The sequence below is a fragment of the Vicia villosa genome, linkage group LG5 (assembly GCF_029867415.1).
Source record: "Vicia villosa cultivar HV-30 ecotype Madison, WI linkage group LG5, Vvil1.0, whole genome shotgun sequence".
NCBI lineage: Eukaryota > Viridiplantae > Streptophyta > Magnoliopsida > Fabales > Fabaceae > Vicia > Vicia villosa.
Genome location: NC_081184.1, coordinates 38,161,540 through 38,233,628, shown reverse-complemented (window position 1 = coordinate 38,233,628; position 72,089 = coordinate 38,161,540). Strand labels below are relative to the sequence as shown.

The following is a 72,089-nucleotide window of genomic DNA, read 5'->3' as shown; positions in this document are numbered from 1 at the left end:
TTGTTTAGGTGTTGAAGTTTGTGTCGATTTGTAAAACAACAATGTGGTTTAGTTTATGGTAATCATAGAATTAGATTGTATGGGAATTGTTTGTTTTATGATGAAAGTTTGGAATATGTGATTTGAATTGTAGAGGGTGCAAATTTTCAGCAGAGGAGGAAAGGGTGGTGATTGAATTACAGGAGCAATTTGGAAACAAATGGGCAAAAATTGCTACGTATTTGGAAGGGAGAACAGACAATGATGTGAAGAATTTTTGGAGTAGCAGGAGAAAAAGGATGGAGAGTTCGTCTCCGAGGACACCATCACCATCACCAAAGCAGCAGAAAAACAAAGGAAAAGATGTTGTTAATAATAATCAAGTGAAAGTTGAAAAGGTTAGGTAGAAACTAAAGAGATTTTTTGAGTTGTTTTCGTACTAGTTTGATGGTGAAAATGTCTGTTTCAGGTTCCTGCATGTGGTTCTAATCAGCTAGAGGAAAACTTTACTTACCCTACTTCTTGTATGGGAAACAAAGAGGAGTTCAAGATGGTGAACCTGCCAGATTTAACAAAGCCAAACTACCAAAATATGGAAAGTGACATTAATGGAATTGAGTTTGAGGCTACTCCACTTCACACGGTACCGTCATTTGAGTCTTCGTCGGCGGCATACAACTTTCCTCTACACCCAGAACCACATATGGACTTTCCACTACTCCCAGAGTGTCAGGACCTTGTTCAAGAGCCCTTTGATCCCAATTTTATGGACATGTTTGAGCAGAAAAAGGATTCAGATTGTGTGTGGAGCCAGAAGCTTGGGACCAGGTTGCCAACTCTTGGAACTGAAGGAAATTCTCAGAGTAGTTCAAATTGCTTGTTTCAAGACTTCTCAACCGAGTTTTTTGAATACTTTGCTTAGTACTTATTTAGCTCTTTTCCAAGTATGCCAACGCATGAACTTGTTTCAGGTTTCTTGATTTTAATAGAAAAACCTGAAGATGCATGATATCTAACTAGTTTTGTATTGTATTTCATGCCTTAATATTAGAACTATTTCCATGTTTAGTTACCATTACCAATGAAATTTGTTGGTGAACCTCAGGCTGAATCACTCTGAACATACTAGTCTTGTGCAATTTTTTCTTTTGCTTACAAAAAGTATAACTTGAACAAAATTTCCTTCCAAAACACCCTAAAGAATTAGTGATTGGAAACTAGTGGCTGGCAGCACAGATATTCTGTGAATTTCAAGGTCCTAAGAACGAATCGTACGTACTCTAAGTGTTCATAAAAACTGTTTGTGGGTGCATCAAACTGATCTTCATACATATCTAAACTATAAACAGATCAATTATCATTATTCAAGCTTAGGGCCATAATATAACGGCACATTTGTGATGAGAATTTCAGCAAGCAGTGGATAGTAACTGTACAGTGCTTTTGCAATACCCGTCCACACCAAAAAATCGTAAAAGATCTAGAAAATCAGATACCCTACCGGACCACTATCCAACATATTTCCCAGCGTAAAGACCTAGAAAACCATATGTATCCAACATATTTCCCAGCGTAAAGACCTAGAAAATCATATGCTTCTATACAATGATATCCTCTTGTCCAGATTGGAGAACATTATTCCAAATTCAATGCATCCTAGTCGAAGAATCAACGAGGGATAAGGAGTATGATCGTTTATTTCCAAACTGTCTCGTTGGCATCAGTGAAGACTGCATTATGATGTTCTATGAGTAACTGAACAACCTCGATTGCACCATAGTCAACTGGCATGCCATCATCCAAGGGAATAAAAGAAGATGCGTCTGTGGCTTCGCCATCATCTGCAGCAAAAGAAACACGAAAATAAGATAAATGGTAATCTCGTCTCAGCACTGATCCAAGGCAGACCAAGTTTTAGCTCAATAGAAGAAAAACAAACGACAGTTGAACTAACATTTTCACTCTTCCAGGTAGTGTGATTAGAGTGCAATGTTGATCATATGAGTTAGAAATAAAATTTCAAACAAATTTCAAAATGCTAAGCTACATATGTCCTTTAGAAAGAAGGTCCCAAGAAGCACTGATCTCAATGCACAGTACAACTTCTATCTCACGCATTATGATTAGAGAAGATATATTTAACTTTTCATCACAGCCGACATAATGAATTATATTCTCTGTTCCGTATGGTTACTATCTTTAAAAAATTTATGTGTTTAGGTGACATATTTCATACCAGCAAGCAAGTCCCAGGTAGTTGAACCCGGTTCTGGATCCAAGCTCTGTTTGGAAGGACTTTCTGACATTTGACTCCAGTATTGACGATAAAATTCAGGTCTATGTTCCTTTTGCCACATGATAACAGGTGCCATTTCCAATGCAAGGCTCCGCGGGTCCATCTGAACAAAGTCAAAATATGCTGAGCATGCTGATCAAAACTAATTTGAATGTAGAATTTAACAAGTAACAACAGTGTGATTGTTCTTAAGGTCAACTATTTGATGGGAAAACAAAAACTGTAAAGCACCATGATGATCATAATCAGGGAGTGATGAAGGTTTGTAATTATGACAAACCAAGCTATGCAAATTGGAAAACAGTGCTAAAGCGAGGGGAACAAGAAGACTAGAATAGGAGAGAAAAATGTTAATGAACATAGAAAATCCTTCAAGGAGTTAAAGCAAAATTGAAAAATATTATTAAGGTACATAAACTTGCCAGTGACATGGAGCTGCCCAAATCAAACAACGAATACCCAAAATAAGACCATAGGAAGAAAGCCTAAAGTAAATCAGGAACAAATCCAATTCTGTAGAATATAAAGTAACAATACATTTAGTTGAAAACAATGGCTTCTGTTTCTTACTGTTTAGCCGATAACTTCCTCCGTGACAATATTTTCAAAACCGAGAAACAACAGGAAATAACAAATATTTACATAGAAGAGGAAATGAGAGAGAGAGAGAGAGAGAGAGAGAGAGAGAGAGAGAGAGAGAGAGAGAGAGAGAGAGAGAGAGAGAGAGAGAGAGAGAGAGAGATTATCTCGTCAAATATTCTAGTAATCACACCATAACTCAACAATTCCCATTACTTTTACAAGATTGACCTCAAATCTGGGTTTCTTAAATTAGAGTTAAGGGAGAGTACTTTCATAAAACGGCTTTGAGAATACATTAAGGTCACTATCAAAATTTTGTTATATGTGTTTTGACCCTTGTTGAGGAAGTGTATGTTGGCACTTTTTGACAATATTCTGGCCCACATGCCCATATGGCCCTCTCATCTTATTCGTCTTGTATTTGCAATCTCAGTTCACCATCAGCATGTCACTGACAATAAGGGTTTGTTTTGTTTGACATTGATGAGTACCTTGGGCAACTAATTTCTGCTCATGGAGTTGAAATTGATCTATCTAAGGTTCAGGCTATCGTGGATTGGCCAGTCCCTATACCGACGCTAAAGAGTGCATGGGTTCTTTCTCTTTGGACTCACCGACGCTAAAGATTGCTCAGTCAGTAACTGCTTTGAATAAGAAGGAAGGTTTAAGCTGGGGGGGAGGAAAAGCAGTGGGCCTTTCAGCGCCTCAAACAATGCTTAGCTTCTTTTGGTCTCTACTGGATTTACCTACGAGGAGTTGATGCATTTGGGAATGTGTAAAATCAGAGATAATCTGTAGAGCTTCTAAACTAGAATTATGAGAAAATGAATTTAACTAATGTGAACAGTTACCGGTTACAACACAGTTGCAATACAGTGGTATCACGGCAAAGCAAGAGAAGAAATAATAAAGTGAAGCCAGATGTAAAATAGGAGGCATGTATTCTCTCATACAAAGGAATTGAAGCTGTTCTTACGCAGAAAAATAAGCCCGTTGCCTCTTTCAGCAAAGCCCTCCCACCCTGGTTATGAAAAGGAAATCATAGCTTTGGTAATGGCGATTAAACATTGGAGGAATCATCTTTAGGAATGAAGCTTCAAGGTGTTTACTGACCATAGAAGCCTCAAACATTTGTTACAAACAATTGCAACAGACCAGCAATGTAGGCTCCCTCTGCTGAAAGTTTAATGTTTATCTTTTTAAGGTGAGTTTGGTCAAAGCAAAGGCTGGAAAATATAATTTAAGCATCTTTGTGGATTTCTACGAGTAATGTTTTTAGGTAATTCCTTCCATAGACATTAAAAGCCATTAGATAAAGGGCAAATCAATTATACTAATACTTAATTTTATTTTTAGGAAAGAAAATGTGTATAAAAACTGTAAAAAGAAATGGGCCAATAAGAGCATCTACATCCATGATATCCAAGTTAGTGGTATAAATGGACTCTACTTAATTTATTATATTTTTTTACACTTCCCAATTAATTTACCACTTCACTAAATTTTCCAAACATCCATACCACTCACTTAAAACTCTAAATTGGGTCCCACTAGTCTCACAATTATTCTAAGCCACAGTGGTTTTCTTTGGCATTGGTGGTTTAGAAATTTGGTCCAATTTACTTTAGATAATAATATTTTCTGACACATGTTGGCTTTGAAACACAATACTACCACCGATATGTATGCTCTAAGGGCCATGATTCCACCATACATATTCATTAAAGAGAATAGTAAAACGGAGCTCGTTCATATAGAAAACCCAATCTTCCACCAAACACATATAGAAGAAGCCTACCTTATTGAGAAGTGCCTTCTGGCTAGCACGGAGCAAAAGTGCTGTTATAAACTCCAGCGTCATATAGTTCACGCTGGAAAGCCTCTTAAGTATGTTTCTCATGGAATATATATTGGATCGAGCACCTTTGATCTCATTATAAAGCTCAAATGTTGTCAGAGGCACAGGAAGGCTAGCAAGATAATATTTCACAAGAGCTGCTACATCAACTGGACTTGAGCCTTCTGGCACTGAAGCAGTTGAATCTGCAACATGCAATTATAGAAGCAAATATAGCACTGTCTTAAGTTTAATGATATAACCTACCATTTACAGAAAGAATGATCGAAATACCTTGGTTGTATAGGGAAACCAACTGGTGAATAACCTTTTTGTTCCCTTCAGATTTAAAAAGATATGGCAGATTCAATCCTACATATAATTACAGTCATGCGATTACTAGTGGATTAAAATGCAACAAAAAGAAAAAGGAAATAAAAGAAATGAACAGAACCATAGAATGATACATGGACATAGAACCTTACTCTAGAAAAAAGCTACCTGATATTATAAGATAATCTGCACAGTTGATCAGTATCTGAGGAATAGGCTTGATGCAATCTTGCCTCTGTACAGTAACCTCAATAGGAACTCCAAATACTGGGGTCAAGATTATGAATGATTAACTACCATAATGCAGGCACGCGCCAATTTTTAATTTAAGTATACAGAACATGATATACTGCTATATACAACTTAACAGATAAGCAGTGATAAAAAATGAAAATGGAATTCATCGCAAGATTCCTTGTTAGAGCAAACAAACTACTACATGGTTAGCAAAAAAGACTCTAAATAGTTCTACAAAGTCAGTGAAAGATTTTCAAGCATGAAAAGATCGGCTCACTTGTTCAATTATGTTGCAAACCCAAAATCACGCAATGAAACAGTAATGCAAATATGCAATCAACAATGGATGATTTGTAGATTCTATTGATGGAAAGATAAATGCAGAAGGGAGCAAGGCTCCCAACTACCTACAGAGCTAGGCTCCTCAGAGAAAACGCAATTCTCTATGATACTTTTTGTGATAACTCCTCTCTCACCAAAGGAAACTCATATAACAGAACCCAACTAACATTTCCTAGGCCAACTCTCCCTCACTGCGCCCCCCATCCTTCTTTCCTTGCCTTCTATTATTTCCCGCATATACTGTACGCACTTTTGGACCACCCTGATTCTATGATCCACGATATCAGCTAGGGGCCTATCAAACTATGTGGTTTGAGAAACTTACCATCATTCCTAGCAACTCCCTGTAAAGAAAAGACAAAAAGTTAGAGCAATTGAGAATGATCTATGCTGGCAGTAACAAATATATGTCACAAACGTCATTACCTTCTGCCATCTTTCAATGTCTGTCAAGATAGTTTTACTCTTTTGTGCTGTTACTTTTGCCACCTGAAATAAATGAGAATGATGCAAAAACAAAAAAAGAAGAAAATAAAGTATATGAGCATTCACTTGGTACAGAAAAAATAACAATAGAGTTTAGTGCTATCTTGGTGTATGACTAACCGATAAAGATATAGGAAGTATGAAAAGAGAGAACTAGGGAAAGAAAAAAAAATTAATAGAAATTAATACTGGGGGGTTTTCGAGTATACAGTTTAACTAAGCACTTATTCAAAATATGTCATATGAAAGCTTATGGCATACATGCTTAAATTCAATAAACTATTTGCGTTTGGATATGTACCTTTATAAGATAAGATATTTGTGTTCTCGATTTTACTTCGACGAATAAATTTTGGGGATGGATGAGAGTTGAAGAGGGGATTTGGGGAGCTTATTAAAATTGAAAAGCAGCTCATGAGTGTATCTAGGCAGTGTTTGAATAAACGGCTTAATCAAGCACTTATAGCATAAGTATCATATAACATGTATAAACTATTTCTCTAGCAAAAGATAAAAATTAATTCAAATTTTTTTTATACAAGCTATAAGTTGTTTTCAGAGATCCTAAATATTTTTATTGAAATAAGTTGAAAATAGCTTATGGGCATTTCATAAGCTGTTTCAGTAAGGTGTCCCAAACAATCTCACAAGTGCTTGTGTCGATAAATAAATTCATGAGTCAATCTGAACAGACCCCTGAGCTATTTGTATAAGTTCTTCCATGCACTTAGGGAGCTTATTATGATAATTTGAAAAACAGCTTGCTAAGCTATTTATATAAGTTCTTCCACACATTTAAAGCAAAATAAACTCTTTCAAATGTCTCCCAAGTCCAGGCAACACCATTAAACAAATCTTATCTATAACCAAACCAAAAATTATCCACATTAACAGATAGACTTATGTAATGCAGAGTGATTTTGGATAAGGCACTCCCTTAAACAAAAGAGAAGTATCAAGAGAAGTATCAGAGGTAATAATAAAGACAATATCTGGATTATTTTTTAGCTTCAAATTTATTTGATATATTTTCAATAACATTAACAAAAATGGCCACATTTGTTTTCATTATATTTTACGTATTCAAAATTTTGCTATCAAAATGGTGAAAAAACGAAACCTAATCACTATGCATTTATGTCCTAATAAAGAAGTATACATCTCAATCCCTAATCATTTACACAATCACATTACCTCTTCAACCTTGGATTTTCCCACAACCACCTTTTCTTTTGTCCCTGACAAACCTCTCCTCAGGAATGCACCAGTAGTAGCAGCAGCTGATATCATTCGGTCCTGTACGGCATGTCTTGTGGATGGCTGCTGAAGAAGTGCCCATCGACTTTTGACTATCGTTCCAACTCGTCCCGCCACTTCAGCAACATTACTCTTTGTATCCTTTGTGACCTCGCCAACAAATGTACCTGCTGACTCCCTGGCTTCTTTAAGCTTGACCCCTACATTAAATTTACATTTGAACCAATTGAGACACAAATAAAGACCAAACAATAAACAAGAAAAGGAATAAAGTGCACAAATTAAGTGAAAGGTACCTGAGGAAGAAAAGAAACCAGAAGCCTTATCATGCCACTGAGGTGAGGTTACAGAAGGCATTGAACCAGAAGCTAGTTACAAAATCAAACCAAGAGCAAAATCTGTTGAAACTTGATCCTGTACAAAAGTAAAGTAGTAAACCCATAAGAAACAAGTCAGTCAAGAAAAGTGATTCATAAAACTATAGTCATCATCATGAATTCACTTGCACAAACTTCTGCTTTAAAAACCATAAATAAAGTATTTAAAAGAATATGCACTCTCTCACCGTAAACCAGTGTAAATAAAACCAGTTTTACACTACATCTAATGAAAATCCACTATTTTACAACATCACCCGGCTTTTATAAGGCTGTTTTGAAATCGATGGTAGGACATGAAAAAATTGTGCTCTTTCATTCGATGCAAGTATAAAACCGGTTTACATGGACAGGGTAAGCCTAATAAGGCCCTATTCAAATAAACAGTTTAACTAAGTGCTAAATTGCTAATATCATAAGCACGCACTTATCGAATAATCGGTTATGTATAAGCTACTTACTTAACAAAGGGCATGTTTGGATGGAGCTTATTTGAGCTTATCTACTGCCATAAGTTTTGTGACATTGTTTGAAGACTTAACCAGCTTATGACATTTTTTAAATATTTTTTTGAATTTATTTTTATAAATTCTTCGAGATAGCTAGTAAAAACAACTTATAACATATATAAAAACAATTTAAATGTATTTTATCTTTTGCCATAAAAACAGCTTATGCAAGCTTATCCATAAACACTTATTTTGAAAAGCACTTGTGTTATAAGCTACAAATAAGTTGTTTATCCAAACAAGCTCAAAAACTGATTTCATATCCCAGAGAGCTTTTCAAAATAAGCTAAAAACAGCTTATGTACATATGGCAAAAAAAAAATTCTCACAATTGTCAGTGTAAACAAGTTCAAATCAGTCCATCTAAACTAATCACAATCTCTAAATAAATCAAAATAAAACAAAAGAATCACTCAAATTAGCCATCAGATTATCATCGAAGAAGATCATAATTTCAACAAATTCATCAATCAAATAAACAAGCATACTCAAATCCGATCAAAATATCAACAACAGTTCATACTCTACTCTAACAAACAAATCAATCAAAATCATAATCAAAAACGGAAAAAAAAAAAAAACAAAAAAACTTCTGATTAACTACGAAAGATTCGGAAGCGATTATCGAGAATCCGATGAAAATCACCTTGTTCGCTACTAATGGAAGTAGGGAAAGCTAGAGAGAGAAAAGAGTGTGTGACTTTTGAGAAGAAGAAAAAAGAGTGTGATGAGAGAGATATGGATTTGGAATGGGACTGCTGTGAAGAAGAAGTCGTTGGATCGATGGGATAACACCAAAAGTATAACGGCACTTCTTTTGTCTTTCACTCTCGCCTTCAGCTCTAACCTCAATAGTCCAGATAGAAACTCCAACTTCAATAAAATAATGTTTCATACTTATAGTAAGATAATTTAGGATCATTTTTTTAAACTGACTTTTTATTTAAGTGACTTATTTCGAGAAAGGGGCAGTAATATTATTAAGGCTTAAATGCACTTTTGACCCCTCTATTTTCAGTTTTATGAACTTTTGATCCCCTTTTACCAAATTTGTTATTTTGATCCCCAAACATTCATTATTTTGGCAATTTTGAAGTCCCCCTCCAAAATTACATATGTGGCACATGTAATTTGCTGAGCTGTCTAAAATTACTTATGTCATGTCATTTCATTTATTTAATTTATAATTTTAAATAGAAAACAACTTCTGAATATCCTAAATAACATTAATTCTCTTTTTATAAATCAAAAACAATTCCTAACCTAACCCAGAACTTCATCCCCAAATTGTAACGTAACCCAGAAAAATTTCATCTTCGTTTTCGTGACCTCTCTTCGTCGATGAGCAGTCTTCCATTGTCGCTCTAATCAGTTCTCGTCCATTCGCCCAGGCATCGGAGAAGATGAGCAGCATTCCACCATCATCATCAAAGACGACGCGCAACATTCCACCATCATCAACTTGCAAAGAGGATGTTCGTTTCTGTATGAGGTTTGTTCTCTTAAATCGTTAGGCTTAAATAACATTGTTTACTGTGGTAAAGTATTCTGAATGTTCATCCTTTGTTATTTGTTCAGACCATCTAAAAGCAACTACGTTAAGATAAGGCTTCATCATAGGGGACAGTTAGTAGAGAGTCCATGTAAATGGTATGTTAATGGTTTGGTGTCTGAACTGGATTGGGAATGGGATACGGACTACATGTCGTACATGGATTTAGAAGCTTCGATTAAGGATGAGGGATATATAAATATCAAATGTAGGAGATGGGATTTAACTGGAAGAGTAATTTCAACAACATCTACTCCCATATAATTTACCCTACTAATGGTCCACAGTTGTGGCCTTTGGATGAGGAGTCCACTATGAATCCTCCAGCTATGAGAAGGGCCATAGGTCGTCCCAAGAAAATGAGAAACAAGTCTAACGATGAACCAAAGAATCCACATGTCCTACCTAGAAAATTGGCAACTGTTACTTGTCATAAGTGTGGCGCAATGGGGCACAATAAAAGAAGTTGTAAGGGAAAGAGGGCTGCTGAAAGAGCCATTCCAAAAGGAGGCAATAACAAAGGTGGACAAGGGAAGAAGAGTAAAACAAACCAAGTTGAGATTGCAAACTCATCACAAGCACATCCATCTACACAACCATCTCAGGAGTAGTGTTCTATAATTAGTGTGGTCATTTTTGTAATGAAAAAGTATATTTTGATGTAGTGTGGTTATCTTTTGCAATGAACAAGTAGATGTTGATGTAGTTTGGTTATCTATTGTAATGAACAAGTATATTTTGGGTTTCTAATGTTATGTTATCTTTTAGGGTTTCTAAGTATATTTTGAACAAGGTGTTCTGTTATGGTATTATTGATTGTCTAATGTTATGATATTCTGTTATGCTTATTAGTAAACTATTATGTTATAATCATTGGCATTGGCATTGGTTATTCTGTTATGCTGATTAGTAAACTATTCTGTTATAATCATTGGCATTGGCATTGGTTATTCTGTTATGCTGATTAGTAAACTATTCTGTTATAATCATTGGCATTGGCTATTCTGTTATAATGTGCTTATGATATTCTGTTATGGCATTGGCATTGGTTATTCTGTTATGACTTTATTGATTGTCTAATAAAGTCTTGGCATATGTTATATGGCCTGCAGTATAGGGATAATTTTAGGCCTGCATTATTAAGTCTTGGTCTGCAGTATAGGGATAACATGACACTTTCCAATCTGTCAAAAGTTGCTTATATATGAAACAGAATTAGTTAGACATAAAATTACAGTTATGATTCGACACTTAATGCCTATGTGTCAATTCATGAGCCTTTATGAGTTGGCTCATGACTTCATGAGTCGATACATACTGTGATAAATCACAAACCAGTAGCTTCTCGACTTATATGAGTCGATGCAAACGTCGTATGGTCCGAACCATACACTTATGGTTCGATGCATAAAGGCTATGGTCCGATTCATACTGAGTAAAGATGCAAAACAGAATTGCATAACAATTATGGTTCGATCCATGTATCGTATGTATTGGCTCATGTTATTTTGGTTCGATGCATAAAGGCTATGGTCCGATACATGCTGAGTTTGAATTGAAAAACAGAGAAGCAGAAGCTGTATGAGTCGATACAAAACACGTATGGATCGGCTCATGGCTTTTCAGTTATTTAAAATTATAAATTAAATAAATGTAATTACGTGGCATAAGTAATTTTAGCCAACTCAGCAATTCCCACAGCCACATATGCATTTTTGGAGAGGGGCTCTAAATTTGCTAAAAAACTGAATGTTTGGGGATCAAAATAAGGAATTTTGAAAATGGGGGATCAAAAGTTCATTAAAATGAAAATAGGGGGTCAAAAGTGCATTTAAGTCTATTATTAAATAGATGTAGTATATCCGTGTTATACATTGGATTTTATTTTAATTATTAAATTAATGAAAATTATATAAAAATAATGTATAAGAATAGTAAATTGTTTATATCACTTTTTATTGGCAATCAAATAGGCTACTTCAAGTGCACTAAGACCATCTCCAAGGTACAACTCATTTTTGAGTTTTTTATGGGTCCCACCAGCCATATCATCTTAAAATAATTTATTTAATATTTATTTTATTGGTGTAATTCAAATGGGTCCCACAATTTTACCTCATAAATTAATTTGATTGGGTACCACAATTTTTTACTAATTTCATTGCAATGCAACTCTACTATGACATGGCAAATTGATTCAATATTTAATTATTATATTGATGTATAGTTGGAGAACTCATTGAAAAATACTACCCTTTGGAGATGCTCTAATGGTGTTAGACAGGGATATCCCCTTTCTCCTCTTTTATTCTGCATAGCTGAGGATGTTTTGATTCGGGGCATAACCAACCTTGTGGATACTCATAAAATAAATCCTATAAGAGCTAACAAAAACTGTCTTCTTCCTTCTCACACTCTCTTTGTTGATGACATAATGGTTTTTTGCAGGGGTGATTCCAAATCCATTAAGGCTATCTCTGATCTTTTAAAAGATTATGGCAACTACTCTGGTCAACATTGCAACTGCACCAAATCATTGATCTATGCTGGAGGGATGAGTCAGGAAAGGCATATCCACTTGGCAGAGATCATTGGTTTCACCAGAGTTGTCCCTCCCTTCATTTACCTTGGAGTTCCCATCTTTGTTGGAAGACCTAAAGCTTGCTATTTCCAACACATTGCTGACAACATAAGGATCAAACTAGCTAACTGGAAGGCCAAAATTCTATCTATGGCAGGCAGAGTTCAATTAGTGAAATCAACAATTCTGAGTATGCTCCTTCATTGCTTGGCGATTTATCACTAGCCTGGAAGCATAGTGAAAATGATTGAGAAGTGGATGAGGAATTTCATTTGGACTGGCAACACTGAAAAGAAAAACAATGTCACAGTGACCTGGAAAATTTGCTGCAAGAATAAAAATGAAGGAGGTTTGGGTATTCTTTCACTGAAGGACTATAACTATGCCACAAATTTACACCTTTGTTTGAAGTTTCTTAATGATACTCAAAACTGGTCTCATGTGCTGAAGGCCAGAGTCTTGAGAAATGGGAGAATCATCAAATATGCTATCAAATCCTAAATTTGGCATGGGATTAAGGAGGCATATGGAACTGTGATGGAGAATTGTATGTGGAGTATTGGTAGTAGTAAGAGGGTGAACTTCAGGATTGACAACTGGTTAGGGGAGCCTTTAGTTACCACTTTTCACAAAAATGACAAATATCATTTTGCTCTTAACTCAATGGTTAGGGATTGGTGGATTGGTCATGCCTGGTCCATAAAAGATAGCATCCTTCAGGCTTTACCAACTCTGTTCCTCTTTTAGCTGGTGTATCCATTCCTGATGCAGAGGTTGATGATTGTTTTGTTTGGAAGAATGCAAAGGATGGTCAACTAATTCTTAAGGAAGCCTACAATTCTATAGTTAAACCAAGGCCTTGTGTTAATTGGAGATGCTTTCCTTGGGACATTGATACTCCCCCAGCTCACTCAATGATTGTGTGGAGATACATTCATAATAAATTACCAACTGATGAGAATTTGAAAATCAGAGGATTCTCTTTCCCTTCTTTATGCAGTCTATGTAAATCTTGCAGTGAATCTTCATCTCATTTGTTCTTTGAGTGTAGCTTTGCCAGGAATATTTGGAATTGGTTTGCTGGCATCTTACAAGATAATAGGTTGATCAATAATCTGAAGGATTGTAGGAAGATCTTGGAGCAGCCTTGGTGTCCACAAGCTAAGGATGTGGTTCAGGCCAGCATTGCTTGCATCTTCCATCAAATTTGGACTACTAGGAACAAAAACAGATTTGAAGATAAATCTGCTAGTTGGAAAACCTGTGTGGGTTTAGTGAATGCTCATGCCAAGATTGTTGGAGATAATTCTTGCAGGGGCTCCAACCTTGCTATGAAAAACTTTGTGTTTCTTAAAAACTTTGGTGTACAAATTCATCCCAAGAAACCTGTTGTTACAAAAGAGGTGTTATGGTCTCCTCCCTTAGCTGGCTGGTTGAAATGCAACATTGATGGGGTGGTTTCTGGATCTCATAATTTGGCTGCCTATGGTGTGCTGTGTCGTGATCACCAAGCTAATCATGTTTTTAGCTTCTGTGATTTTATTGGCTCGAAGGCCCCCGAAATTGCTGAGCTTATGGCAGCTATTTTGGCTATTAAAAAGGCTAAAAGAAGGAATATCAATCATCTTTGGCTTGAAACGGATTGTATGTATGTCGTGAATGCTTTTAAGAATCGCTTAATGGTGCCTTGGAAACTTCGATCTCGTTGGCTAGTGTGTTGGGATTACTCGATCAGAATTAATTTTAAGGTAACACATATATAGAGAAGCCAATTTTTGTGCTGATTCCTTGGCTAATCTTGGTTTGTTTTATAAGTCTTATAGGTTTTTTAATTATATTCATGAAGATATCCAAAGAGATTTCTTGCTAGACAAGTTGGGTACCCCAAAGTATAGAATTTGTTCTTAAAAGGTCTTGGTTTGGTCCCCCTTGTGTTCCTTGTAATTCTCTTTTTTGATTTATAATATCTTTTTTTTTTGTTTAAAAAAAATGATTTTAACAAATGATCAAATGTGTTTCATATAATTTTTTCATTCTCATTTCAGATAACTCATGATATTTTTCAAATTTTAAATAATTCATTTCGGATAATTTCTTAAATTTCTATAACATTTTTAGCCTTTGTAATAAAAATATCTTTATGCATTTGCCTTCTTTTCGAATCTGGCTTATATAAGAAGTTGTTCAATGAAGCAATTTAACCATTAATGTAGTAACATATTTCAAGTCTGTCCTAGAGTGTCATAGCCATATAATAATACTAAAATAAATATGAAAAAAACATCTAAATTAATCTTGATTTAAATAAAAATTAATAAATTATCAATGATTCAGGGATAAATTTTTCATTTCATAATTCAATAAATTTTATGAGTTGATATTTTCAAAACATGGACTAAAAAGAAAAGAAAAAAAGTTTGATTGAGCACAACAAAAATTTTGAAATAAGTTTTTAATAAGTGTTTGTTTGGATTGGCTTCTACAAGTCCCAAAAGCACTTCTAGCCCACTTCAACTTGAAAATTGGTTATTTTTTTTGTTTGGATACTTTTCCAAAATCAATTCTCCTCCTCCAAAAGCAATTCTACTAGAAGCTACAATTCCTAGCTTTTGAGTTTAGTAGAATCAGTTCTACATTTATTATATATTATTTATTACAACTCTTTTAAATTTTCCTTCTTTACCCTCTTTAATTTTCATCAATTATTTCTTTTCTTTTTGATTTGTATTAGAATCTATTACCATTTTGGTAATTATACAATTCAAAATCAATTTTGCTAAAACTATCCAAACAACATTAATGGATAACAATCACTTTTATATCATTGTATCCAAACATAAATCAATTCTTCTAAACTCAATTCTATTGAAATCAATTCTATCAAACTCAATTCTGTCAGAATCAATTCTATCCACCGCCAATCCAAACACACCCTTAGAAGTGGTCAGTGTAATTTTCCCTAACACATATTTTAACGTTTGGATGTTTGCAAATTACTACAGCGAGATGCATTTTAGAATATATATAAAAATATCCAATAATTCGTGTTTTTTAAATTTTCAAAAGCAAAAGATCTAGAATTTGATTTTCATGAGGTTGGTCGTTAATATAGTTTAAATAATGTAGTTCATGTTAAAATTATTTTTTTAATTAATTTAAAATTAGTATTAGTGATCTATTACAATTATTCATTTAACTCTAACATCGTGTGTGGCATGTTATTTTCTATTTAATTTTTTATATTTATTTATCACACCATTTACTTTTTAATTGAAAGTATGAAAAATTTTATATGTAATCATGTTAAATTTATAAATTAATTTTATAAAAGTTCATCTTCAAAAATAATTTAATAACACATATTCGTGCATCGTACAGGTAGACGTCTAGTCTTATTAATTAAAGATGCTAAGTCTCTTAAAGAATTATTGGCGCCAAAACTGAGGGTAATTCTGTAATTTATTATTTATATATTTATTTATTTCATTTTATTATTTTTGTCACAAACCAATTATTTTTTTAATTTAGTAATGGTTAATATTAACTTAATTGACTTAACTTTATTTTAATTTTAATTTAAAAAAATATTATTCCCACTAACTCCATTATCTCTTTATATCATATGAGAATGTCATATTTATATGAGAATGTGAGAATGAATCTAAACCATTGGATTTTGAAATAAATGGTGGAGATTATGTGTGTGTGTGTGTGTATATATATATATATATATATATATATATATATATATATATATATATATATATATATATATATATATATATATATATATATATATATATATATATATATATATATATATATATATATATATATATATATAACTAACCCAAGCCATTAAGAAAATAACTCCATTTTTTCTCTTTATCATTTTTAATTAATTATGATATTAAATAATTAATTAATTAATTAATTAATAAGATTATTTTAAAGAAAACCAACCACACCACACGATTACTCTTCACCAATTCCATTCCATAAACCCCCATCTCACTCACCCACCTATTCTCTATCATTCCCTTTATAAATAACTAATTCTTATTATGTCATTTCATCTTAATCACAATTCATGTCATTGAAGATATAATCTATCATATAAAAAAAGTATAACTTTTCATCTCTCCTCATGTTGCCACATCAGACCCTCTTTCCACAAAATTCCACGTAATCTGATTTTGTTTTCATCATTCTGTTCATCAATTTCCACTATCCTCATAACTGCCCTATGAAGAACTTCTGCTGGTTACACTTTGGGTAATTTATGTCATGACCATCCACATTCTAATTTCTTCCACAACTTCTTCATCTTTACACCTCCCTCACCTTTCTCTCCATCTCAAAAAAATTCTTCAACGAAACATCATACAAACTCAGCGATCTCAATCGATTTTCACATGTTGCTTCAATTTCTTGAAATTTACAACCAAACACACGAACCCTTTCCTCCGCGTCAACCCTAATCCCCAAATTGATTTCGAATTTGATTACAAGTACAAGGTAAAATCGATAAAAGAAATCACATGAAAGATAGTATTTTTTGTTATTTTGTTTTGTGAATTCCCTATTTGTAATGTTTTCTATATTTATCCTGTTTTCATTTTTTCCAGATGTGTCTTAACCAAGATGCGAGTTTTCATTCTTAGTGTGTGTTTTGAGTTTCTCTTTTTAGTGTATTTCGATGTTATTGTTCAGATCCGTATTTTTTGTTATTTTGTTTCTGAATTTCCAGATCTAAATTGGTTTCATGTAGAGTTGGTAAGCAGTGCTTGCGAGAAGATATAACGCAATTGTCGCATGTAAGTTTCATCTTAATTTCTTAGGGCTTATTTGGTGTTTAAATATATTTTGTTTCTAACTTTCTATTTTCACTTTTGGTTTCAAAATATTCACTTTGCTATAAATCAATTTTCTTAAGCCAAACTAACCCTTAGTATTTGTAATGTCTTTATTTTCAACACTCCTTCACAATATTGCCACTCTGAGATCATTTTCATTGGATTGATAAAAACCATAAATTCGGATATTGACACTTTCAAAACTATTGATGAGAAGTATCATGTTATAGATATCACGAAATCAGCTGCAGCGGTTACAGGGAGACAACTATATTTGTGGAACGGTTAAAAATCATTTAATTTATGGTTTGGGGGTAATAAAAATCATGTTATTATAGTGATTTTTAGTTTCTACTTTGTTTTACATTGTGGTATTACAGATCTATTATGTTGTTTAAATGGTTTTGTTTTATTTGATAGGTGGTTGTGTTTCAGGAAACCAGTGGTAGAAACTTTATGGGTACAAATTTTTTTGCTTTCTCTTATTGGTGGATTCATCTCAGATTAGGGGTGGAAAACGGGCATACCCGCCCCGTTTAGACCCGCCCCACAAAAGCCCGTGAAAAAATGGGGCGGGCGGGCATATTGGAGAGTGTGGGTCTAAAACATTACCCCGTCCTGCAAAAAAGTGAGTGCGGGGCGAGAAAAGCCCGCGGGCATTGAACCTTTTAGGCCTAAAAATAGTAAAATTGTATGAAAATAGTAAAATTGAACCTTTTGGAGAACCGGCAGTGTCGGAGATGTAAACTATGTTGGGAAACCAAGCCTCTGTTGGAAAGAGATTATTTGAAGATGACTTCTCAAGGACTGCTATGCGGGGATATATTGTGAAAATTGCTTTGTGGGGAAGATTCTCTGAGGTTCCAATTTTTTCAATGCCCCAATGTCCTTAAGTACTTGTTGTTGGAAAACATGTTTTTAACCATACATGGTCCTTCGCCTGTGGGAGTTTATCTGCCCCTGGAGTCAGTAACCTGGTATACTTTATGCTAGAATTAGAGCTTCGAAGGGGAGTCTTATACTGACACCACCTGATACTAGTAGCTAAACAACTCTTGCTCAAATTGGTGACTAATGCAACATGCCCCGAATGGTGGCCTAGCCTTTCCGGTGGTTCAACGCCTTTGAGAGATCCTGTGAATCGTGACCAGATTGCCTCTGGTAGATGGGGTAATAATATGTCATGCCCCTTGTATAAGCTTTTTAGCTAACTGAGTCAGGCGTACGAGATGTCTCTACAACTTTATCTGTCGGGAGGACTTTTTGAGTTTTGTGCTATCATAAGCAACATGCCCCAGTATCATGAGTTTAGGAACAATGCCCCTGATTGATCAACACTTATGAGAGAGTCTTCGAGTCTTGACCTGATTTCCTCAGATATATGAATTCTTACTCAAAAGGGTATTCAACTGTTTTTGTGTCCTTGAGGATGATTAGTATTTGAGCTATTCTCGCTCGAACTCAACGGAGTTCTGAAGACAACTTGTCCCTTGAAAGGATTAGACTTTTCATCTGCAGCTCATGATGGAAACTTTTCCTGATGTCAAGCACTTGTTCATATGCAAAGAATGTTTATTATGAGAAATATAATTCTAGTTCAAAGTTCATGTTTGTCTTGAAGTTTAAAAACTTTTGAAAGGATGTCAAAACATCAATTTTTTTTGGTGAAAGTTGGTGTGATACCAACTCAAGCGTTTTAGAAAAACTCCTAGGAGTCAGTGTAACACCCCCAATTCTATACTAAACAAATAAGGCATATATTTGCATAAATCAGAGTAAAGAAGCATGCATCTCACGAGGGCGTTACACACATTTCAAAATAAAACAAGATTGTTTCCTCTTGATATCATACGGTCTCCCACTGGATTGTCCTCTTCCTCATTTCAACTTTAGAAACTCCACTTCTTTCTTCCCACACGCATCTTCTGGAAAATAGTTTTCCAAAAATGCATCACGAAAAAGAGTCCAAGTGACTTCAATACCTTCTCTTTCAAATCTCCGCACAGTATTACTCCACCAATCGTCAGCTCCTTTCGTCAGCATGTGAGTACCCAACTGCACCTTCTGTATAAGAGACTACTTAGTCACGACACCCTACTAGAGATCTAAATCTCTAAGCTAAGCCTCCTTCGAAGCATCACTATCCACGAAACCTGCACGTTACCAACAAAGGATAACATTCAAACAGAAGGGTGAGAATTCAACTTCTTATAGATAAACATAATATGGGAAATGTAAAACACATCAAGAATACATTTCAAGAATTCATCACTCTTCACATAAACATGCATCATATACAATTAATCCAGATTCACATATTCATGTCACAAAACCTAGCTCATTCAATTCCACATAATCCAACATGATTTCTAAACAATGTACATAATCATGTTTCACCAACATGTAGATTCTAAGTACATATCCTTTTCGACAACATTCACGAAGAAACAATTGTGTTCAAACATAATCATATTCTAAATATACAAGTTATCATCACATAATCACATATACATGTTTTTCCAAATATATAGACATGTATAAGATTCACCGATGTATCGGAAGTATGAACGTATATCACCAAATGCACATATTCATCTTTATCCCATTTCACAAAACATCATAGAATATATTTACATCATTGGAATCATATCATTAATACTACAAGTATAAATGTAATCACCCCTCTTACCCAATGTATCATCATTAATCAAACATGATTCACATATCCACACATATATACGTATATCCTTAGTACATATAAATTCACATCTACATCATATATGTTTCAATCACATATATCACATTCATAACACAACAACTATTCATATCAAATGAATCACAAATCCACATATATGCATATCCACCAACATCATTCCACACAATTCATATCACATAAATCACACAAACAACAACATTTCACACCGACACGTGCAACTCAAGTGTGACTCAATGCGATATGCATGTGGATCCCATTCGTTATCATTTCCGGTCATGTCGATTGTCTTTCCTCTATAGACTAGATAACCACCTCAAAGCTCCATACGGCGTTAAGCTTTCAAATCCCATTCGGCGTTAGATTTGGGACTCATGCTTGTGTATGTGTGCAACAAAACAAGACTCATGCATTTAAGATGATCTCTATCTCTTAAACTACATAATCACATCTTTCCAACATTGCACAATATACACAACATGACTTCAATGCCAAACAATGCATCACTCAACACACATTAATCAATCACATGTATTCAATTCTAGCATCATCATTATTCAATCTACATCTCGATACATACACATTTAAATGATCATTATCAACAAGACACATTCAAATAGTATATATATATATATATATATATATTCATACCAACACATCATGGATATCACATCACTTAACACATCTATGAATATTAGTCACAAGTCATTAATTCATAATGTACACATAAGTAAGTCACATGTTATCCATATATTAACATCAAAATTAAACCATTCAACATCAACCAACTCTATCCTATCATATAGATAATCTCATTAGCTTCCTAACGCTTCAAACGGCGCATAAAACGGAGTTACGGATCAAAAGTTATGGTCTTTAGAAAAATCTGCCAAAACTGGAAATCTGCAGGTCGACGCAAGGAATTCATAGGTCGACGCATGTATATTTTCCATCCCTCTCGGGTAAGCGCTCTTCAACCCATGAGTCAACGCAAGGCATTCTACAGGTCGACGCACAACATCTACAGGTCGACGCATGCTGAAGGAAAATGGATTTTCTGCTGTTTTAGACTGCTCAAGTCGACTCATGCCCCTGTGTAGGTCGACCTATGCTGCATAAAACTCAGAAAATCACCATTCTTCTTCCCCATTCCCCTCATACAACATCCATTAACCCATAAACAATCCATACATCAATTGAAAGCAAAATTGGCACACATATAATGTTCCTAATCATGCTTCTAACCATGGGTCATTCATACAACACATTAAACATGAACAAATCATAAAATCTCATTGTTTTATCATAAACCCTAACATTTTCCAAAACTATGAAATGAAGAGATGAAAGATTACACAAACACACATTACCCAATCATGTAACTATAAGAACTTGGATTCAAACCCTTACCTCTTGAATTTCTCCTTCTAACTTCAAGAAATCTACATTTCCTCTTCTCTTGTTCTTTCTCCTCTCTTCTCTTCTTTCTCTTCTTTTCCCCAAATTGTGTTATCTCTAAAACCCTAGTTTTCCTCTTCTTACTATCTTTCTCTTAATGGGCTTAGTTATGTTATTACCCACCCATCCAATTATTAATTAGGCCCAATACATAGTATACTACTAATAACCTAATTAAATCATAAAACATAAATATGCATATAATTAGATATTTCAATTAATTAGTAATACCACATAATAATTAAACAAACAAATAATTAATAAAACACACAAATAAGCTAATAAATAAAATATCTAATAAAATCGGGCTATTACAGTCGATTTACCGTATTCTCGTTTAAAGTATGCTTTCGAATTAACCCTGCTTCAATTAGGACTTTTGAGGGTTGTAACGTAGCCAGGTTCACGGTTTTAGAAAAAGGATTTTTAGGCTCAAAATTTTATTGGTGCCCACCCCCTTCGTGATGTTCTCCAACCTAAGTTTAGTTAACTCGATGCGAGCATTCATCCTTCAAGAGGAGTCTGAGACGATTGAGGAATCAATGAGGTGCTTGGACATGGCAGTCACTTACCTTTTACTTTTGGTGTTTGATCACACGATATTGAATTTATAGTCACACGACTTTGCCCTTTTGTTGAGGATCTTTTTTGTTTCCCTAACTTTTGCCTGGACAAATTCTTTTGAATTCTGGGTTTGAAGTCCAACGGGATGCCCTAACTTTTGCCTAAGTCATTTGTTTTCAAGTTGTTGACTTAGCTGGCTTTCTTTTCTCTTTTTCTAATTCATTCTTTTCTTTTTTTTGAATAATTCGTATGAGACGTCTTCGATTTGTTGGAAAGATTGTGACTACCTCATTTCTTGGTTGACGAGGGATAGTCGTTGTGGTATCGTCATATTTTGACCTCCTGATGTGAGAGATAACCAATGCGGTCTCGATTTTCCTCATCCTTTTGAAGGATGACCATTTTTGTATCCTTAGATGCATGCTCCTGATGAGTTTTGAACGCCCGATCAGGTTAACTGAACACTACCATGCCCCTAGGTTAAATGCGAGGTTTTTTTGTATAGAAAAAGAAACTCCTACTCCAAGGCTCAAAGGGGTTATCGAGGGACTAACTTCCTTATTTCTCCAGTGTTTGGGGATTTGAAACAATGCTTGTAGATCATCAACAGGGTTTTACTCGAAAGCACACCAATTGAGGGTATGGGTATTATATGTTCTTCATCCTCCTTACAGAGTTGCTATGCTTTATTACCGAGAGTTTGGTATCACAAACAAGGAAAAACATATAAGAGAGAGAGAGAGAGAGAGCGAATGGATTTTTTCAAGACAAGCATATTAAATGCATCATTATTATAGTTCAAAAACAAACAAGTACGACATATAAGCAGTATTGAATCAAAACAAGAAAGACTACGCATGAACATGCATGATGATATAGAGATTGTCAAAGTTGAGGAGATTTTCTCCGTATGGACTTATTGCTTCAGAAGATCCATTGAGTCGAAGGAGAACTTCAAATTTGGCTTTCAAGTACAAATGATGATAACCTTTGCATCAATCAGGTTTTGAACCTTGTTTCGAAATGATTGATAATCATCGATTGACTGACCAAGTGCCCCAGAATGGAAAACAAACCAAGTGTTTGCATCTGAAACTGCATATTACTTCTAGGGAGAAGATTCAAACAAAGCTACACAGAAGTTGTAAGTATCCAGCTTTAGGGATTTGAGGAAGAAAATGAGAAACCCGTTGTCTGGAAACCTGTTATGCAATGATATGTATGTATGCAGATGCGATGTTTACAAGGATCTATATGGAATCTAGTTCACAACATTCAAAATTGAATTTAGTGGCAGCTTCGTCTGAAGAACTTTGACTTTCATCTTTGAACGTCCTTCTATATGAATCAAGCTCACCATATCCAGTGGGTCATAGCCTCTGATTCGGGATATTGTACCTTTTGAACCTGAAGGCATATGGCTAGAGGAAAATAAATCCTCTTTCCCCTGATAGATATGTACCTTTGCATTTGAGGATGCATGGCCAGAGAAAAATAAATCCTCTTGCCCCTTGATAGGAATTCAGTTCCTGATAATAGCACCTGAAATTGTGCGCCCTAAACTCCTAAGATCCTTGAAAAAGGTTAGTTGAAAATGCCATATGATGAGGTGATGTCATGTGTATGCTATAAATGAAAGTGCAAATCACACAAATAGCCCTAGAAGTATGAGGTAATGACCATATGTAAGTCCTGCAAGAAATTTCAAGTTGTTAGATATAAACAAAACCTGAAAGAGGTCAGAATTTTTAAATAAAAGATATACACAAGTCCTGCAAGGAAATCAAATTGTTAGGGTATAGACAAATCCTGCAAGGAAACCAAGCGGTTAGATAATGAATACAAACAAGTCACACAAGTATCCTTAGGTTTAAAGGATATCATGAAGTTCATAGGTAAGTACCCTCCCCACTGAAGTTTAGTTGGTTCAACCTGTCCTAGAATAGTAACCGGATTCTAGAGAGCTCATATCACGGATCTTTCTCGAAAGCATTATCTCAGTCAGCGCTCGAATGGCTAACCGAAAATATCTTGAAAGATTGATCTCAATGAGTGTAGCATCGAGTATCAACCAGCTTCGGTCAGGAATCCAAAGCCAGCCATCTCGCTACTTTCTAATAGGCCAAAGTCAAGTTCAACTAGGGTTCTAAGGGCAAATTAGTGCTTAATGACACTACATGGAAGCCTAATGTCTCCTCGATCATATTCAGGGGCCATCAGAACAAACCAACCATACAAGCGTCGCACTAACGGTGGCCACCAGATCAACCATATCGGGACGATTCATACAGTCTCCTTGGTCTATTGCCACTTACCTAAGGTACACTAGATCCGGGGTGTAGGATCTTTCACACAAGAAATTCCCAAGCAATACTCTTAAAAATAAAGCAAACAAAACAAACATTGGTGATCTAAGCTCTAAGGTAAATATAACACCCCAATTCTACCCAGGCATATAGGTACAAATATCAGAGTATAAAATTAAATTCATAAAAACAATTAGGGTATTACACTTAAGTAACCACATTACCAAACATAACATACTCGTAAAAGATGCGTAACACAAATAATCAAAGAGGAAGGATTCTCATAAACACTTGATAGTATTCATACTTATATATATGCATCGGTAAACAGAATATCCACAACATTCCTCCAAAATACAACGTATGATAAGGTATTCAAAATGCATAATATGAATACATCCAAAGGATCAAATATACATCAAAAGGATCCTATAAGCATCATCTACAAAATAAGTGTTCGATCCCCCTTAGGTGTTACGTATCACGAGCGGACGACACCAAAACGGACGACTACTAAAAGAGCACCTACACTTGCGGATCACCTGCACATTACCCACGAGTAGGTAACATTAAGGCAGAAGGGTGAGAATATAATTCATAATGAAAAGCATGATAAATATAGTAATGCCAACAAGTATCATCAAGAATCATACAACAAAGTAATCCACTAAGTCAACCACAATCAATATATAAGTAATGCGACACATGAATGATAACATAAATTATAAAGACAGACAATGATGAATGAGACTCGACTATGCATATGCATGTGGTACCAAATCCGGAGTAAAACTCCTCCTTGTCATTATGACAAATACACCTTGCCGAACATTATGCTGGGACTTTATTCCACTCAGGAAGCCCGCAGGCTGTCGTCATCGAGCATTTAGCTCCCACTGATGACCTCTTGCCACTCAGGCTAATATACCGTTACCGAGCATTAAGCTCCTACTGGTAACCAATGCCCGCAGGCCATCTGTTAACAGCATTCCGCCATTAACGTATTGAAATGTTATGCTGTGCATACAAACGACTCGATTACATAACAACAACAACAATAATATAACTCGGTCACATATCCACATCACACCGGTTATATTAATCCACACGGATACATCACCAAAATTGCCACTCAGGCGTTCAAATTCACACAGCACACATATACCGTCAAAACATACTCGATTAGCAAATATCATTTCACAAAATACATTTATGAAAAATTCATTCAACCACCAATACACTCCTCTTTATCATAAAGCATTCTCAATAAGTTTCATAACGCTTCGAACGGCACGTAGAAACGACCTCCGGTTCAAAAGATAGAGCAAAACGAAGTTTGGAAAAACAAGTTTCAGCACTGGCCGCTTAGCGGGTCGCAACGGGTCGCTTAGCGAACATTCCAGTAGCAAAATGAAAAAAAATGCAAGAAGCTCCGCTTAGCGGCGCACTAGCGGTTCCTGCGAAATTTCCATAAATATCTTCTTCCGCTTAGCGGACCCAGGGCCGCTTAGCGAACCTGCGAAAACTCAGAAAAACCAATTCTGCAACAGACCTGCTAAACCCAAATCAACCATCTCAAAACCTCATGTAAACTTCCCTACACCTCCTACACAATCCATACATGCCATATATTCATGCTAACAACCAATGATTCATGGTTCATTCACTAAATGTAAATAACCTAATAATTCCTTCATCAATAATAAAACATGGAGAAATGTAAAGCAACCATGATCAATGAAGATATCTATCATCATACAACACATACACACCACAAAATCATATTCATAACTTCAAAACTCACAAAACTCATAACCTAACATTTTCGGCCAAAGCATAGAAAATGTTCAAGAACAAGAACAAACTATAAGGATCATACCATCAAGATAAACTAGATTCACCCCCTTACCTTGGTTAATCTTGATTCTAGCTTGGTTTGGATTTCTACAATTCTCTTCTTCTCTTTGTTTTTCTCTTCTTTCTCTTCTCTTCACAAGTTTTCTTTCTTTCTCTCCAAAATATCTCTTTTTCTCTCTATAACTCTTTCTATTTCTCAACTTATCATTTTCACCCACTTAACTCTCATTAATTCCAATTTTGGCCCAAATGTTACTAAACATTAATTCTAACCAATTAACACCCAAAACATAATAATTACACACATGGAAAGTAATAATTAAAATATTAGCATAATTAATATTTACGACTGACTCGACTAAAAAACGGTAAAATTTAGGAAATGTAGCAAACATCACAATTAATCAGAAAAACACATTTACGGGCGTTACAACCCTCCCCCACTTAAAAGATTTTCGTCCTCGAAAATAAAAATTTACCTACTACAAACAACTCAGGATAGGAGTCTCACATCTTACTCTCCAACTCCCAGGTCATACTCTCACCTGCCGCACCTAACCACACGACCTTCACCAAGGCGATCTCTTTGCCTCTCAGAGTCTTAATCTCACGATCCTCAATACGCACTGGCATCGTCTCAACCGTCAGGTTCTCACGCACTCGCACATCATCCATCTGAATCACATGGGATGGATCTGCAATGTATCTCCTCAACTGAGACACATGGAACACATCGTGCAGATTAGCAAGACTTGGCGGTAACGCCACCCGATACGCAACTTTGCCAATTCGCTCCGATATCTGATAAGGACCAATAAAACACGGAGTAAGCTTCCTCGATTTCAAAGCTCGTCTAACACCCGTCATAGGCGTAACTCTTAAGAATACATGATCACCAGCTTGGAATTCCAAATCTTTCCTTCGCTTATCATGATAACTCTTTTGCCTACTCTGTGAACTTCTCATCTTCTCACGAATAAATTTCACCTTCTCTGTAGTCTCTCTTACCATCTCAGGTCCGAGTACCACACTCTCGCCTGATTCAAACCAACATAATGGAGTTCTACACTTACGACCATATAGCGCTTCAAAAGGTGTCATTCCGATACTAGAATGAAAACTGTTGTTGTAAGTGAATTCTATCAACGAAAGATAAGTATCCCACGAACCTCCCTTCTCAAGAACACACGCCCTCAATAAGTCTTCTAATGATTGAATAGTCCTTTCGGTCTGAACGTCTGTCTGAGGATGATAAGCCGAACTCAACCTCAACTTAGAACCTAGAGCCTCTTGTAAACCTTTCCAAAAATCTGATGTGAATCTCGGATCTCTATCCGACACAATACTCAACGGTATACCATGTAGTTTCACAATCACTTTGATATAAATCTCAGCTAACTTCGCAACTGGAAAAGTGATGTTAATAGGAATAAAGTGAGCAGACTTTGTCAACCTATCAACAATCACCCAAACTGCATCAAAACCTTTCACAGTATTCGGTAAACTCGTCACAAAGTCCATAGAAATACTATCCCATTTCCACTCTGGAATATCCAACGGTTGCAACAACCCTGCAGGACGCTGATGTTCCACTTTTGACTTCTGACATACCAAACACGCATACACAAACTGAGCCACATCTCTTTTCAAACCAAACCACCAAAAGATCTTCTTCAAATCCTGATACATCTTATTGGCTCCCGGATGAATACTCAAACTGCTTCTGTGACCTTCCTCTAAAATCATCTTCCTCAGCTCAGAATCATCAGGTACACAAATCCGACCACGGAATCTCAAAACACCCTTACCATCCACTCTGAAGTCGCCATCATCACTTTGATTTGCCATCATAAACAAATCAACAAGTTTCACATCCATCCTCTGTCTCTCGCTAACGGTTGACAGAAAATCATTCGTCACTTTCAACATACCCAACTTCACACTATCTGGTGTCAATTCACATACCAAACTAAGATCACGAAACTGCTCCAAAAGTTTCCACTCCTCCGCCATCATCGCGGACATATGCAAAGATTTCCGACTCAAAGCATCGGCAACCACATTAGCTTTACCAGGATGGTAATTCAAGCTAAAGTCATAGTCCTTTAGGAATTCCAACCACCTACGTTGTCTCATGTTTAATTCTTTCTGATCAAATAAGTATTTCAAACTCTTATGATCACTAAAGACCTCGAACCTTGCACCGTAGAGATAATGCCTCCAAATCTTTAATACAAAAACAACCGCAGCTAACTCTAAATCATGAGTGGGATAATTCTTCTCATGAATCCTTAACTGCCTCGAAGCGTAAGCCACCACCTTACCTTCCTGCATTAAAACACCACCTAACCCCATATGCGATGCATCACAATACACCACAAACGGTTCCTTAGGATCAGGTAAAACCAAAACCGGAGCTGAAGTCAACCTTCTCTTCAACTCTTCAAAATTCCTTTCACAAACTATGCCCCAAATAAACGCCTTACCCTTGCAAGTAAGCTGAGTTAACGGAAGTGCCAACTTCGAAAAGCCTTCTATGAATCTTCGATAATAACCCGCCAAACCTAAGAAGCTTCTGATCCCAGTAACTGATCTCGGAACCTCCCATTGTAGCACTGCATCTACCTTGGATGGATCCACTGCAATCCCGTTACCTGAAATCACATGACCAAGAAAACTCACATCTGATAACCAGAACTCGCACTTGGATAACTTAGCATACAGCTGCTTCTCCTTCAAAACCTGTAGCACAACACGCAAATGCTCCTCATGCTCTTCCGGAGACTTAGAATAAATCAAGATGTCATCTATGAAGACCACAACAAACTTATCCAACTGATCATGGAATATGCGATTCATATACTCCATAAACACACCAGGTGCATTAGAAACCCCGAACGGCATCACCAAAAATTCATAATGCCCGTACCGAGTCCTAAACGCAATATTCTGAATATCCTCCTCCTTCACCCGAATCTGATGGTAACCAGATCTTAAATCAATCTTGCTAAACACACTGGCTCCCACCAACTGATCCATCAAGTCGTCAATCCTAGAAAGCAGATACTTATTCTTAATTGTCACCTTGTTCAACTGGCGATAATCAATACACAACCTCATGCTTCCATCCTTCTTCTTTACCAACAAAACTGGAGCTCCCCATGGTGAAACACTAGGCCTCACAAAATGTTTTGCTAGCAACTCTTCCAATTGTTTCTTCAATTCCACTAACTCTGATGCCGACATTCTATATGGCGCCATAGACACAGGCCTCGTACCAGGAACTAGATCTATGGAAAACTCCATTTCTCTCTTCGGCGGCACATCAGAAAAGTCTTCAGGAAACACTTCGGGAAATTCTCGCACTACTGGGAAATCCCCAACTGCAGCTCGACCCTCCACAGTTAACGATGCAAACACACCAAACAATTGTGCCCCATCTGCCAATAGTCTATTCAACTCCTTGGTAGATAAGACACCAAATTCCGCATCCTTCTCAAGAAATGGAAATCTCACTAACTTATGATAACAATCGATGTGGACACGATTATTCATCAACCAATCCATTCCCAGAACCACGTCTAACTCGTTCATCGGCAAACAAATCAAATCAACAGTAAAGTCCTTACCGAAGATTGATACCGGACAATTCTCACAAACTAAAGAAGTAGTCACCGACCCCATTGCTGGTAAATCGATAACCATCTCACCACCCAAGTCGAACAGAACAAGACCTAATCTTTTAACACAATCGGTGGCTATAAAATAATGCGAAGCACCCGTATCAATAATAGCAATTAAAGAAATGCCATTAATAAAACAAGTACCTCTTATCAGTCGATCACCCTTATCCGTCTGAGTTCCAGCCAACGCAAACACCTTCCCACCAGCTTGAACTTTCTTCTTCGGACATTGACCGCTCATGTGTCCCTCTTCACCACAATTAAAACACACTATTCCCTTGAACGCACAGTCGGATGACATATGTCCTGCCCTCCCACACTTGAAACATTTCCTCGTGTCACCATTGCAGACATTACTTTTGTGGCCAGGTTTACCACACTTAAAACATACAATCTTAGCAGGAGCATCTCCCCCACTAAACCTTGGTCCATAATTCATCTTTTGCTTACCCTTCCCTCCATCATACGGCTTCCCACGATTCTGCGGACCTTTGTTCCTCTTTTCATTAATCACCTTATGATGAGCATTATTATCCTCATCATAAATCCTACAGCTGTCCACCAAATCTGGAAACACCCGAATCTTCTGATAACCTACCGCCTTCTTGATATCAGAACGCAACCCATTCTCGAACTTAATGCACTTAGAAAATTCTGCTCCCTCACAAACAAAGTGTGGGTAGAATTTCACAAGTTCATTAAACTTTGCCGCATATCCAGACACAGACATGTTGCCTTGAACCAACGCCAGAAACTCAGTCTCTTTCTTTCCACAGACATCCTCCGGGTAATACTTCCTCAAAAACTCCCTCTTGAACACCGTCCAGGAAATCCCTTCACCGGTTGCTTCTAACCTTGCCAAAGTCTCCAGCCACCAATCATCACCCTCCACAGCTAACTGATGAGTGCCATACCTGACTTTCTGCTCTTGCGTGCAATCCATCACACGAAAGATCCTCTCCATCTCCTTCATCCAAGTCAAGGCTCCCTCGGGGTCATGCGTTCCCTTAAACATAGGAGGATTCTCCCTCTGGAAAGTCGCTAAACTCCGAGACCTTGCATTCTCATCTGTATGCATAGCTTCAGCCATAGCTTGCAATGCAGCAGCAATAGCAGAGTCATTACGTCCAGCCATCTCTAAACTTCACAATAACACCAAGAGAAGTAAGCCCAAAGAATAACACAAGCATGGTTAGACTAAACGACACGACACTTGGTCGGACAAGACCGACCCGCTCTGATACCACTAATATAACACCCCAATTCTACCCAGGCATATAGGTACAAATATCAGAGTATAAAATTAAATTCATAAAAACAATTAGGGTATTACACTTAAGTAACCACATTACCAAACATAACATACTCGTAAAAGATGCGTAACACAAATAATCAAAGAGGAAGGATTCTCATAAACACTTGATAGTATTCATACTTATATATATGCATCGGTAAACAGAATATCCACAACATTCCTCCAAAATACAACGTATGATAAGGTATTCAAAATGCATAATATGAATACATCCAAAGGATCAAATATACATCAAAAGGATCCTATAAGCATCATCTATAAAATAAGTGTTCGATCCCCCTTAGGTGTTACGTATCACGAGCGGACGACACCAAAACGGACGACTACTAAAAGAGAACCTACACTTGCGGATCACCTGCACATTACCCACAAGTAGGTAACATTAAGGCAGAAGGGTGAGAATATAATTCATAATGAAAAGCATGATAAATATAGTAATGCCAACAAGTATCATCAAGAATCATACAACAAAGTAATCCACTAAGTCAACCACAATCAATATATAAGTAATGCGACACATGAATGATAACATAAATTATAAAGACAGACGATGATGAATGAGACTCGACTATGCATATGCATGTGGTACCAAATCCGGAGTAAAACTCCTCCTTGTCATTATGACAAATACACCTTGCCGAGCATTATGCTGGGACTTTATTCCACTCAGGAAGCCCGCAGGCTGTCGTCATCGAGCATTTAGCTCCCACTGATGACCTCTTGCCACTCAGGCTAATATACCGTTACCGAGCATTAAGCTCCTACTGGTAACCAATGCCCGCAGGCCATCTGTTAACAGCATTCCGCCATTAACGTATTGAAATGTTATGCTGTGCATACAAACGACTCGATTACATAACAACAACAACAATAATATAACTCGGTCACATATCCACATCACACCGGTTATATTAATCCACACGGATACATCACCAAAATTGCCACTCAGGCGTTCAAATTCACACAACACACATATACCGTCAAAACATACTCGATTAGCAAATATCATTTCACAAAATACATTTATGAAAAATTCATTCAACCACCAATACACTCCTCTTTATCATAAAACATGCTCAATAAGTTTCATAACGCTTCGAACGACACGTAGAAACGACCTCCGGTTCAAAAGATAGAGCAAAACGAAGTTTGAAAAAACAAGTTTCAGCACTGGCCGCTTAGCGGGTCGCAACGGGTCGCTTAGCGAACATTCCAGTAGCAAAATGAAAAAAATGCAAGAAGCTACGCTTAGCGGCGCACTAGCGGTTCCTGCGAAATTTCCATAAATATCTTCTTCCGCTTAGCGGACCCAATGCCGCTTAGCGAACCTGCGAAAACTCAGAAAAACCAGTTCTGCAACAGACCTGCTAAACCCAAATCAACCATCTCAAAACCTCATGTAAACTTCCCTACACCTCCTACACAATCCATACATGCCATATATTCATGCTAACAACCAATGATTCATGGTTCATTCACTAAATGTAAATAACCTAATAATTCCTTCATCAATAATAAAACATGGAGAAATGTAAAGCAACCATGATCAATGAAGATATCTATCATCATACAACACATACACACCACAAAATCATATTCATAACTTCAAAACTCACAAAACTCATAATCTAACATTTTTGGCCAAAGCATAGAAAATGTTCAAGAACAAGAACAAACTATAAGGATCATACCATCAAGATAAACTAGATTCACCCCCTTACCTTGGTTAATCTTGATTCTAGCTTGGTTTGGATTTCTACAATTCTCTTCTTCTCTTTGTTTTTCTCTTCTTTCTCTTCTCTTCACAAGTTTTCTTTCTTTCTCTCCAAAATATCTCTTTTTCTCTCTATAACTCTTTCTATTTCTCTACTTATCATTTTCACCCACTTAACTCTCATTAATTCCAATTTTGGCCCAAATGTTACTAAACATTAATTCTAACCAATTAACACCCAAAACATAATAATTACACACATGGAAAGTAATAATTAAAATATTAGCATAATTAATATTTACCGACTGACTCGACTCAAAAAAGGTAAAATTTAGGAAATGTAGCAAACATCACAATTAATCAGAAAAACACATTTACGGGCGTTACAGTAAACCTCTCCTAAAATTATCCCCAACAGAGTCGCCAGTTCTGTAACTCGGTGGGAGAACTGAATTTTTTTATTTTCGCAAACAATGTTGCGGTGAGCAAGAGTCGCCACCGACTTTTATTTTGTCCAATTTTAGAAAGGTATAAAAGTACAGGAAAAACCTTTTTAAGAAAAGACTTGAGTTCGGGGGGTAATTTATGAAAAGGGAAGGTGTTAGCACCCTTTTCATCCGTAGTTATCTACGGGCTCTTAGTTTGCTTAGCTCATTTGTTTTGTTTGAAAGTCAAAGTGTGTGTGTGTGTGTGTGTGTGTGTGTTTGAAAAGAAGTGGCAAGACTTTGCAATAATCCTTGTATCAGTCCTCAAGGATGTATGCGAAGTGTTTGAAATTTGTTTTGAAAAAGGTAAGTGATGAGAGAAATACTTTGAGCAAGGAAACTAAGGATATTTACCCTACACTTAGTATCTCCTATACTTTTATGCTTTTTCGGAGGGATAGGGCTAACCATACCATTTGTAGGTAGGTAGTCCTATCTATTGGACGTGTTCGGGACATCGAAGGGTCATCGAAGGTTGTTGAAGGCAACATGATAGGGGTACCTTTAGCAAATTCGAAGGGATAAATCATCTCTTTTTCGTAGGCGGCAATCGAGGGTCAAGATCATGTATTCGTAGGCAACTTCGAGGGTCATCGAGGGACCATGATCTTTGATGATTTAAATCGAGAGACGTTTGCTATTGGTACCTCTATATTCGAGGGACACGACCGTTCTTATTCGTAAGGAAACAAAGAGGACTTGCCCTAAAGGTGCAAGTGTGTAAAATGTGTTAATTTCAAATATCTTATCTTGAATTAAAGTTCACTAACGTTCAGTTGATTAGTCTTGCCATACACGCCTAGTTACTAACAGTTGGATATATATAGAAAATTAAAGTGCGGAAATTAAATCCTACGCTATTACATGGATTTGGGGAGGAGATTACAATAAAAACCAACGGGGATAAAATTATTACAGATCCCAAATGAAAGTAAAAATATACGAGAATTAAGTGAAGTTGTAAATGTCTATGATAATAGTCCAGTGCCTCAAAGTGTACCTTACAAAAACAAGAAAAATGTTAGTCGCGGACATAGATATAATGATGCATGAGAGAGGATAAAGAAAATTAATAAATAAAATATAGTCAAGATTACCTAAAGAAAAGCCAGGAATAAGTGTATTAAATTGTGAAAGAAAATTAAAATTATAACATATATTTTTTTTGTGTTTTTAATAAGAGAGATTAAAGTCTAATAAAAATATTTTTTGTATTTTTAATATGTAAAATAAAATTTAATTAACCTAAACTCTAATACATATCTTTTGCTTTTGTTTTGTTGTATCATTAATTAAAAGAAATAAACTAGATTAACAAAAAAGGGCCTGATTACAGCGTTAAAAAAAAACAAAAAAAAACAAGGGTGCAGATAGAGGTGGCAAAACGGGCTACCCGGCCTGCTTCGGGCCGGTCCGTGACGGGTTCGGGCTTTTAGCGGGCCGGGCTTAAAAGCCCGGAATTTAAACGGGCTATAATTTAGTTGTTCAAGCCCGGCCCTTTACGGGCTACGGTTATTCGGGCCGGCCCGGATTATATTTAATATTATTTTTTAAAATTAAAAAATGATTTTTTAAAAAATAAATATAAATAATAGTAAATCATAAACTAAAATAGTATCATTCTATTTCATTCATTTTATTACACTAGTCAAAATATTTGGATTAATTTGAGAATATGAATTTAGGAAGGAGTATTTACTACTTGACAATTGACAAAGATTACAATTAATATGAGTTCTAAAACACCAATGTAGACACAAGTAAACACGCTTTACTGTGAGGAAGGCAATATTGGATAGCAGTAGGTAGTATACATTATTTCATTGAGAGCTAAGTTGAAGAGAAAAAACTGTATTGAAAAATAAAGAAAGTGATACTACTTAATTTGAAAAATCTTTCCATTTCTAAAGTGCTAATATGTGTGAAACATATAAAATAATATAAGATCTCCTAACCTAAAATATACACGTTAAATTGATAATTTAAATGAACTATGTGTTATGTGTCAACTATGAAAAATTATATTATGCAAATTAGTATGGAAATTCGTTATTAAAATATAGTATGGAAATTATTAATATAATTAGTTAAAATTTTTATTAAAAAAATTAAATGAACGGGCTACCCGCAACCCGGTCGGGCTAGCCCGGTTAAACATCGGGCTTTTGAAGGGCCGGACTTAAAGGCCCGGATTATAAACGGGCTCTAATTTATTTGTTCAAACCCGCAATTTTTTGCGGGCTTTCGGGCCGGCCCGATTGGTCAGGCCCATTTTGCCAGCTCTAGGTGCAGAGTCCAAACTGGGTTTTAAATTGAAGAAGACCCAAGGGAAAATTATACCCCGTACCCCTACATTTATCCCAATACCCCTACAATTTTAAAAAAATCTCAATTCTGTCCTTATTAAATTTTTAACTTTTCTTTTTTATTTTTTATTTTTTATTTTTCCATTTTTACTGTATGTACAGACATTAAAAATGGAAAAATAAAAAATTAAAAAAGAAAAGTTAAAAATTTAATAAGGACAAAATTGGGATTTTTTTAAAATTGTAGGGGTATTGGGATAAATGTAGGGGTACGGGTTTAATTTTCGACCTAAGGGTATACAAAGAAAAACCCGGTCCATGTAATCAAATAGAAACCGGCCCACACAAACCTAAAAAACCACCGAACCGCCCCATTCCTTTCGTGGTCCTCTTCCTCTCATCACTCTCGGTTTTCTCTTGAATAACTAGTAAGACACCCGTGCTGCCGCACGGGTAATAATTTTACCTTTTGTCAAAATCAATAAAATGATCAAATGATCTAAGGCGTACATTAAAAGAAATAAGATTTATGAACTAAAGACATTGTTCCAATAAGAAGAATTTTGATAAATTAATAACATATGGATAATTGTTAATGTGACAACATGTTTTTTGCATGTAATAGTCGAGAGACAGCTGCAAAAGGAATCTCCATCTCATGTAGCCACAGTTGCGCAAAAAGGAAAACAAAGCTGCAAGATGATTCGCCAAAATGAATAGGATGTTTGGACCTGAAACAGCAAGACCACAATAAAAATCATATATAGTGGTAGTAAAGAACATAAATTTATTGGAAATTTTTAAATGGCATGATAAGTTTTTTATTTTTAAAAGCACACCTTTCAAATGTTATGGAACACTTCTTTGAATACCACATTGGTGGTAGAGAGCATAGGTTCTTTATCTTTGTCATGAATAAGAATCCTTAAACCCTTTTTGGATTTTACTCTAGAGATTGCCACATATAATTGGCCATGACTAAAAACTTCTTTTGGCAAGTACAAACCAACATTATCAAGTGATTGGCCTTGAGACTTGTTAATAGTCATGGCGAAGGAAACAATAATTGGAAATTGGCGTCTCACCAGTTTAAATGGCCATGGTGATTGTGAAGGTGACAAAGACATTCTAGGAATATAAAATAAGTTACCAACATTTTTTCCAGAAATGATCTTAGCTTCAATGACATGAGCAGCAAGCCTAGTAACAGTTAGCCTTGTACCATTGCACAAACCTTCAGATTGGTCTAGGTTGCGCATTAACATAATAGTGGCCCCAACTTTTAACTTGATTGAATGGTTAGGCAATCCCGAAGTCTTAAGAGCATTTAGGAACTCGGGTGTCACGTGCTCATATGCATCAAAGCTACTTGCATCAGATTTATCAATAGAATCACTACTAAAGTATTCTTTCTCTTCTCCTAGAACAATTGAAAAATACCTATATTTAGAAAATATGTATGGGCAACAATAGTTTATATATTGATATCATAAAGTTGTAAATATTAACGAAAATAAATTGAATACCTGGAAGAAGGTTTGTTATATATTGGTTAATATCATCGACTACTTCGATTGTCGAAGCTAAGATCGCACGACTTTGAAGATAATTGGAATCAAGATAGTTATGAATGAGATCAGGGTACGTATCTTCAACAATTCCCTTAATCGGATCTGAAAAGCTAGAAATTAAGAACTCATCTGGAATACAAATATCAGCATAGCCATCATTTGGCTCACACATTGTGCCATCTCCAATTTTTAAAATCCACTCGGAAAAACTCCTTATGTCATCAGCTGTAGAAGTGGGTTGACCAGTTTGCAAGCGCATGTTTTTTGTAAGCCTCAAGACTCTACAATGATCCCAAATATAAGAAGCATTGATTGTTGCATGGATAATATCAGATCTAGTACCTCTTGGTATAACAGGGAGAATTTGTCTGAAGTCACCTCCAAACACAACAACCTTACCTCCAAAAACTCTTTTAGAAGCATGTGTGGTTCCACTCATAATATCTCTGAATGATTTGTCGAGTGATTCAAAGCAAAACTTGTTAGCCATAGGAGCCTCATCCAATATGATTAGATCTGTCATCTTTAGAAGCTCGGCAAGATCATCTTGTTTTTCAATGTTGCATATAGAAGTTTCTAATGTAGGGACAGAAATCTTAAATCTAGAATGAACTGTTCTTCCACCTAGTAACAACAAACTTGCAATCCCACTTGAAGCAACCGGCAAAACAATTTTTTTCTTAGACCTAAGGGCTGCTGATAGAGTGTTCCACATGAAGGTCTTACCAGTGCCACCGTAGCCATATAAAAAAAAAACTCCGCCTTCTTGCTTTTCTACAGCATCCATGATCTCCTCAAAGATGCTTCTTTGTTCATCTATATCAGAAGATTATACCAATTGGAGTTGTTAATAAAAATAGAAAGTATGGCTATTTTAAATTGTTGTAACTGAGGGTTGTTATTACCTGTAAGAGAAGCATACAGACTTTCAAAAATTTGTTGCTGAGCAACAACATCATATTGACGTTCATCATAAAGGAGTCGATTTCCTGTAAAGGATTCAACATAATCTTTCGGATATGGCATTGTCTTGAAGTCCTTCAAACTTCGATTATTATTTTGTAATAGAGTTTCAATAGCCATGAGTGTCCGTTCTTTTAACTCGGCATCACTCATTGTCAAACCTATGAAAAAAAACAAACAAAAACAATTCTTAAATGAAGCACCTTTAACACACATTATCAAGTCCATTTAAATGTTCATGCTTTAATTGTTTAACATAAACAATAAAGAATTTGGCAGATTTGGTTCAGCAACAGTGACTGTAATAATAAACAAATCTGCAGCAGCTTAAGTAAATCGTGTGCTATTAACCATTGAACATAAACAGTGTTCCAGCTGTTGACAATTTGTAACTTAACAGTGGCTGAATTATTAAAAAGACATGCCATAACTCAGTTTGAATGCACCTTAATTTTTTATGGGACGATAGCACAAACATAGCTTGGGCAACATCACTACATACTATTGCAAAAGTCTAATGGTTCAGCATTTTGCTTTGAGGATTGAGCCTTGATTGAACATAATTACCACACATATCCGTAAGGATACAACATTATATGACATGCAAAATATCTATAAAAGAGGTTTAGTATGTATAACCTATAAAAGAGGTTTAGTAAAGATATGCTTTGACAAATTAGTTAGGTAATTAGTATAAAACAGTATGGAATTATTAAAAAAGAGGAACCCAACAAATATGCAAACAGCCAAACATAATACTTACGATCAAAAATTGTCACAACGATTAAAAATATAGTAAAGATTAAATACCTGGATCTCTTGTGAAGACTTGTTGATCATAAAGAATGCCATCCGATAAATACATCAAAGTCTTTCTCCAAACATGTTCGGGTCTATTCATTGACGAAGATAGTAACATGGTAACATACAACTTGCGTAAAAAATGACCTGAACCCCACTGATGCGCCTCTTTGATTGCCCCGACAAATTCACGATCATCTTGTAAAAATCCCATCGCAAAGCATGCATCTCTAAATGTTTTTAGCTTTTTACCGTCCACCGTCTTGATGTCTTGATAGCATAAAGGACCCTTTTTGACAGTGAGCATCATCCTTAAATAAAACAACTCACCGGTGCTCTGAGGAACCCAAATGAGTCGACCAATGGTATACCCTCGTTTCCTTGGTTTCCAACTCCGACTTCGTTTATGATAGACAAATTTAGAAACAAAGTCTCCATAAGTTAGTAATCTTGCTTCTTCATAAGTTTTGTTTGCTTCAAACCATGCTGTAAACATCGACTCTGTTACACTTGGTTTGAGTAACACATCACCAACCTGCTCGTAGTCTTTGTAGTACACAGAGTTTTCACCTTCCATGTGAAAATACAGTCTTTCTACGGCTGGCTTTCTGCCATGTATAGAATAGGAAAATATCCTCCAACATGATTCACTTGGGGAGATGTATCGACAATCCAAATATTGCTTGATCTCGTCGACGTTGTTTCTATCTTGGCCTTGTATGATTGCAGAAATTCTATCGGAACCTTTGTTTATATATTTGAAAAGGTATTTGATAGAAGTACTTTGGTTGCACCATTCCATGTTAATGTGGACTTCGTACTTCAACAACAAACTTGGATTGTGAGGAACAACATGACCACCGTGAAAGATTAATCCATTTTTTTCAATAGTGTGTTTGTTGTCTCTTCTCCTATAAACAGGATACCCTTCTTGGTCCACGATAGTCGTAGGTTGAAACTTCTTAGGGTAAAACTTTGTGCACCTCCCATCTTTCGTGCAAGGTGTCTTGGGATTTGCCAAACCACAAGGACCATGAACCATGTGAGCTTTGACCAAACTGTACAACCGAGGGTGTGTTTCGGGATCGGGAACTTCAGCACTGATGATCTTGTCAATGTCTTCTGGACCTGGATATTTGTTCGAAGGATGCAAGAAGATCAATATATGGGCATGAGGCAATCCTCTCTTTTGAAACTCAATGGTGTACATATCTACAATTGGAAAAGCATAAACAATTCAGATTTATTGTTATAAATTATAAACAATATAATGACATCAAAGTTAAGGGGGATAATGAACTCACAGGCAAGTACTTTTCCAAGAACACCTTTTTTGGTTAAATCTGTAAGCAATTGATCAAACTTGATTTTGAATACTCTCGAGATGATATCTGGTCGATCTTGAGGCTTCAAATGAAGAGGTCCAAGTACTCTCTGAATCTCAGGCCAATTTGGGTTACAAGTAAAGGTAATAAACAAATCTGGAAATCCAACTTTACTGCATATAGCCATTCCATCATAGTACAATTGATCCATAAACCTACGACCTCCGACAAATGAGGAAGGAAAAACGACTCGTTTACCTATGTTGTTCCCTTGCGCTTGATTCTGGTCTCCCTCTTCATTTAAAGCATTGTACTTGGAAACCCGAAGTTTTGGTTGATTTTTACGTAACCATTCAAGTTTCTCAGACTCCAACATTGTGTAACCATCGACCAGAAATTGCTGGAACAACCTTCTAGAAGATAATAGAGTCTTAGCTTCGTTGCACCTGGTTTGAATGCGGTATGCCAAAAATTCCCGAATTGTGAGCCTATTTCTTACGCTGTTACTGTTGGAAGGCAAGTCCCTATGAGCTACATCAGGTCTATAACCGTCCTCACCATAAGGAAAAATCAAAGGATATTGGTAAGCCATGTAAGCAGCATGCAGTTCGTTGATTCGCTGAAGTCCTCCTCCTCTTGTTTGCATAATGATATCACGCATTTCTGCCGTGTCTATATCACCAACAACCAAGGCTGCAACTTCAGACACAGTAGGTTGGTTATACACCCTTCCATCGGTGGATCGGCTAGAAATGAGTCGTAGCTTGAGGTTTTGAGTTTCCCCACTGTTTAACCATTGTTTCGCCATTTGAAAGCTCTTTGCATGAGGATTGAATTCGTATAGCATATTGGACAACTGGTTTACAACATTTTCATCAATGTTCTCCTTGTTCCTGACAATAGAAAAGAAGATCATAAACGTGTGGCAGTGAGAATTCATAGGCCTCATTATATAAGTCATGTAAAAGAAAGGACAGTGAGTATTCATAGTCATAATTATATAAGTTATGTAAAAGATGTGACAGTGAGAATTCATAGGAGATTACCTAAGTCCATGCATCCGGTTTTCGACTTCATTTTCCGTGTCATATATATATAATTGTGCAAATTTCGGTTTTTGCCCTTGAGGAGGCAGCAAACTTCCAATTCGATGACACGTTTGACCTTGTATTCTCATTGTTGGAGGGCCGCGACCATTGTTAAAACGATTGTCTATCTTTGCTCCCGGTGAAGTGAATGCAAACATCATATTGTATAGTCGAATTTGTTGTTGAAACTTCCGGCTAACTATACTTTCGTGATCAAACAAAAGTTTTGCAAGTTGCTCTGGAGGATGTCTTAGCATTGGTAGTTCGACTTTTCCGTTACCACAACACATCATGAACTTTGGGTTAGCGGCATGTGTACTTTTGTGCATCCGTTCTTGATACCACATCATTGCTTTGCAATAACAACATTCGATAAGAGGGGAACCGATGTCGTAATATTCTACATAATGCGAGAATGTAGTTAAATTAGAAAATCATATCATAATGGTTTAATAATGGTAGTAATTGTCCAAAGTCTGGAACAAAATATTGTTACCTTCAGAAAGTCCGGTTGCATTGTCGTTGATTGTAAAAGGTGCTTCAAAACCTTCTGACTCTGAACAGTTGTCCTCGTCGGATAGGTAGGCTGTTATAAAAAATACACAGTAACAATCAGAATGAGAAAATGCCGTTTATATTCGCTGATACGTTCTATTCACACTTACACTAAAAAACGGTTTATTGAATAAAATTCATAGTGATAGAACTCTTATTAAACATACTTGCAAATGGGTCGTAGTCGCTATCCTCATCGGAGTCACTATTAAAATCCAGATTGATCGTAGGTGTAAAAATAGGACACGTTGGCTCCGTCCTACGATGGTGATTGGTCGTGGACCGTGACATTTGCGTTACGTCCTGAGAAACCTGATGGTTGGATATATCTCCTATTCGCCGATTAGGTGGCGGTGGGGTAATGACATTACTGTTGAAACAAATAAAGCATCAGTTATAAAATTACATTAGTCACTGTAAGAAATGGAAAGAAACCATCATGTTTGGTACCTTGGTCCGGGTGTATCAAGAGGAATGGGATGAGGCAGAATCCTCGTTTGGCTGGCGAACTCTTTATCCAAACTCAGCAGGGAAATTGGATGCTGCAATTGTTTTCTCGGCCTGCCTCTCGATCGTTTGGGCACATCAACACATCTGTGTTTCAAGTTTTGTTAATAAATTGGAAGTCAGTGAGTTTCACATATTGAAGATAATGTAAGTCATGTATGAAATCATATCAAACTGAAAAACGAATGCAGGGTTTCAGAAAAAAGGTCTACAATCACAATCAAGAATTTGCATGTCTCATGGACTATAGTTGGGCCATAATTAAGATCATATGATGCAATTATTAACCGCAATTAACATGCAATATTAAAGATTGCAACACGACCATGATTTAAAATGTTAGTAGTATATACCAGTCAATTATAAACACCATAAAATTCATAATCTCACAAACCTTTTTTTGGTGAAACATGTAAGTAAAACTAATGAAAAACTACATTCTCGTTTAAGGTTTATAATAAATAAATTATTTGAGATTAACAATTTCTATATGGCCCTTTGAAAGCAAAAAGGCAGCATGTTTTCCAGATACGGTTAAATTGAGGCTACTAAAAGTTAATTTGTTTTCAGCAACCCAAAGTGAAATTATTCACCTCTGCAAACTAAGGATTAATTGGGGTACATTTAGGCCAATCCACATTGGTATATAAATGCAATAAAGCATGGCCTTAAACTACGAAACAATAGATATCCGCCAGCAGTGGGCAGCAAGTATCAAAAAACATTCAGATCAAATCAAGGTTCTAGCATACTATCCTTTTACAATTATTTCAAGTAAAGTGGGCAGCAATGTATACTTGGAACTTTGAGGCATTTCGTACCTTGTTGGTGTGGTGGAACCGAGGGTCAAATTGGCCGTGTCATTCCCTTCCACTCTTTCCAGTATAGGAAACTTTCTGGTCAAGTTCATAGCCATATTTGGAACTCCATACTGATTCTTAGGCCTACCCCGCACTGGTATGGGATTTAGTGGTAAGCTGTTAAGAATGAAACCATGGAAACCATTATAAATAGGCACGTAATCGAAATTTAAGCCCTAACGGGCGGTAAATGGTTATACACGTAAAGACATAGGGTAAACAATATTAGTTTACAGCCTAGATGAAACCTAAATAATTTAAATCAAGCTTAACTTGACACACAAGTTAATGGGACAGCCACACATAGCATAGTTAAATACCTGATGGAATGGCTATCTTGATTTCTAATACAGACATACATAGAAAAATATATAGAGGTGAGTAACGAAGTTGGTGTGAAATAGTCTAGGGATTGCACTAACGTATGTATATTAGAAGAACTCCCAGCTTCATCTCTTCTATTTTCATGCTGAGTCCGGTTTTGTTTTGCTTTCAATGAGGAAGGAGTAAATCCCTCATTTTCCTTCACAGTAGAATTGGATGCAAACTTTGAAAATAGATTTGTTCCCAAAACATCTATCGGTCGGGACCTCAAATTTGTTTTAAAGGCGTGTCTTGAAATGCTAGGTTCCGAACCTTCAAAACCTAAACTTATACCAACTGACTGACAAGAAGATGTCGGTAATGCTGCCATGTTTTGAAACGATGGTGTAAGTTCGGACAAAGGTTGCCTTGGAGTGGATGACATTGGAGTATTAATAACTGGAACTTCGAGCGGGAACTGTTGGTGAGAATTGTATTTTTGACGTTTGGAACGGTTTTCTTTCAAAAGCATTGACCTTCTTGATCTTGCCTTTTTCGCGTTGTGTATTCGGTCACACGGGTCCATATTATGCACCTTTAAAAGAGCTACAACAAACCACGAAATTTACATTTAATTGAGTTAGATGGTGTAATTAAAAGGCATAGAATATATAATCTATAAGTATGCAAATATTGTCCTAATGACATTGATACCAACTATGCATTTAATGTACCATGGCAGCATACACAGTGTGGTATGTTATATATTAAAGCTCATGACAGAAACATTAATATAAAATAGAAACACACATAATTTGGTGGTTGGTTTATCATAAATTCATTACACCAACTGAATTAATTGTAAGCTTGGTATCATATTCAGAATTATATAAATTGACCAACATAAGAGATTCTTCTACCATGTTTCTGCTATCAAGGTCTCATGAAATATGATAAGCATCATTCAGCCTAATCCTTGCTATCATTTTCCCCTAAGGTGAGTAACTCAACCACTATCAATTGCTTAGAATGGGCAGTAAAATGCTAAATATACTATGGTTGGGCAGTAGAATGCTAAGATTCATTTCTTATCATTTCCCCCTTAGGTGAGTAACTCCCCCTAATGTAAAGCATAAAAAATTAATCTATGGTTGGGCAGTAGAATGCTAAGATTCATTTCTTTTATATGAAGGGATGCATAGACTCATTTCTTAAAAAGTCATCTTTATATGTGGTGTATCCTTTAAAGTGTTATAGACTAAGTAAACCAAGTAGTTTATTATGTTACATTTATGTGCTTAGAGTCATTTTTTTAAGAGCAATGAACTTTTTTACCTGGATATCTTCTTTGTTTAGGGACTAACAGTATGAGAGAACTGTCCTCATATGGAAGACAAGCATTCCATGAGCTTCATCAATTCAGCAACTTGTTCAAGGTGAAAAGGTGTTTTGTCTTATTATTTTTAAGTTTCACATTAGTATAAAATAATAAAGTTCGTTTTATGTATTTATTTTTAAGTCTTTATTGAAGTTCTCTAATAATAGTAAATGGCCTTCAAATAATAGTAATCAAACAGGTTGTTTTTTCGTAAATTCCAAACAATATGTGTAATAATCAAATAACTGATATTTTATTCAAGCACCATCCTGCAGAATAACTGATATTTAATTTTATATAAAAGGGTCTCTATGAGTATTAGACCTAAAGATATGTAAAATAAAACTGACAAGACATTAAATTGGAAATGGTAAAGCAAAAGTGAAAGTATAAACATTGACTTGCCTTGTAACGAAGCACAATGCATTTAAGGTTGAAGTGACAACAATCTCTAGGTTTTCTCAAAATGATGATACATGTACTTTGAAGCAGTTGATACCTAGCAGCATTATACACAATGGAGGCAATGGAGGCTGTTTCCAATGAAATAGAGCAGCCTAGTACAAACTGTGACAGGCCCTATGTATCTTGACAGACTGCTTTACACAAAAGATAAAGGGAAAAACCAATCAGTAGTGTAATAGGTACATTGGTAGTGCTGCAGTATATAGATTATAGGTACATTAGTAGTGCAGCAGTGTAAATAGGTAGAATCCTTAAAAATATTAGAATTGATAGCATGGAAACATTATATTAGACTTTAAGAAAAGAGTTATATTTAAGTAATGAATTTTATATATTAACTGAGTTACTACATGTCTAATGATAATTATTAACTTAATGGGTTTGATAAAAGACTAACTCTATGCATCTTATTATCATGCTGCATCAAAGTCAATAAGCCTGGCCCTGTTTGACAAAATCTAGACAATGGACTTAAAATCTTTGATTCTATTGATTAACTATAGTACTTACAAATTATGATTTGGAACAGAAATGTAATATTCACATAAGCCTGGCACTGTTTGACTCAGGATGTAGTTTTTTAAATAATTTTGAGACATTACAGGTCTGCTATTGTATCAATACCAGATTCTGGTATTTTCTATTCAAAGTTCAAAGTTACTGAGCTAATAGGATAATGCTCCAAACCCCGCATAAACTTCTCAATCTTGTCCACGGCCCTATAGATAATTGTGGAGGCTTAAAATCATTACTTATCAGAGAGAAGAGGTACCTCGTGCAATTACCAACATTCCCTTTTATAAACAATAAATTTTGGGAACGGAATGACTGTCTATTATAGTGAGCGTTATGAACTTCAATAAATACAACGCAAAAAAAGATCCTAAATCAAATTACTGGTGGCAAATGCTCAAAGATAAACAGAAGAGGGCTATATAATTCTAGTTTATAAGAACTCTAATAATTAACCAAATGAGCTATTATTGTTTTGCCAAAAATAAGGGCTAAAAATAAGAAAAATAAGTGGGTCCACTAAGGAAAAACAACAACAAAATCAGCTGAGAAAAATAACTAAGATACTATCTTCTAAGTGGCCAAGATAATATACAAATGAAATCAAATAAATAACTAACAGTAAAAAATCTAGTAGTCCAAAAATCAAATAAAATTAGTAAGAGGTTTTAATTTCATTTCTTGACTGTAATATATTATCTTCTAACTATCCAAAAATCTAGGTTAATGGGGTATGGAGCCTATAAGAATGAGGCAGGAAATTTGAAAATAAACTTGCTTCCCACAAATCTTATGAGTATTAATATTCACTATACATAACTTATCATCAGAAGGGAGCATTGTAACATGGGGTATGGAGTTGCCTTAGGTCTGCTGCCACATTTGTTTTCACATATAGATTTCCAGAATGGGATACAAACATAATGATGGTCTGTTAGTCATAAAGGTATGTAGCTATTTTAGTTGCTAGATAGATAATTTAATAACCTATGCTAAGTAGCAAAGAATTCTCCAAATTTTTGTCATATTGCAAGTCCATATTACTCACTAATAAAATGCATTATTTTCAGACTTATGTAGAAACATCATATTGCTAGATTAGTTAAACAATCATATTTTTTGATGAAGACAAAATGTAAAAATACTATGGACTAAATAGCAGTCAATAATAGGCATTAAACAATTAATAGTCATTACACCAGTTTGTTAATGATGAGTTGAGGAGTTCAGAACCATTAGACATGGCATGTTCAAATTCAAAATGACATAGGCCAACAAAATAAGGACTTAATAGTTGGATTGCAACCTTACAAATGGTGATATGCTAGTTAAGCATCAAAATAAGAGTGAAACATCTGAAATAAACCCACCAAATCAATCATTTTTGAGTTGCTTTGTCTTTTTTCCATTCTTGGACTTAGTGGCCGATTGTTTAGGAGTGAGCTCTTCAGCCTGGATAAGCTCGTTAATTGAGGTTGACGTAGCGACCCTCTTGGCAGGAGTACTGCTGCAGCTTGCAGAAGGACTCCCCTTATGGTTAGTAGCAGAATCTGGTAGAGCAACGCTCGATGGTTCGCAAGATTGCGTGAGCTAAATTATGCAATATAAAATGGAGTTAAATGGCATCATTAACAAACTGGTTGTGATTTGTTTAAATAAAAGAAAGTCAAATGGAATAAACCTACTTGGTTTGGATTAAGAGATGGAGAAGTTGTATCCAGTTCCAAATCAGCAGCAGTAGTCACCTAGTATATTTGATAATAGATAATTGTTTGTATGGAATTAATTAAAAGATTAACAACATCTAAGGTTATAGGAATTTTTAAAAAAGTTGACATATAAACAGGAACTTAGTTTGAGAGGGTATGTGTATGAAGGAAGTTAAATTATTTTGAAAATAGATTGGACATGGGTCTGCATCAGCTCTACAGTGGGTTAAATATATAGATTAACATTCTATAAGTGATTAAAAAATGCTTCTCACCTCATTAGTTGTGAGGTAGGTGTCTAACTTATTGTAAAGGCCATCTTCGTTAAGTATCTTCACGATAGAGAATCGTCGAAATTGGGATTGATACTTGATACGAAACACCATTTGTCTATTCAACAGCGCATCCAAGTGAGTAGGCCAAATCTTAGGATTGTCCTCTCCGGCCTATAGCAAACAGCAAAGCATTACTACAGATGTGTCATACTATTAATGAAATATTGTGATAGAATAAATATTCCTTACTCAAACTAACCTTCTTCATAATCTCTCTTAGTTCGGTAGCAGTGTGTTTAGTATACTGAATAACATCCTTATCCCAAAAAACAAAGATCCCCTTATGGTTATCATACTCCACCTCAATTTCAAGTTTGAATCTAAAAGATAAGGTAAAAGTCAGTTTTGATATAAAGCTTCCAAATGAGTAAATTTACAATTTAATGGAATGGCAGGGTATAATGCTCACTTAGTAACGCGTTCGGCATCCGTATTTCCATTTGATTCAAAATACCATCCAGACCTGGAGGCGTTAAAACCAGTGGTAATTCCAATGGTGGTTGCAAAACAGTCCTATTATGGGAAAGAACATAGGAAACAAAATTCTAATTAGGAATATAAATTTTGCATTGTGATAGAAGTGTAGTAGAAATAGAAATAATTGTACAAACAATATAATAAAAGTCAGACCCTTCGGAACTTTGATACTGCACGGATACTCTTGACCTCAGACAATTTGGTCCAAAAATTGTTATTAGATTGAACAGATGAATCGCAGGTCAATGATTGGGAAGCAGCAGGTAAGTTGGATCCAAAACTGAAAAAAAAATAGAGGAAGGAAAGATTAATGTATGTAACAGATTTTTCATGTTATTGGAGGCAGGGAAAATAGCACTATACCTAGCTTTGAACTCATCAACTTGTGGATGTTCCAAGTTGATGTAAAGTTTAGAACCGTTCCACGCATTGGAAAGACACGGTAAACCCGAAACTGAAATGTATAGCGGTGAAGATTTTGTTAAAATACGAAACAGCATCCATCAAAAAATGAAACAAAAAACAATCTTTAATTAGCAAAAACAGGAAATCTACATTTATACAACCTCTGTTAAGCTTGCACCATGCATGTGTCAAAACAATTATAGTAGGACCGGCAAAGTTGTTAGGGGTAGTGTAGTTGTTGAATTGTTTGGCGTAATCCTCCCATAAAACCAGCTCGATCACATTGCCTTCCACATCACGCAAACTGATATTGACGCAAGATTTCCTACCGCCACCTCCCATTTGGGTTTTTAAAACATCTTGTAACACACCAATGACATCTGATACGTAAAATATGCACAGATCTATCAATGAAAAAAGATAAATGTATATGGACAGAAGTAAATAACACTGATTAATTGAGGTGAAGCTGATTCATACCATACAAATGGTCATGCTTGTAGTCAGCTTTGAGAAAGCTCTCAATAGGGTGAAAAGTGTAGCTGTGAGTTGGTATTTCCGGTATCGCCACTTTAGACATGGTAGTACCTCCATTGAATATGAGTTTCAGTGGGTTAGCACACACTTTGAAAGGGCCATCGTTGTCAACTGGCTCTCCATTATAAAGGAAATAGGTCTCATGCTCCTTGACTACTTCAATCCAATCTTGGAAGTCTCTCCCCAGAGTGGTGACATGAATCTTGTCTCCCTGTTAAATGAAGTTATCTTAGTAAGAAAGTAAGAAAATGATGAACATGTAAAAAGGCATAAAAGCTCAGGAAAATCATAAAAAGTTGTTAAAAATTCAACCTTTACATCCTGAATAACTGCTTCAAGGTGTTGGTTCCCATTTTTCTCAGTAACAACCCACACATCAACCACTCTAATGTGCATTTTCCAGACTTGATTTCCTCTGACCAAATCATTAATCAAAATGGGAGGTCTTGACATCTTTTCTGCTATAAATGGGTAGTATAGCATAATAGAAAGAAAAGAAACATTTTCAGATCATAGAATGAGATAAATATTGTACATAAGAATGAAAATAAGAATCAACATAAGCCATTTACACCAACTGTAGAATGAGCATTAGTATGAGATAAACATTGTCTTCTCTAGAAAAAAAACTCATAACCTTCAACCATATCAGAAAAAAAATGAATCGAAAAAAAACAACAACACACAAACAACACATTAAACAAAAAACAGCAGAAATAAAACAAAAAACAAATATGGAGGAGGAAGAAATAATCAAACTCTGTGGGTTGCTACAAATCCAAACCTGAGGAAGGAGAGCAACAGATGTGTGGAAATGTTTGATGAAGGAGTTGTTCAAGTTTCTCCAGACGGTAAACAAAGAGGAGCAGAGTATGATATGATTTGGCTTTGTCCCTTTTGTGCAAATAGAAGTGACCTATGCCTGAGAAGTGGGGTCGGAAGACTCTGCGAGGGAAACGACATATTAACAAAAGTCCAAAATTTTGTACACAAATTTTTGAATTGACCAATGAGAAGTATACAATTGGCATAGGTGAATATTTCTTTTGTTAATTACATAGTTAGCCTTTTTGCAGTGTAAAATTTTGAGGATGAAAGGGTAAAATAGGTAGTTTGGGCAACATCTTAGTAATGGGTAGATAGTTGATGAGAGATTGATAATAAAAAACAAAGAAAATATTAGTGCAGTCTGTGTTATATTATAGTAAGAAAAGTTCTCAAGAGATAACCATCAAATCATGAACGTATGATTAAAAAACAAATTAAAGAAAAAGGACCATTAGACTAGTATCATCGCACAAATTTAGACGATGAACAAATAAAAAAAATTAGAAACAGATGAAAAATTTAAAAATAAGAGGATGAACCATCAGATAATCTCATCATGCGGTTAAAAAGGACCAACAAATTAAAACTAAAAGAAATTGAAAATAAATGGAGGAGGCCTCATATTAAAATCATCGGCCAAAAAACTAAAAGATATTGAAATTTTTTTGAAAAGAGATTAAAAAGAGTGTTAGAAAAGGTTTGTGATAGGGTTTGTGAAAATGTTAGATAATTGTTGGTGTTTAGAAAATTGTTGATGAAAAGAGGGAGTGGAGAGTGCCCTATTTATAGGATGAGAACTAGGTCAAAATAATCCTAAAAAGGAAAAGATCCAACCCAAAGGCCCATGGAACTTCTTGATGACCAAGATTAAGAACCTGGACAAAAAAAGATTAAAAATAGTTTAAAAAAACTAACAAAGTGCACCCGACGGGATTCGTACCCGTGATCTTCTGTTTGCAAGTCTTTCATTCTTACCAATTATGCTATGTTATTTATTTCAAAAAAAAGCCAATTGAAAGTGTATGAAGCATCGGTCAGTATTTTCTATTTATTAAAATATAAGAAATTTAAAAGTAAACTACTATATTTTAAAATAGACTTTAAATCAAATATTTATAAAATTCAGGATGTCCATGTAATTGAACCCGAGATTTTATAAAATCCAACTTTCTTGAAATAGTTTCGAAATTTTTGATAAGTGTGGGAAAATTTTAGGGTATGACACTCTCGTTCGGAGAATTTTGAAATGATTGGTGGTTTGGGAACATGAGGTGAAGGTTGGATGTTAGTTGATGGAATGTTGGTAGGTATGTCTTGGTCAATGGGCTGAGTAGGTGAAGGTGGGGTGGTATATTGCATTGGTGTGTTGGAAAGTTGAGATATTTATGGAGGATGATCTTGAGGGTTAGGTGTATAAGAAGTCATATGATTTGCAAGTGTGTCTAAGAAGGGTAAGTCATAGTCTAAGATTTTTGAAGTGCTGGATGAGTCATTGGTGGAAGGTAGATTGAATGGAAAAATATTTGAAATTCTGGTATCAGGTATGTGATGTCGAATGAAATGTCACGACATAATATCTGAGCACTAATAGTTATGAACAAGTTTGATAGTAGCAATAATAATAATGCAGAAAGTAAAGAACACAACGATATATTTACCCAGTTCGGAATAATCCTTCCTACTCTGGGGGCTACCAAGCCAGGGATGAAATCAATATTCGATAGTATCAATTCAAAGTTAAATAGTCCCAGTTTACCCTTCTCACTTAATCACTACCCTTCCTATGACTTATACTTAAGACTCACCTAGGTATGAGGCCCTCCTCAAATCCCCTCATTAACAATCCCCTGTGACAAAATAAAAGAACAAAGAAAACCAGAAGACACTCTTCCAAGACAGCCACTCCTCGATGCTTAAAAGCTTACGAGGATGAAATACTCTCCTTGCTTAAAAGCTTCGGAGATCAAACAACATTCACCACCCAGAGGTTTGTGAATGTACACATAAGGAACTCTCAAAACATAATTACTTGAACTAAAAATCCACACGCAAAAATAAGGATTAGCTAAACCTTTATAGATCGGAAAATGCTAGTAATCTTGTTCATGGGCTTGGGTCAATTAATAAATAGGGTTCTGAACACCCAAAAAGAGCTATAGAAAATAGCGCAGCTAAAACGCACAGTCAGTTTAAGCAACTGACAAACCAAACCCTAAAAATAGAAACCGGTTTTCAGAAACCCGTAATATCAAGACAGTTGCTTTGACATCTACACAGAACATGTTAACATAATGTTTTACCAAAAATACTGCCAACATAGAACCAATAATATTCATAAAATGAGACATTTCTGGATATGGAGATTTCTATGGTAGATAAATTCATCATAGTGTAACCCTTTATCCCTTATTTGTAACCAAGAAAAATGGACTTAGAAGCACGAGGATCAAGTTTTTTATGCCTTTGGATTATGGTTGAATAAAACACAAGGAATTTGAAGACCTTGAGATTGTTATACCAAAAAGAGTACCATGAAGAAGCTCATAAAGAGATTTGGAACTGATGATAGGAGAAGGAAACCTATTGATGAGATACACTTCATGACTGATTGCAAAATTCCAAAATGGCATTCATAGATTGGACTAAAACATGATTGCTCAAGCAACATCCAGGATATGTCTATGCTTCCTTTTTGCTACAACATTTTTTTGAGGTGTCTCTATGCAAGTTTTTTGATATATGATGCCTTTATGGTTGAACCTGTCATTCATCAAACTCTTTGCCATTGTCTTATAAGACTTGTTTAACAGTCTTGCCAAATTGAGTATGAGCCAAAGTAATGAATTTCGCAATCAAAGGCCTAGACTCACATTTTTATTTCATTAGAAAGACCCAAATGTGTCTTGTGAAATCATATATAATAGTTAAGAAATAAGATTGGCCCTGAATAGATGAGAGTGTGAATGGCCCATGTATATTCGTGTGAATTAGTTCAAAGGCTGAGGTGGATTTGATTGTGCTTAAAGGAAAAGACAACTTGGTTTGTTTAGCATAATGACAACAATCACACATGTAATTACAATGAGCATGAATATAAGGAAAAATTTATTAAATTGTTTCTATTACATTGTGTGAAGGGTGGCCAAGCCTATAATGCCAAAGACTATATTTAATAGAAACATTGTGATCACAACTTGTAAAAGATACATCAGTGTGATATGAAAAGGGAATGCAAGAATCTTGATTAAGAATACACAAGTGATTATGAACTTTAGCAAGCCCAATCATCCTCAATGAAGGTTGTTCCTGAATGGAACAAGAACAATGATCAAATATAAGATTACATCTATTATAATATGATAATTGAGAAGTATAAATCAAATAGCAGGAAAATTCGGGATCAAATAAAACATTGTAGAGATTTACGTTTTGATTCAATATAATAGTGACAAATATTTTAGGTAAGATGTGAGAGACATTAGGTAATTTGATTGTACGCAATGGGACTAATATAGTGGTATGAATGAAAGAGATTGAGGGAAGAGTACATGTGACATGTTGCACCTTTGTCAATGATCCAAATGTTGTTTAATGAACTTACATTAGTGTGAATGAAAGAGGGATGCAAACCTGGTGATGAGGCATGAATGATATGAGAATCAAAAGTATTTGACTCCTCAATTTTGCTGAGCAATGCTACCAGTTTGTTATACATACCAAGGTTGATTTCAAGTTTGTTATCTTGGTAATCAACATGGTTGGAAAAACCTACCTTGTCTTTGAATCTAAACCTATTGGAAAACATGTTTGAAATAGTAGGTATGAAGAATGTACCCAGTCTTACGATAAAATGAACAGACTTTTGAATTAGTTGACCATCTACCTTGGAAGTTTGGTTTACCACTACCTTTGCCTTGTATAGGTTAAAATTTTGCATTAGGTGAAGAATTATATGTCTGACCCAAGAAAATCTTGGAGTTTTCATAAGAATAAGAAGGGGATGTTAATTGTTGTTATTACTTCAAGATTGAGGAGAGAGCCTTGATAACATCAGAGACAGGCTCCACCATGAGGATTTAAGATTTAACATTATTGAAATTTTCATTCAATCTTTTCAGGAAACAAATGACATATTCCATGTCACATTGCTTTTTGATTTTAATGCGTGCACCAAAAGTGCAGTTAGGAAGAATTTTGAGAGCTTCTAGATCTTCCCAAAGAGTTTTTAATTCGTTGAAGTATGCAGTCACATATTTCCCACCTTGCCTCATAGAATGAGTTTGCTAAAGAAAATTAGATAACCGAAAATAATTGCTCTTTAAAAAATGATTGTGAGGATTTGTCCAGAGTTGAGCAGCATTATCAACATAAATGGTGCTTTGAGCGATATCAAGAGATAATGATGTTGAAATCCATGCAAGAATGATATTGTTGCATATTTCCTAAGTATCGTAGACAACATGATCTTCTGGTGGAGCTGTGAGTTTTCCATTGATGAATTTAATCTTGTTTTTTCTCAAGAGTGCCCGTTTCATTAATCAATTCCAAGATTCATAGTTGTTTTCTAATAATGGAGGAGAAACAAGAACTACACCAAGATTTTCAGCGGAAGATAATAGGGACTAAATTGATCAAGGGTCTGGTTCTTGGTTGTTTGATTGTTATTTTGTTATGTTTTGTGATTGTTGTTGGTGGTTGTGGATGAATCCTCACGATCATGAGCATCCATAAGAAAAGATATGAATGAAACTCAAGATAAAATGTATGAGAAACAGTGAATGGAAGAAGAAGAAGAAGAAAATGAATTTTCAAATTACTCACATTACTGATACCATAATAAGAGTTGTGAGATGTTGTGAAATGAATATAATTGAGCTTGTCATGTTTATATACAAGATGTAGCTTGTAGTGCAAGTATCCAACAAAATAATAACAAATTAACTACCATAACTAACAACTACCATAATTGTCAAAACAGTTATGTGATACAAGAGTTATATAACTCAATGCACATAAAGAACAAATTTGTATTTTGCATTATTCTATTATCGATTATAATCTAACAATCTTCAAATTCAAAAAGCTTAAAATTTTAAAAATTAATTGAAATCTTAAAATTGAAATCCAACAATCCTAAAACTATAATTTAAAATTAAAAAATTTCTCATCCCTAAAATTGAATCTTAAAGTTACCGCCCAAAATTAATCACAATCAAACTATTTTAGTATTCAATAAAAATCTTCAAATCAAATAATCTTCAATAATAATTTTCAAATTCTAACTTTAAATTGAAAAAGGAGTAAAATTAATTCACAAAGAGATACCCGATTGTGGCGGAGAATGTTGACGGTGGGTGGAGGACAAACCACTGGCGGTGATAAGGCAGTAAGGAGATTCCAATAATGATGAAGAGGAAGACATTGGGTGATGAAGGTTGTAACAGCCCGAGCCCTCACAAAGCAATCCCGGAATTGCCACCACACGATCTTCTTTAAACTCCAGGTTACAGGGTTTGATTCTCATGAAAGGCAAAAACTTTACTAGAGAGGAGAGGTAAATAAGATCGTAAGGTTGCTGTGTCGGGATTGCCTTGCGAAGGTACCAATTGAGTTGTACGGGCTCGAGCTGTTACAAAGGCAAGTGAGGAAAACTCAAAAAATGAAAGAGACAAATATAAGATCGTGAGAGGATGAGAAGAGGAAAGAAAAGTTGGATTTTTAATTTGATATTTTTTAAAATTTGAACAATTGCTTTTTTTCCTACATAGCAACTTAGAACTAGAGCAGATCTGAACCCTAAATTTTGTCTTCCTCCTAGCAAAGAGTTCAACATTTTTTTTTAGCTTTAAACAGCTTTGAACTTTTCATCTATAACATTAAAATTTAATTTATTCTTCATCTCCCAATACATCCTTTATAATTGCAAGACTTTTATGCATATAATACATATCTCACTTTTTCTCCCTTCTCCCAAAACACACTTTTTACACCTAAAACCATTTTCAAATTTTAAATTTCATATATTCTAAGTCCTGCTGTCATCTCATTATTCATACTAAATCCTTGAATGTACAATTTCACAACTTCTCTATGTAACGATTTTTATTTTACGACAACTTATTGAACCATTTGAGCTCAATTACTCAACAAGAAAAAAATTATGCTTTAGTGGGATGTCATGATTTTTTTAATTCTTTATTAAATATATTTTGAGATATGATAAATTAATAGTAGAAAAAAATAAATATCTTTCATCAAAATAATACTTATTGTAACTCTAGAGCAAATGAGATGGTAAAAGATTTGTTCCTTCTTAATTAGAGGTTATGAATTTGAACTCAACCCTGACCACGCCGTAGTGTTATATTCTCTTGAGAAATAGCTTTGCCACCTATTGCGGTTTTACCCAGTTCGAGAGATTAGTCTCTACAATTATGCGCAGAGGTTACCCGATTTCTAAAATAAAAATTACTATCCCTAGCTTCCAAGACTGTGTGGGAAGCTTCAGGTCTGCCTAAAGAACAATGGGGTGGCGAATGGTAGTGTTTCAAAACATTATCAATTAACACATGTACCTAAAAATAGCCATTCTTAAGAGTTCATTAATTTACCATCACCAAATCAAAATCATATGTGCACCCTATGTTGATAAATCTAAGAACATGAAGAAATCTAATATCATTGTACTTAACCTTTCTTAGCCTCTTTATGTTGTTTAATAGTCTCGGCCATTAAACATTCGAGAGGCTCAACGTAGTTTGCTTATTTGATATGTAGGGGGTCAGAGTCCTCATGCATTGGAGCTTTACCCTTGTCAGCAAACTTCAGCTTTCCTTCATTTAGCGCACCTTGCACCAAATCCTTGAAAATGACACAATGGGAAGTCTTATGACCAACATAATTATGAAACTTGAAGAATCCTATTTTCTTTCGTGGCTCTAGAGGTGGCGTTTTAAATCTCTTAGGGACTATGATTTGGCCATTAGCAACTAAGAGGTCGAAAATTTTATCACACTTTGTTATTTTGAAAGTATATGTTTCAGCGAAGAGATTGTCATTCTTTGGTTCGACTGGTTTTTTCATGTCAGATGGTCTCAACAATTTACAGACGTAGGGTGATCTTGGCTTAAGCGCTGCCATATTTACATCGTTCTCTTTGATCTCCTCTTATCCTATGTCATACTCTTAGTCTCTCTCATCTGCCTCTATATAAGAAAAAATTTATTTTTTATGAAACTTGTTTGACCTGGCCTTTTCTGCCTTTAGGAATTCAACCTATCGCACCCTATCTACAACCTGAGCCATATCTCTCAGATATTGGGTATCTAGTTTCTTTCAAATAGAATAACTTAAACCTCCTATGGAAATTTTGACCAGTTTGTGCTCAGGCACTTGGGTAAAGCACCTTGCTTTCAACAATCTGAACCTATTTAGATAATCACATATCGACTCAAGCATTTTGCGCCTAACGCTAGCCATTTATTTGAGACTAATATTCGACTTCCCTACATAGAATTGTTTATATAACAACCTCTCCAATTGATTCCAATTATGTATAGAGTGAGGGGGGAATGTGTTAAACCATGTGAAGGAATTTTTTATTAAAGAGTTTGGGAAATATCTCATTTTCAAATTTTATTATTTGCTATATCGCCTGCCTCAGTTTGGTATCAAGCGATATGTTCGACAGTCGACTCACTTGTGTCCCCTACAAACTTAGTGAACTTAGGGACTTTCTAGCCCCTGGGCTAGGGAGTACAAAATTAGTGAATTTAGGGACTTTCTAGCCCCTGGGGAGTTCAGCTTGTAACAACATGTATTAGGACAAAGGAGATACAAAATTTGGCCATTTTGGGCTAGAATGTTTTTGATCACTAGGGTTAAATTATGCTTCCCCCTTAGGTTATCTTGTCAAACATTCCTGACTAATTCCCCAGCATCTTAGTCTTTATGTACCAAAACCACTCTTGGGTTATCCTAACCTATTTTTTCTTCTTCTCCCCTTTGTGCAAGAGGTTCGACGGGTCGTACACCTATCTGTTGTTGTTTCCCTTGATTAATAGGGGAGTATCTATCGACAGGCTCTTATATTTGTCTGGCTTGCACAATTTGGGGAATTGCCTGCCCAGGTCTGAGGAGTACTGAAAAAATCAGATATTTGACCCACTTGGGTAGTCAATAGTTGGTAACTTTGGTTTGTGTTATGTACCAGAGGGTTGAACACTGTGCTAATTTATTGGGTAAGCATATTAACCATCTCTTGTTTATTGTCATCCATTTGTTTCCTTATGACCATCATGGAATTTGTAGTTAAAGCAGGCATATTTGGAGGGGAAAACTCGGTCCCTCCTTGATGTGTTATTCGACTTGGGTTGCTGATAGCAGACCTTGAGGCTGCATATGGGTTCAAAGGAGACAATGTCGTTGCATTATCATCTGTGTACGTAGACGCATGACTCTATAATCTTGCCATCATTGTTGTTAGCATCCCATAGGGGAAATATCTTGAACCTTATGGTAATGTCAAACTAGGCATTGTTAGGAGTGAATTAGTAGTGTTTTCATGAGTCAAATTAACTACCTTTTGAGCTAAAGTTGAGTAGATCTTATGAGTTTTGAGGATTTTATGGTTAGAATTGAACTTCAGAGGTTCAATACTAATTGTAGAACAACTTGCGTCACTTTGGGTGTTATTTGTGCAGATATTAAAGTTGAGAAGTAAAGACGAAGAAACACGCAGGCGTAGAGACTCTGGAGAAGAGAAATCACAAAGAAGTGGGATGAAGCAAAGGCCGAGCCGCGACCTTAAGGGGCGAGACGCGCCATACCCTCTGACTTGGGTTCGCGCCGCGCCAATACGTGCCGAGGCGCGGTGGCTGCGTTACAACATCAATTGAAGACATTCCCTTGGTGAAGATGAATCCCTCTATGAAACTTTGTGTGTTCTTCATGGATATGGAGAGCTAAACCTCATTGTGTTGAGTTTAAGGTAGTAGTTAACCTATGAAGATGCAATTACTTTGATTAATTCCTATGAACAATTGTTTAAGCTTTATTATCAATGAAAAACCTTGCTTTTATTTTATATCATTGTTGAACTATCAATCGAGAGATAGGGTTTATACTTTTGCCCTAGGTTTTTACATTGACTTGTTGAGTAATACTCAGAGATGAGATTTTGAAGAAGTTTTCATAAATCATCGCGGTTAATTCCCTTTATCTTTATAGTTATTCTGAGAGATCGAATATCATACCGGTAGAGGTGGTTCTAGATTGATCATTAGACATAATATCAGTTTTGAGGATGAATGAAGATAATAACTTAGATAATGTTCACTTGTGGATTAATTGATTATTGCATATGAATAGGTTGATGAACCCTATAACTCAACATATTCATTCACCATTGTTATTCGTCTTTAAGCTTTTTATCATTCAATTATTATTCTGTTATTTGCAATTTGAGATTAAACAATCAAAACCAATACTTTTCACTAACTCATTATAATTCGACTATAGAACGGCAGCAATATTAACTCAGTCTCTGTGGATACGACATATTAGAAAATATTTACCCAAAATACTTTCAACAGGTATCCATGGGGGTCTAAGGTTTCCTATAATCGCCTGCGTGGCCCTGGGAGTGGTTGGGATGCTTGTTGCAACAAGCAATAAAACCATCACTCTTGGTAATGAGGTTGTGTTCGATAGTAGGGTAAGGATAGGTCCATTGGTTCCAGGGGGATTTGAAGTCCCTGTCGTCGTGACGGTGGTCCCAATAGATTATTCAGTGTTGGGAATGTCATTTTAGGGAAATGGAGTGTTCTTAGGACGAACCATTTCGTCTAAAGTTCTACCACCCCTCAAACGCATGAAAGTCCAGACAACGGAAAAAAATTTAACATAACAAGAACAATACACTACTTTTTTAACGAAAGAAAAGAAATTGCATAAATGTCCCATCGAGTGTGCCAATTTGTTTATCGATATTTTTGGAAACCAAGTGCTAGTCTACAAAGACGGTTACTTGCAAGATCTACTAGTAAATCTAAGGACATATTTGTGCAAGAATTCTTAGATATGTTCAGAGTATCCATTAGTTCAATTGTAGATTAAAAAGAAGTCAAAAGGAAATTATCGACTGAGTCTGATTGGATGTAAAGTAAAGTAAAAGCAAAGGAAAAAAATTGAGGAGATAAGTTAAATAAAGGAAATTGCTTCAATAAAATGCGTAATAAATAAAAAAGATGGTACACAATATCATACATGCTCTCACATACTTGTTTCTCTCTATAATGCGGATACTTTAAGTTTTTAGAGTGTTGTATGTGAATTTTTGACCCCTAATTCCGACACCATGATTACCTATATATACTACTAGATTTGTAACTGTCTTCTATGATTGTTATGTGTAATGATCGACACATATCCTTGTTACGTGGCTTCGATACTGGTGGCTCGCTTCCACCTGTTTTCGACATTCAAACTCATGTGCATCGCCGACATTTGATCTTATCCTTTTATAAGTGAAGTAGACACTCATAGTCGAAATCATAGTTGTTGCTTGAAAATCACCAAAAATACACTAAGTCCTTAAGAGCGAGACAAGACCTTAGGCCGACTTCAACTGGCCATGGTTGACTACCATATTAAGCTCTTTATAAAGTGATCTTCAAATTCATACCCTACTTTAAATGTCAAAATTCTCAGCTAACTCAAGGTTTTGTGGGAAGCTTTAGGTGTTCCTAAAGAACAATGGGGTGACTTTGGCATTACTTTGTCAAATGCTTGGTCTCATTGGTGATCCCGACTCATCGGGACTCTCCAATAATGGTATTAGAGCTGTGGTTTGCTTTGGTGGAGGAGCGAGAGATGAATCCGGTGTTGGATCCTATTATAGGATGTGGGTGGCTCACACTTGTTGGGGGAATGTTGGGTGCAAGTGTGAGTGGTTAAAGTCTCAAATTGCCTATGAATTGGGGGAATGTTAAATTTATAAGAGAGATGACTCATTTACCTAACACCTTAAGGTTTTGGGTTGAGATTTGACGTCTCCCTCTCTTGTGGTCCTAGAGTATTGGTTCTATTTGTGTTCCGACCCTCTCGGACTCCCTAATATGTGTGATTGATATGGTGTACTTTTATTTCGTATCTTATGTGTATATTATGTAATTGTTATTACAAGTAAGCATTCAGTTATAAATTAAGAAAATTCATGTGTATATTATTGAAAAAGTTGTTTTCATACACTTTAGTTAGTGTAACCGGTTATGGTAACCGGTTACGAGCCCGTGAAGCTGAAACAGAAGTATGGTGTTTGTGGCGTAATCGGTTACGCTATTTTCCGTAACCGGTTACATTGAAGCAGACATGTTTTATTTTTCTGTTTTAATTGCTTTTGGTGATTCCAGTCATTTATAACTCTGTTATATATAAGAGACTCACTACATCCTATTGTGGTTAATGCCAATTTCTGTACTCACCCTCAATTACTCTCTCTTTCTCTCTCTTCTTTTTTTCTCTCAACTCTCAAAAACTTCATCTTCTCCAATTGAACCTAATTCTCCAGTGATCCATTTTAATTGATTTTGTATGTTGTAACATATATTATATATTATGTAATTGTTATTACAAGTAAACATTCAGTTACAAATTAAGAAAATTCACGTGTATATTATGTAATTGTTATTACTAGCATTCAGTTATAAATTAAGAAAATTCAATACATTTCACATTGTTTCAAAAAGTAAAAAATGAACTGCATCATCTTTTGATATGTCAGCAACATTTTAAAAATGGTAATGTTTACAAATTACATAGCACTAATGTATTTTAAAAATCACAAGAAAATTCGCACCATAAGGCCTATATTTTGAAATTCACAAAATATCGTATTTAGTAACTCTGTAGTTGGTACCCTTTTATAAAACCCAAACAAAATAATTTAAGATCACAATTATGTTTTTCCCTTCACCATTTAGCAAATTTAAATACAATGCTCATAAAAGAAAACTAAATTTGATGGTGATTGGTGCAGGTGAGAACGTTAAAATTTAGACAAATTATGGTCATCTAAAGCATGATAGAACATCAACTTTTATATCTTGGGTTAAATATACGTTACTATATCTAATATAGGCGATATTCGATTTACGCTTTATAAAAAAAATGTATTCTATCTTGAAATGTGAAAATTATGTCTTTTATTCCTTTAAGGGCAAAAGTTACCCTTGTAAAATTTTTTTTGACTTACTCCCCTGATTTTTACACGCTTAGGGGGTACCCTAAAATTACAGGAGTAATCTAACAAAAATGTTTTTTAAGGAGGATAAATCAAAACTCGCCTATATTTTAAGGGGTAACATATATTTAACCCTTATATATTTTATATCTGACAATTCTACTAAGACCAATTCATAGCACTCTTTTTTATATGGAATTATTTAGTCACATTATTTTCTCAAACATTATCAATTAACACATGTACCAAAAAATAGCCATTCCTAGGAGTTCATCAATTTACCATCACCAAATCAAAATCATATGTGCACCCTATGTTAATAAATTTAAGTACATGAAGAAATCTAATGTTATTGTATACTTGAATACATAGCTAATAATGTATTAAACCTTTCTTAGCATCTCTATGTTGTTGAATGACCAAAACAGATCCATGAATATCAAAATCTGAAGAAGCCAACACATCACCAACTGTTCCAAGTTCAGGACATTCCTCCCAATCACTCATACCTATTGTCAATGAATTATTTCTTCTACCACCTTTTCCAACCACAAACAAAGAGTACATGTCTCCAACCTCCTTCAAACATTCCAATGTTTGCTTTCCATCCTTCACAAAATTCTCCACATATCCAATTTGTCCTAAGGTCACATGTCGGTTATAGAAATCGACCATAAACGTATTGTCAATCTCGTCGTTCTCACTCTCTTCCCCCGACAAGGACATTAGAATTTCCTTTCCGTCGTACTGTACTCCGTTTTCTTTAATTTTTTCATTTTGTGATGAAGCCGGCAAAAATCTAATAATAGTCAAGTTGATATGAGGGCATTTGGAGATTCTTAGGCTCCAAGCAATCGCCTCGCGGTCATCTGGACCTCCAAAGAAAAGTGTTGCAACATTTTGCGTGGCTTCGGATTCAATTAGCTCAGAGAAACCAAATGTCTTTGTAAGTCCTCTTTCAATGATCACACCGACGGAACAAGGCGCGTGCCTGAGAATCTTCTGATTAGTAACTACTATACTTTCTTTACCGCTTTCAAGTTTTCCATCAATGCGCTCGTGTTTGTGAAAAGGGATAAGAATTATTGTCACTTTAAGATCTTCCGCTTCATTGCAAACATCTTCATACATACTTGGGAAAGAAGATACAGTCTTTTTTTGGTGAATCAAAATCTTTGTATCTAAAGTGAATGCATCTAAGGCATTATTAATGTCCACCACATCATTTCCACCGTAGGCTTCTTCGTCATCGCTGAGGCTTCCGTTTTCTTTTTCATGGTATAACAAATTGGACTTGATTTTCTTCACAAGCTCTATCAAATGCATTAAATAAGTCGTGGAAGGTGATGCTCTTGAGCCATGGATTGCTAGTATTGTGGCGAGTACGGCAGATACCTGTCGAGGATCATATACACAAGCCAAAATTCGAAGCTCGTCTTCCATTTGTTGAGGCTCAATTGTAGTATGGTTGTTCGAAAACATTTTCGCTTCCCCTTTTGCTAGAAAAGCCACAACTAATCCTGATATGACCGTGTTCAATACTATCGATACTATCAACATATTGTAAGCATCTAAGTCAAGATCCTGTAGATGTAAAATAAACATGAAATTAGACAACAAGTTTATGAAGCATCAACACTAAAAAAATGTGTGTTCGTGTCTAGTGTTTGTTCTTCGTGTTTCATTGCAATGAGCATTAAATTAGACAATGAGTCTTTGTAGCATCAGCACAACCTATGAAAAAAGATATGCTTGTGTCAATGTCCGTATTTGTATATGTGCTTTATAGCAATGAGCATTAAATTAAATAAAAAATGTGTTTGTGTGTGATGTCTATGTCTGGTGTTTGTATGTGGTGTATGTGTCTGTGAATTGTAGCAATGAGTTAGTACATTAAAAGAAGGCAAGAAATATACTCACAACTGCATGTTTTGCTATAGCAGCAATGAACAACAAATCAGCATAACCTCTGGTATTCAATATGAAGCCAATGAAAATCCCGTCACTTGTAGGAATATTAAGGTATCGACAAACCAAAAGTGTGCCACCAAGTTTGCTACCAATGCACAACAAAATCAATATTGCTGTATCTGTTGTTTTATTCAGGCTTCGGAACACTTGTATGAGGTCACATTGTAAACCCATATACCCAAAATATATAGGAAGAACAAAATTGTAAATTGAATAACCAAGTTTATATATCAATGTCCTAGCTGTTTTTCCTTCTTTAGGAAACACCAATCCAATTATAAAACAACTAATAATACTATTGTAACCCAAAATTTCTATAAGCATTGAGCTTGTTAGAAGAAGAAAAAGTATGAGTAATAACTCAGGAGCTTTTAGGTATTTTTGGTATCGGTTTCTCGAGTTTAGCCATACGGCTAAGTATTTGTTAGTCAGAATCACAAAAGATATAGTGATAGTACACAGAAAACCATTGGAAATGTGGTTTCTTTTTTGCCAACAAATCACCACATCAAAGAACACCAAGCAGGCAATTTCGATTATCAACGCTGAGGACACTACGATTCGCCCGATATTAGACGCTGCAAAACGTAACTCGGTCGATAAACGGATCACCATCGGGGAGCTTGTGTATGATACCATTAACATGATGACCATGCAGAAATAATAAATGTTGAGATTCAAATTTAGATTTTGATACAAATAAAATGAGACTGATAGACCAAAAATTGCACCAAGTAGGGAACCACCACATGCTACCAATGTAACCAAACGTAGATTGCGCAACATGTATTGAAGGTTTGTCTCTAAACCAAATAAGAACATGAAATGTATGCGACAGAAGAAGCCCACAATTTCGTAGTAGTTTATTGAACTTGGTGGGAAGAACGTTTTTCTTATATATGGTATATGTGACATTGGTCCTAATATCAACCCAGCCTGTTGCACAATGGAATGCACAATCAATTAGTTAAAAATTTTGTAACACATATACCTTTGAAAAAAGATGTCTATGTGTCTATGTCCGTGTACACATGTCTGTATCAGACACAACACCGACACCGACAATCACTTTTTTATTCACTTTTTTAAAATGCTATTAGTGTCGGTGTTGTGTCTAGTGTTTCTGTTGTATGTGACATTGTGATAATATGGTTTCTATGCATATGAAATAAAAGATTGTTGATATTATGATTACCAGAATCTGTGCAATAGGACCAGGTTGACCCAAACTTCTAAGGAGGACATTGAAGAAATGTGATACAACAAGAATGCATGAAACTTGCATGCCCATTGAGCTAAGAGGGTTAACAAGATCATTGTTACAAAACATGGTGTGAGTGGCATCCATGTTGTGTTTCTTGTGTTTATCAAAAATCAATAAATTTGAAAAGTTATTGATATGTGAAGATCGATGATAAAGATCAATGTTTCTGTTCTAACAAAAAAAAATTGCTATCAAGGGTCTTCTGGTTCATGTTTGTGATCCTATATTTTTGGTGGAAGACTCTCAAGAAAACATATACATACCCTTTATACTATTTGCTCCTTTACTTTAGCTTAAGCTTGCAACTAATTGTTGTCTTTGGATAGAAGTAATTGAAGCATCCAAGCCATGCACCCAAATAAAATAAAAATCTTCTAACTTGAGTTTGATCCTCGAAGACAAAATGAGTATAATAACATGTGAAAATGTTTATTTACACATAAGATTTAGAGGGTTATTATATATAAATAAAATGAATATTTATATATCAACTAACATTGTGATTTTAAGATGCATCTACTTTTGAAACTAGGATTAGTGATTTGGCATTATAAAAAGATAATAGTGAAGTAAAAATATTTTAATTCTTTTTCAATAATATATGACCGATGTTATAGATGTTAGTTACTATTTTCAAGACTCTGATTATTTGAGGGAAGGAAAATAGAAGGTTTTGGAGGGAGATTAGCATGGTTTTAAATTGTGGTTGCGGATGCGGTTGTAGTAGCGGTCACTGTGGTTATAGTTATTGTGACTGTTGCGATGCGGATTCCAGTCTTTGCGGCGTGAATTTATATTTATGAGCATAAAATATTTTATCTTATTATCTATTTTAGATTTCATATTTCTTCCATTTCCTCTCTAAATTTTCATATATATATATATATATATATATATATATATATATATATATATATATATATATATATATATATATATATATATATATATATCTCATTAACAATTTGGCATCAAATTAAATATCACTAATCCTTTTAAAACATATCTTAAATCTATGACATAAATAGAAAGGAAGGATAATTTAGTAAAGTCATTATTCTCTTTCTTTCATTTATTTCTATTTCTTTATCTGTGTGAAATGGTCAATTGTGACAAATAATATGGGACGAGGGAGTAACATGATAAATTATTCTTTTGAAATTTTGTAAGTAATGTTGTCTCAGAAGAAAAAATAAAATAAAAGTAAGAAAATACACAAGTGGAGTTGCATGATCATTGTTGGAGGCAACGCGGGGGAGTCAATGATGGAGCATATTACACTTGAGACACACTTTGTGAGAGACACACCACTTGTCCACCTAAAATCTTAAGGTGATAGATGTGTGAGTTCTCTCGCTTATAAAATGTTCATTCTTCCCTTTTTTAACCAATGTGAGACTTCTTCCTCACACTTGATTCTCAACAATCATCTTTTAAATTATAATACATAAAATGTATAATCTTAATAAATCACAATTATGTTTGGGTATGATCTAGAGTATATGGAAGAAAAGTAGTATGAATTCATTCACATCTTTACGTGAATTTATTGGCATTTTCTTAGAGCCTGGGAAATTTTAGAAAAATTGATAAGTCTGAATTGTTTGGTTTATAATAATTTACTCTCAACTTTGATTCAAGTCATTCTTCACTTTAAAATGAGTATAGACGGGATATGTATTAGCTTAATGTTGATGCTTTAAAACAAGTTTGAAGTTGGTACAAGGAAGAAGGAATTTGGTGCTTCATGTCTTAGTGAATCAGATAGTCTTATTTATGTGATACGAATCATATACCTGGAACAACCATTATGGCTAAACGATTTGATTCACACTGAGACTGTGAATTGATTGATATTGTGCAAAACCCTAAAAAGTGATCTTTTAGGGAAATAAATATTAGTTTAACCCAATTAAACATGTCTAAGACTTGTGTCATGATTCTAGACTAAAATATCTCTAAGAATAAGATTAAGAACAAGGTCAAGATAGAATTATGAATAGTCAAAGATTAATGATGATCTTATTTTTAAGTATTGACTAGTAGATGTAAATGACATAAAGCATGATAGTAATCAATAAATTTTTAATGACCTTCATGATTGTTATGTTGTAATGTGATGAATGAATGATAAGCTACTTATATATATATATATATATATATATATATATATATATATATATATATATATATATATATATATATATATATATATATATATATATATATATATATATATATAAGCGTTGGCTTCCAGGAAAGAGAATCATTGAAGTTTCCTACCTTATGTTCATTTTGAAATGTCTCCACAAACATTTCTTGATTTGGGGTAACGAACCTGATGGTGGCTTCATTAAATCGGGCAATAAAGTTCCTCAGTGACTTTGATAGACCCTGTCGTATATTGAACATGTTGGTTATAGATATATTCATGTGGCGGTTGGTGGCAAACTGATGCACAAGTATCTTTACCAGCTCCGAGTAGATGGTGATGGAAGCTTATGGTAGACCCATATACCATTGCAAGGTGGCATCTCTGAAGGTTCTAAACATTAATTTTCACTTTAGGAAGTCATGCGCTCCGATGATGGTCATCTGTGTACTGATGGAGACGACATGTTCATAAGGATCGTTGCGTACATAAAACTTGGCTAGAGGGGGAGGCTTAAATCCTTTAGGAACAGAAGCCTCTCATATCTCATCTGGGAGTGGTTAGAGGTCAAACACCTTCATTTCATCTAGGGGACTGGAATCTTGTTGGCGATGTTTGATGTTGTGGACATTGTCCTCCAATGTATGGCTCTAATGGTGCAATTCATTCATGGAGGCAGACATCTCTGTCAGGGTGCTGGCTTCACCACTACCACTAGTATCCTCTGACGTAGGGGATGAAGCCCTTCAATTAACCATGGTCTCAAAATGTTAGGTATAGGAGTAGAGGATGATAATGGGTATGGTAAATATGATGAAAAAGGTGTGTCTCATATTAGTTTTATCAGGGCCCCCACGGTATATGCCATTGTACTGGTTAAAAAATACGTGTGTGCGTGTGATAAACCCATATTTTTTGAGTTATTACAAGTCCTAATTCTTATTTATATCTTTTTATTTTATCATTTAGTGGTTCAATTTATTGCATTTTGCTGTTTTTAGAGTAGTTTACAAAGAGCGCAATAGGTGCTCTCTTTTGTGGTTTTTATGTGTTTGTTGCTTTTCTCTAAGATTAGTTCTGATGAGCTCGGGCATGACAGTCGGGGACACCATCTGGGAGTCTAAAAGAAAGCAGAAGGCTAGAATCAGCTAAGAGGGAAAGAGAAATAACAAAGTGGATTTCTATGGCATACGAGGCAAAAATAGGCATTGGAAGGAAAATTGTTTTGAATGAATAAGAACAAAGGCGCTAGAAGATAAAAAGTAGTACATAGTACACCCCTTATGAGCGCTCCATGCAACAAAAGGACAAGTTTCACCTGCTCCTCTACTTTTGCACTATGTCATGCTACACTTTGTCCCCCACCATTGTCTGTACCTGATTTTTATGTTGTACGAAGGAGAAGAAAATGGGGAACTTTGTTGATTTTACCTTGGTCCTGATTTGATTTGTTCTCAAGCCCATGATCCAAGACAAATGGAAAAACCCTAGATCATGTGTAACATCTCGATTTTTATTAATTATATTAGTAATTATATTATTTGGTGTTTTTAATAATTATTTGCTTAATTTAGTCATTTGTGATGTTTATTGAAATTTTCGCGTTTTGGGACGATTTAGTCGATATTAATTTGGGATAGCGGATCGATATTTAATCGAAAATTTTAATATTTTTAGCGTTTTGAGAATTTTCTAAGTAATTAAGATTAGACCGAAAATATGAGACATTGAGTTATTAGAGGATTTTATCCGTATTTATTTTACTATATTATTTTATGTTACTTTGTGTGTTAATTATTTATTTAATTGTTATGTGATATAATAATTAATTTAATTAATTAATTTTGTGTATAATTGTGTTTATTTGGTTTAATGGGTTAATTGAGTTATTAAAGATTATATCTAATTGGGCCTATTTATTAGAAATAGAAGTAATTGGATGTTATTTCCTTAAGCCCATTAAGAGGAAATAAGATAGTAAGGGTTTGAGTGAGAGTGAGAGATATCATTTCATTTTGCTGATTTTTTTTAAGAGAAGAGAAAGGGGAGAAAGGAGGCTAAGAGAGGAGAAGAGCAAAAGCTAGGTTTGAAGAAATTGAAGAGGTAAGGGGGACAATCCTTATTATTATGGGTTAGTATGATTGGGTCAATGGGTAGAAACATGTTTAGGTTGAAATCCCTAATTTTTATGGTTTTGACATTGTTAGATTTTGATGAGTAATCCTTAATATATGATGATACATTGTGTTTGGAATTGATATATTGATGAAACTGAGAGATAAATTGAGAACCTATTTTGATGTTTTACATACTGAGTATGTCAATTGGTACGTACTGAATATGTTAATACTTATGGTCTGTGAGGAGAAAAACAAATTAATTGGTACTGTAGCGGTTCATGTTTAGTAGGTGCATTGTTTAGTATATTATCTAATAATGTTAGATATAGCTAATGTCAATATTGTAATGATATGTAGTGACTAATATGACAATTGATAAGCCTAGTGGATACTTTAGTGACTGTGGTACCTGCAACATGTTTGTATCATAATATATTATCATATAAGTTTTCAATAACCAAAAGAAAATAAATAAATAAATGTGACTATATGTTTGCTTTACAAGAAAAAGAGTATGGTTGTTTATTTCTAGTTTTATGTGTAAACTTGATATCATATACTTTCTTCTAGAAATTTAGAAGTTTTATTTTAGAAAGTGCATGACTTTATTGATACTTTGATGATGATATTATTACTACAGGCACATGGAACAAAAGATAGATTTTGTTTAGAATAATTGAAATAGGAAACACATAAATTGAATCAATAAATGTAAATCTCTTCCAACTGGTGTGAGAATGATATGTTACTGATATAGGTACTGTAGCGGCATTTAAAGCTAATTGAGAAAATCAGTTTAATTATTTCAAGTTTACTAATATGTATATTAGATAATACTTAATAATAACATTAATAAATACTGATCAATTATTATTAGTTTACAATTTTTTTTTTTTGAATTTTGAGTTAGAAATAAATATTTGGGTTATTTGGCTAATTTAAAGTATTTCCAATTTCGTTAGAGTTATCGATAGAGTTGTCAATAGAGTCGTTAGAGTTGTCAACAAAGTTGTCAGGGTTGTTTTAAGTTATTAAGAGTCATACTTTTAATTGTTTTGCGTAATTCTGACATGTTTAGATTGTCAGTTTAGGATGTCGGGGTTTACATTATTGTTGAAACTTTACAAATTCATAACTTTTAAACCGTGAATCTGTTTTGAGTACCGTTTGAAGCGTTAGAAAGCTAGCGTGACATTCTTTTCAATAAAAATAGTTTTGTTGGCAGTAGGTGATATTAATTGCATTGAGCCAATTTGATTGGATTATGTTCGGACTTGGATCAATTATTCGCTCTATCGGTAAATTACACTATTTTGAGAATTTGTCCGTAATTGTGTTGTTGGCTCGAATATTTATGTTGAAAATAATATATTGCTATGCCAATGATGTCGTTTTGATAATGTGTATATTCATATATATGTGGTAAAGGTGAATTGACATGAGATAGTATGGATATTAGTGTTAATTGGCCTTTTATATGTGAATGATATGTATGTGTTGTGAATGTTGTGTACAATTGGTAAATAATTCATCGAGTTGAATTATTGTGATATGCGGAATGTTAAGATGGTAGAGATGATCTTAATTGCATAATTGGTTGGTAATTGTACATTCATTCATGGCATAGTCGGCTTTATTGTGGAAGCGGTGAAACTGTGGGTTCACATGGTATTAGACGGTGATCCTTAAATGGAAATAGACGTAAATTACGTTGATCCTTAATTGGAAACATGCGTAGTGGCTTTGATCTTGTCCGGATCGGAAGCGGCTTGGATTCTAGAGTGAATTCGGAAAGCGGTAAACTATATGTTTATATTTGGTGGCTTCGATCTTGTCCGGATCTGGAGCGTGGCTAGATTCTATATGAATCGGAAGCGATGGAACTTTGGGTCCACATTGGGTACCACATGCATAGTGTCACATATCTTGCATTGAGTCACATTAGAGTTATGTGATAATTGAATATGTGAAATTGATGTAGTTGTGATATGTGTATGAGTTTGATAATTGAAATGGGTGATGTTTGGATAAATACTTGGTTAAATGTGTGAATGTGTGATAATTGTGGTTGTGTGCATAGTTGGAAATATAGTATT

General features: G+C 35.1%; 6 protein-coding genes across 6 annotated transcripts in view; 2 read left to right on the top strand and 4 right to left on the bottom strand.

Annotated features, from left to right (window-relative positions):
• The window catches only part of LOC131604534 (transcription factor DUO1-like), a 1,644-nt gene extending 743 nt beyond the window's left edge, over window positions 1–901 (top strand). Inside the window, exons 2-3 of the mRNA XM_058876966.1 lie at window positions 134–377; window positions 449–901. Of these exons, the coding sequence (XP_058732949.1) occupies window positions 134–377; window positions 449–901 (697 nt within the window). The remainder of the gene's footprint in view (window positions 1–133; window positions 378–448) is intronic.
• A 413-nt stretch (window positions 902–1,314) lies between these two features.
• On the bottom strand, window positions 1,315–9,097 carry LOC131601586 (uncharacterized Rho GTPase-activating protein At5g61530-like). The gene is made up of 10 exons (XM_058873439.1): window positions 8,882–9,097; window positions 7,646–7,763; window positions 7,287–7,549; window positions 6,033–6,095; window positions 5,932–5,950; window positions 5,196–5,294; window positions 4,989–5,066; window positions 4,656–4,900; window positions 2,216–2,378; window positions 1,315–1,820 (listed from the first exon to the last, which is right to left on the bottom strand). The coding sequence occupies exons 2-10, from the start codon at window positions 7,704–7,706 to the stop codon at window positions 1,675–1,677; spliced, it is 1,137 nt and encodes a 378-aa protein (XP_058729422.1). The 5' UTR covers window positions 7,707–7,763; window positions 8,882–9,097; the 3' UTR covers window positions 1,315–1,674.
• Window positions 9,098–9,633: 536 nt separating this feature from the next.
• LOC131606523 (uncharacterized) lies at window positions 9,634–10,212 on the top strand. The gene is made up of 2 exons (XM_058878735.1): window positions 9,634–9,727; window positions 9,814–10,212. Exons 1-2 carry the CDS (start codon window positions 9,639–9,641, stop codon window positions 10,049–10,051), a joined length of 327 nt encoding a protein of 108 aa, XP_058734718.1. The 5' UTR covers window positions 9,634–9,638; the 3' UTR covers window positions 10,052–10,212.
• Window positions 10,213–36,467: 26,255 nt separating this feature from the next.
• Window positions 36,468–44,184, bottom strand: LOC131604533 (uncharacterized). The gene is made up of 12 exons (XM_058876965.1): window positions 43,718–44,184; window positions 43,257–43,412; window positions 42,379–42,522; window positions 42,096–42,298; window positions 41,870–41,959; window positions 41,332–41,773; window positions 40,265–41,178; window positions 38,970–40,172; window positions 38,102–38,320; window positions 37,457–38,012; window positions 37,152–37,387; window positions 36,468–37,045 (listed from the first exon to the last, which is right to left on the bottom strand). The coding sequence occupies exons 1-12, from the start codon at window positions 44,182–44,184 to the stop codon at window positions 36,468–36,470; spliced, it is 5,208 nt and encodes a 1,735-aa protein (XP_058732948.1).
• A 3,144-nt stretch (window positions 44,185–47,328) lies between these two features.
• On the bottom strand, window positions 47,329–49,870 carry LOC131604532 (uncharacterized). The gene is made up of 10 exons (XM_058876964.1): window positions 49,730–49,870; window positions 49,361–49,628; window positions 49,042–49,260; window positions 48,839–48,929; window positions 48,629–48,755; window positions 48,408–48,511; window positions 48,198–48,318; window positions 47,939–48,109; window positions 47,640–47,699; window positions 47,329–47,544 (listed from the first exon to the last, which is right to left on the bottom strand). The coding sequence occupies exons 1-10, from the start codon at window positions 49,868–49,870 to the stop codon at window positions 47,329–47,331; spliced, it is 1,518 nt and encodes a 505-aa protein (XP_058732947.1).
• A 12,862-nt stretch (window positions 49,871–62,732) lies between these two features.
• LOC131606522 (cation/H(+) antiporter 1-like) lies at window positions 62,733–65,875 on the bottom strand. Its single transcript, XM_058878734.1, has 3 exons — window positions 65,653–65,875; window positions 64,407–65,393; window positions 62,733–64,070 (listed from the first exon to the last, which is right to left on the bottom strand). The coding sequence occupies exons 1-3, from the start codon at window positions 65,803–65,805 to the stop codon at window positions 62,859–62,861; spliced, it is 2,352 nt and encodes a 783-aa protein (XP_058734717.1). The 5' UTR covers window positions 65,806–65,875; the 3' UTR covers window positions 62,733–62,858.
• Between the last annotated feature and the right edge of the window lie 6,214 nt (window positions 65,876–72,089).

Excerpts from the sequence above, each read along its gene's own strand:
- LOC131601586 (XM_058873439.1), bottom strand. The coding sequence starts at position 7,706 with ATGCCTTCTGTAACCTCACCTCAGTGGCATGATAAGGCTTCTGGTTTC. Across the intron at positions 6,096-7,286 it reads GAAAATCCAAGGTTGAAGAG|GTGGCAAAAGTAACAGCACA; the intron begins GTAATGTGATTG and ends CATTTATTTCAG. Across the intron at positions 4,901-4,988 it reads GGTTTCCCTATACAACCAAG|ATTCAACTGCTTCAGTGCCA; the intron begins GTATTTCGATCA and ends TGCATGTTGCAG.
- LOC131606523 (XM_058878735.1), top strand. The coding sequence starts at position 9,639 with ATGAGCAGCATTCCACCATCATCATCAAAGACGACGCGCAACATTCCA. Across the intron at positions 9,728-9,813 it reads GATGTTCGTTTCTGTATGAG|ACCATCTAAAAGCAACTACG; the intron begins GTTTGTTCTCTT and ends TTATTTGTTCAG.
- LOC131604533 (XM_058876965.1), bottom strand. The coding sequence starts at position 44,184 with ATGGACCCGTGTGACCGAATACACAACGCGAAAAAGGCAAGATCAAGA. Across the intron at positions 42,523-43,256 it reads GGTTCCACCACACCAACAAG|ATGTGTTGATGTGCCCAAAC; the intron begins GTACGAAATGCC and ends CTTGAAACACAG. Across the intron at positions 38,321-38,969 it reads AGTCTTCACAAGAGATCCAG|GTTTGACAATGAGTGATGCC; the intron begins GTATTTAATCTT and ends TTTTTTTCATAG.
- LOC131604532 (XM_058876964.1), bottom strand. The coding sequence starts at position 49,870 with ATGTCAAGACCTCCCATTTTGATTAATGATTTGGTCAGAGGAAATCAA. Across the intron at positions 48,319-48,407 it reads GATGCCGAACGCGTTACTAA|ATTCAAACTTGAAATTGAGG; the intron begins GTGAGCATTATA and ends CTTATCTTTTAG. Across the intron at positions 48,110-48,197 it reads TAAGAGAGATTATGAAGAAG|GCCGGAGAGGACAATCCTAA; the intron begins GTTAGTTTGAGT and ends TGTTTGCTATAG.
- LOC131606522 (XM_058878734.1), bottom strand. The coding sequence starts at position 65,805 with ATGGATGCCACTCACACCATGTTTTGTAACAATGATCTTGTTAACCCT. Across the intron at positions 65,394-65,652 it reads GTCCTATTGCACAGATTCTG|GCTGGGTTGATATTAGGACC; the intron begins GTAATCATAATA and ends ATTGTGCAACAG. Across the intron at positions 64,071-64,406 it reads CTATAGCAAAACATGCAGTT|GATCTTGACTTAGATGCTTA; the intron begins GTGAGTATATTT and ends TTACATCTACAG.